Raw genomic sequence first — 72,089 nt, 5'->3', positions numbered from 1 at the left:
CAACGCAAAGAAGAAGTTAGCCGGACAAGAACAACTGGTACCTTGGAGCGCGGCGACCTGCTTCTGGAGGGCTTCAATGGAGGCTTCCGGAATTGCTGTTAAACAAAGAGTTGTAAGTAGTGAGAAGGAAAACCTTCCGGTAAAAATTGCCGGAAACGCGAAAGTTTACCTTGGCACTTGCTGTGCGCTTCAGCAAGGTCCCGGTGCTCCCAAAGAAGCTCCTCGAAGAGGTGCGTCCGGGCGTCGGCAGTGCTCTGTTGAAGAAAAGATGTTAGAAAAAGAAGCCGGTTTTCTCTAAGTTTACTACCTAAGTTTCGCGCTAAGAACTGTTGGAGATATGCCCTAGAGGCAATAATAAAGTGGTTATTATTTATATCTTTATGTTTATGATAAATGTTTATATATCATGCTAGAATTGTATTAACCGAAACATTAGTACATGTGTGATATGTAGACAAACAAGAAGTCCCTAGTATGCCTCTTAAACTAGCTTGTTGATTAATGGATGATTAGTTTCATAATCATGAACATTGGATGTTATTAATAACAAGGTTATGTCATTGTGTGAATGATGTAATGGACACACCCATTTAAGCGTAGCATAAGATCTCGTCATTAAGTTATTTGCTATAAGCTTTCGATACATAGTTACCTAGTCCTTATGACCATGAGATCATGTAAATCACTTATACCGGAAAGGTACTTTGATTACACCAAACACCACTGCGTAAATGGGTGGCTATAAAGGTGGGATTAAGTATCCAGAAAGTATGAGTTGAGGCATATGGATCAACAGTGGGATTTGTCCATCCCGATGACGGATAGATATACTCTGGGCCCTCTCGGTGGAATGTCGTCTAATGTCTTGCAAGCATATGAATGAGTTCATAAGAGACCACATACCACGGTACGAGTAAAGAGTACTTGTCAGGAGACGAGGTTGAACAAGGTATAGAGTGATACCGAAGATCAAACCTCGGACAAGTAAAATATCGCGAGACAAAGGGAATTGGTAATATATGTGAATGGTTCATTCGATCACTAAAGTCATCGTTGAATATGTGGGAGCCATTATGGATCTCCAGATCCCGCTATTGGTTATTGGTCGGAGTGAGTACTCAACCATGTCCGCATAGTTCTCGAACCGTAGGGTGACACACTTAAAGTTGGATGTTGAAATGGTAGTACTTGAATATGGAATGGAGTTCGAATATTTGTTCGGAGTCCCGGATGAGATCCCGGACATCACGAGGAGTTCCGGAATGGTCCGGAGAATAAGATTCATATATAGGATGTCATTTTATGTAAAATAAAATGTCGCGGAAGGTTCTATGGAAGGTTCTAGAAGGTTCTAGAAAAGTCCGGAAGAAACCACCAAGGAAGGTGGAGTCGTGGAGTCCACATGGGACTCCACCTCCATGGCCGGCCAGCCCTAGATGGGGAGGAGTCCCAAGTGGACTCCTCCATAGGGGGCCGGCCACCCCCCCACATGGGAGGTGGAAATCCCACCTTTTGGTGGGAGTCCTAGTTGGGCTAGGTTTCCCCTCTTATGGAAGGTTTTTGGTTCGGGTCTTATTCGAAGACTTGGACACCAACACTTGGGGATCCACCTATATAATGAGGGGCCAAGGGAGGGGGCCGGCCACCCCAAGACCACAAGCTGGCCGCCCCCCATAGAGTGGCCGGCCACCCCTCCCAAACCCTAGCCGCCCCCCTCTCCTCCATATTGCCCGCGTAGCTTAGCGAAGCTCCGCCGGACTTCTTCACCGCCACCGACACCACGCCGTCGTGCTGTCGGATTCAAGAGGAGCTACTACTTCCGCTGCCCGCTGGAACGGGGAGGTGGACGTCGTCTTCATCAACAACCGAACGTGTGACCGAGTACGGAGGTGCTACCCGTTCGTGGCGCCGGAACCGATCGTGATCAAGATCTTCTACGCGCTTTTGCAAGCGGCAAGTGATCGTCTACCGCAGCAACAAGAGCCTCATCTTGTAGGCTTTGGAATCTCTTCAAGGGTGAGACTCGATACCCCCTCGTTGCTACCGTCTTCTAGATTGCATCTTGGCTTGGATTGCGTGTTCGCGGTAGGAATTTTTTTGTTTTCTATGCAACGTTATCCTACAGTGGTATCAGAGCCGTGTCTATGCATAGATGCTTGCACGAGTAGAACACAATGGTTTGTGGGCGTTGATGCTCTTGTTATCTTTAGTTTGAGTACTTTGCATCTTTATGGCATAGTGGGATGAAGCGGCTCGGACTAACTTTACATGACCGCGTTCATGAGACTTGTTCCTCGTTCGACATGCAACTTGTATTGCATCAGAGGCTTTGCGGGTGTCTGTCTCTCCTACTATAGTAAAGATTCAATTTACTCTTCTATTGAAAACATTAGTATCAACGTTGTGGTTCATGTTCGTAGGTAGATTAGATCTCTCTCGAAAACCCTAAACCACGTAAAATATGCAAACCAAATTAGAGACGTCTAACTTGTTTTTGCAGGGTTTGGTGATGTGATATGGCCATAATGTGATGATGAATATGTATGAGATGATCATTATTGTATTGTGGCAACCGGCAGGAGCCTTATGGTTGTCTTTAAATTTCATGTTGAGTAGTATTTCAAAGTAGTTGTAATAGTTGCTACATGAGGTGAACAACCATGAAGACGGCGCCATGAACCTTGACGCTACGCCGACGATGATGGAGATCATGCCCGTTCATGATGGAGATCATGTCCGTGCTTTGAAGATGAAGATCGAAGGCACAAAGACTAAAGGGCCATATCATATCACATATGAATTGCATGTGATGTTAATCCTTTATGCATCTTATTTTGCTTAGATCGCGACGGTAGCATTATAAGATGATCCCTCACATTAATATCAAGATAATAAAGTGTTCTCCCCTCGTATGCACCGTTGTATGCAGGTTAAATGCGTTTCGAAGCATCTCGTGATGATCGGATGTGATAGACTCAACGTTCACATACAATGGGTGTAAGCAATGTTGCACACGCGGAATACTTGGGTTTGCTTGACGAGCCTAGCATGTACAGACATGGCCTCGGGACAACGGAAACCGAAAGGTTGAACACGAGTCATATGGATGATATGATCAACATGTTGATGTTCACCATTGAAGCTACATCATCTCACGTGATGATCGGTTTTGGTGTAGTGGATTTGGATCGTGTACCACTTAACAACTATGAGGGATGTTGTATTAAGTGGGAGTTCATTAGTAATTAGATTAAAACATGAACTAATTATCATAAACATAGTCTGAGTAGTATTTTGTATTAATTTTGTAGTATTGGCATCCGTTTACTACTATACGCTAGTCTTGTTATTGAGATAGAAATACTGTTAAATCTGATAAGAAACTTTACGGATTAGTACCGTATTGTTAAAGAATCAAGAATTGATTAAGTCCTATTGCAAACTTTTAGTAAACCTCACATTGTTGATTCAAAGAGCTATGGTTTCAATTAGTACCCAAAGTTATCTTGTCTCCATGAAACTTGAAGTTCAAATCTGTTTGAAAAGTAAGGAGCTGAAAATTTAGTTTTCAGAAATAATCAAGGTATGAGATATATGTGATATCTAAGACCTTATTGCAAGATGATAGAATATAAATTTGGTGAGACTACATAAACTCATAAGTTTTATGGGAATGTATGAAGGTTGAAGACGCCAGGCGTCACAATCCTCCAACTATTGGGGCACTAATAATATTCGCATATCCATGAAGTTATCATCCTTAGTATGCACCGTTGCTAAGACTCGTCGTTTCGAAGCATCACGTGATGATCGGGTGTGATAGATTCTACGTGTGCATACAACGGGTGCAAGCCAGATTTGTACATGCGAATACTAAGGTTGAACTTTTATGAGCCTAGCATGTACAGACATGGTCTCAAAAAGTTGTCATGAATTGATGGATAAAATTATGAGTGAAATTGTTCATCATAGTTACTAATAAGTGAAATCTAGAACACTTGTCATATGATGATCAACTTCAAAGTAAGAACCTCAAGGGTATTGGTATTTGACCAACAAACCTAGAAGTTATTGATGTTGAAGTGTTTTTCTGAATAATGAGGACAGCTAAAAGAGAAACTGCAAAAGATATTAAAGCGAGAAAGAAAAGAAAAGACTAGAAAGTCTAGCTCAGGTGTATATCAATGATATACATGTTATGGATGTATTCCTCGTTTGGTCACACAATGAAATTCTTGGGTATTTGTACCATATTGGTTGGTATGAAGTGTCATACAAAACAACGCAATACAAGAATACAATGGCCTAAGTGACTGACAAGGAATATGATAGGAATGCACGCCTGGAACAAAAAATAAAGTGTTATTATGTTCATCGTTGGCATTCTATCTAGCCCTTAGAATTTATAATAAAGAACTTAATAATTGTTATTTTGCTCTTGTCAAATAAAAACAATGAGTTGTTCAAATTATGACATTACTCCATGAACGATGGATAAGTTATTATAAATTTTAATGGTGAAACACACATACATAACACTGATGCTAAAAATGCCATAAGGCAAATGATTTGAATTCCACTTATTTGTGGAACCGCCATTTAGGTCATGTTAGAAAGGAACGCATGAAGGAACTCTATGCAAATGGATTTTTGGAGTCATTTGATTTTTGAATCATTTGGCGCTTGCAAATCTTTTCTAAAGAGAATGATTAAAATACCGTTCATAGGCCAAAAGTTGAACGGGCAACTAACTTAGTGGAAAAATACATGATGATGTATGTGGTTCACAGGCATAGTTGTGTGCGGGAGATTCTTCTACTTCATGAAAACTTTCAACAATGAATTGAGTATATACATGTGGATATATTCAATAAGAAAGAAGTTTGAAACATTTGAATGGTTTCAAATAAATTTCAGCATGAAGTGGAAATCATCGTAATAGAAAAGTCAAATATCTATGATTGGATCATGGTGAAAATATTTGAATTACGAGTTTTAGCGAACATCTAAGAGAGTTATGAAATTGTTCTACAACTTACGTTTCTTGGAGTATCATAGTGATGATGAAGTATCCAAGAGATATATCCAAACTTTGTTGGATCAATGATGAGATAAAATATTGATGCCATTATATTTTTGTGGATTATGCTTTAGTGACTACCGCTTTTACACTGAATAGAGCATCATCATGATCCGTTGAAATGACACCATACGAGTTATGGCATGGGTATGAAACCTGATAGTCTTTTCTTAAATTTTGGTATGCATAGCATAAGTAAATAAGTTTACAACCAAAATCGGATGAATGTCTTTGTTGGTTATCCCAGAGAATTAATTGGGAATTCTTCCCACTATGGAGACAAAGACAAAAGTGTTTGTCAATGTTTCTTATTTCCAAGAAATTGTTTCTAGTGAAGTTTTTGAGTGGGAGGACAATATAATTTGATAAGGTTTATGAACCTGAGCATAATGATCAGAGTAGCGCAGCATCGGAATTTGTTTGGAGCGGCCACGACGATCATGGCTCCCATGACTACAAAGTGTTTTAGCCATGGAGATCGAAGTACATATTGAACCTTGTAGGTATGGTTTACTTTGTGATCAAATAAATGATTTGTGAACAAAGGATTGATTTTGAACAATGATAAACCAACTACAAACAAAGAAGTTATGATGGGCCCTGACTCCGTTAAAATGGCTATACGCCATGAAATCCAAGATAGATGAATACTTTATGAAAGTAAATGGATCTATGAAATTGATAGACTTGGATGAAATATCCTTGAAGAAAGCTTGACTTGTCGAAAAATTGTTTACGACAAAGTTCAAAGAGTTGAATACGATAAGATTAGATCTTCCGTAGTAATGCTTATAGTCTATGTGGATTATTCTAGTAATCACTACATATTTCTTTTATGAGATATGCTAGTAGGATGGCAAAATACACTACTTAACAGAAGTATGTATACAAGATACAACCAAGAGTTTTGCTGGTCCGTGAAATACTAGATAGCTATACAAGCTTCAATTGGATGAAGTAAGTATCACGGAGTTGGAATCTTCACCAGATGAAATAGTCAAAGTGTTTTTGATTTCATCAGAGACGATGAAGAGGCTTGCATTTGCAAGAAATTAAGTGGGAGCGCTAAGACACATTTATAATACTTTATGTAGGTGACATATAGTTGGTTATAAATGATGTAATTATATACTTGATTAAAAGGTTTCATTGAGAATTAACTTCAATGAAAGGATATGGACTGAAACAAATCTAGTGTCAAGATCTATGAAGATAGATTGAAACACAAAATAAGTTTAAGTCAAAGTACATAGAATGGATATTGAAATAGTTCAATATAGAAATATTAAGAAAATGTTCTTGTCATGTTAAAGTTTTAACAAGACTTGAGTGTATCTGACACTCAATGAGTAAAAACACATGAGTGATTATAGATCACGAATAATATGTACACAATCAGATATCCTATGCTCTAAGAGTGTTATGAGCATGATTCATGTGATGATCACTGAAAAACAGTAAGAATATTCTTGAGTACTTAAGAAGAACCAAGTATATATATATAGTTTTATATGGAGAAATGACAAAACAAATCGCTGTAAGGTGTTGCACCGATACTAATTTTGTCACATATGAAAATAAAATTTCAAATCTCAAATTAGACTAAGTGTTGTTTAAAAGGTAGCACAATGAGCTAGAAGTTGTCTATGCTAGATTTAGAAGAGTTCTAAATATTGTGACGGATTCTACAAAAGAAGGCAGAGTATGTCATTGTTTTGACAATGACAAAGGATGTTAAGTCAAGAGGTTCTTTGAGAACTTAGTGTAGTTCCGACAGAGTCAGAACTTTGAAGCTATATTGTATGTGACAATATTAGTGACATATTTCAGACCGCGGAATTAAGGTTCCACCAGAAGACCAAACATATTTAATGCCGACTCATTTGGAAATGAGTGATGCGTTGAGACGCAAATGAATTACAAAATACATACGTTTCTGAGCGTGTCAGATCCGTTGACTAAAAACCTCTCCCGTGAGCAATACATGATAAAGCACCATAAGGCCAAGGTGTTATATCTTTACAAATGTAAACTAGATTATTGACTCTAGTGCAAGTGGGAGACTGTTGGAGATATGCCCTAGAGGCAATAATAAAGTGGTTATTATTTATATCTTTATGTTTATGATAAATGTTTATATATCATGCTAGAATTGTATTAACCGAAACATTAGTACATGTGTGATATGTAGACAAACAAGAAGTCCCTAGTATGCCTCTTAAACTAGCTTGTTGATTAATGGATGATTAGTTTCATAATCATGAACATTGGATGTTATTAATAACAAGGTTATGTCATTGTGTGAATGATGTAATGGACACACCCATTTAAGCGTAGCATAAGATCTCGTCATTAAGTTATTTGCTATAAGCTTTCGATACATAGTTACCTAGTCCTTATGACCATGAGATCATGTAAATCACTTATACCGGAAAGGTACTTTGATTACACCAAACACCACTGCGTAAATGGGTGGCTATAAAGGTGGGATTAAGTATCCGGAAAGTATGAGTTGAGGCATATGGATCAACAGTGAGATTTGTCCATCCCGATGACGGATAGATATATTCTGGGCCCTCTCGGTGGAATGTCGTCTAATGTCTTGCAAGCATATGAATGAGTTCATAAGAGACCACATACCACGGTACGAGTAAAGAGTACTTGTCAGGAGACGAGGTTGAACAAGGTATAGAGTGATACCGAAGATCAAACCTCGGACAAGTAAAATATCGCGAGACAAAGGGAATTGGTAATATATGTGAATGGTTCATTCGATCACTAAAGTCATCGTTGAATATGTGAGAGCCATTATGGATCTCCAGATCCCGCTATTGGTTATTGGTCGGAGTGAGTACTCAACCATGTCCGCATAGTTCTCGAACCGTAGGGTGACACACTTAAAGTTGGATGTTGAAATGGTAGTACTTGAATATGGAATGGAGTTCGAATATTTGTTCGGAGTCCCGGATGAGATCCCGGACATCACGAGGAGTTCCGGAATGGTCCGGAGAATAAGATTCATATATAGGATGTCATTTTATGTAAAATAAAATGTCGCGGAAGGTTCTATGGAAGGTTCTAGAAGGTTCTAGAAAAGTCCGGAAGAAACCACCAAGGAAGGTGGAGTCCACATGGGACTCCACCTCCATGGCCGGCCAGCCCTAGATGGGGAGGAGTCCCAAGTGGACTCCTCCATAGGGGGCCGGCCACCCCCCCACATGGGAGGTGGAAATCCCACCTTTTGGTGGGAGTCCTAGTTGGGCTAGGTTTCCCCTCTTATGGAAGGTTTTTGGTTCGGGTCTTATTCGAAGACTTGGACACCAACACTTGGGGATCCACCTATATAATGAGGGGCCAAGGGAGGGGGCCGGCCACCCCAAGACCACAAGCTGGCCGCCCCCCATAGAGTGGCCGGCCACCCCTCCCAAACCCTAGCCGCCCCCCTCTCCTCCATATTGCCCGCGTAGCTTAGCGAAGCTCCGCCGGACTTCTTCACCGCCACCGACACCACGCCGTCGTGCTGTCGGATTCAAGAGGAGCTACTACTTCCGCTGCCCGCTGGAACGGGGAGGTGGACGTCGTCTTCATCAACAACCGAACGTGTGACCGAGTACGGAGGTGCTGCCCGTTCGTGGCGCCGGAACCGATCGTGATCAAGATCTTCTACGCGCTTTTGCAAGCGGCAAGTGATCGTCTACCGCAGCAACAAGAGCCTCATCTTGTAGGCTTTGGAATCTCTTCAAGGGTGAGACTCGATACCCCCTCGTTGCTACCGTCTTCTAGATTGCATCTTGGCTTGGATTGCGTGTTCGCGGTAGGAAAATTTTTGTTTTCTATGCAACGTTATCCTACAAGAACTGCGTTCTCAACCCAAAACTCGGGGACTGGGCATGCCGGTTTTTTGAGTTTCTACTTAAGTTTTGCGCTAAGAGCTGCGCTCTCACCACAAAACTCGGGGATTGGGAAGATAGACAAAATCCGGAAAGAAAGAAACCGGCATGAATTGACAAAGTTGAGAAAACTGAAGAGTTTGGTTAAACTTACCACCAGGTTGTTGGTGGCATCGTGCCACGCATTGTCCAGCTCCCGCACCGCGCGCCGCAGCCGCGTAAAGTGCTCCTCCGTGCACCGGGGGCCAGAGGGGTCCGGCGCCGGAAGCCTGTCCTTCCCCAGGCCGCGTGTAGCCGCGGATATATCCGCAGCGTTCCACTTTTCCGCGTAGGGGAGAAGGTGCCCCAGGTCGCGGCCTCCACGGGTAAGCTCGGTTATCCGGCCCAGAACGCCGGAAGGTTTCCCTCCAACAGCGACAGCGGCAGAGTATCTTCCCCACAAGGGTGACTCGACAGTTTAAATCGAACTCTCAGGGAACTGGATGGAAAAGTATTCTCCTCTCTCTTCTTCCAGCAATCTTGCAGGTAAAGTAAATGCCTTGTGTCCCAAACTCCACCGTGTGGTTGTCAAGCACAAGGTTTCGTGCACAGATAGAAATAAAACAAGTAAAAAACTAAACTAGATAAAATAACTAAATAAAAATTGTAAAGAGGTTAATTGTAAAGAGGTAAAGTAAATGGATAGCACCACTGTGGTGTTTGTGCAAGATCATTCTGCCACCAATATATGTACATATTATAACTATTGGATCATCACAACAACAAAAGAATAGTTCGGGCCTCATGCACTAATTGGAGACACAAACCTTAGAGATGGGGCAAGTGAACCTAGTACATTGATAACCGTCATTGTTAGAACAATGGACATGGTTCACTAACTCCGTGTCTAGGCTTGGGCCAAATTTTTATCATCAGCTACGAACACGAAATCAAAAGAAGAGACCTCACATAAAGGTAGAAAGCTTTGATAGGAATGGTGTGAGCGAAACGAGAGAAATGTACGCTTTTGTATGCACATAACTCTAGCTTCGGTTACACCATCCCTATAAATACTTGTCTAGTCATAGGTCTGATATATGAAAAACACAACGATTGAAATGTGTGCCTCATAAGTGCAACCTACGAATCAGCTAGCATAGAAACACGTGGGCTATGAGATAATTGAACATTCAACACTCCCATGCACAACCAATTTGCTAAGTTGAGAGCACCTGTTAAATGTTCAGCTACCCCATTGATCTACGCACTGTCATAGTTGTAATCACTGGCACATGAATTCATTAGGTAATCAATGTCAATTTTAGGGCCACATACATTGGTTCGACACACAAATTTTAGAGATGTAGTTAGCGAACCTAGTTCATTACTAACCTTCACCGTTAGTACAAAGTACTCCCTCCATCCCAAAATGTTAAGGCGTCTAAGGATTAATCAAAAGTAAACTTTTAAAAAGTTTGACCAAGTTCATACATAAAAATATGAACATTTACAATACCGAATCAATATCAATATTCATCACAAAGTATATTTTCTTAATGTGTTCATTCGATATTGTATATGTAAATATTGTTTCCTAAAAATTTGGTTAAAGTTAGTAAGATTTAACTTTTAACTAATCCTCAAAACGTCTTACATTTTGGAATGGAGGGAGTACATGGTTTGGTAACTCTATCCCAAGAATACAGTGACCATATTTATATTTGAACCATTGGTCGAACTTGCACATATGCATGTAAAACTATGCATCATAGATCCTTTAGGCTACCATTCGGGTCCTAAGGGCCTGATTTGTTGATCACAATCCCATTTCTCGTCCATCGGGGCAAAATTCGTTTGTTTGCTGGGCTTGCTAACATGGAAAAACTGCAAAACACGAGTTTTAAAGCAGGCTAAAAGTTAGCCCCGGAGGAATGCTCGAGTCGGCCGTTTCTCCAGGGACAGGTGCTGGTGAGGCAAACTGGAGCATCCTTTTCTCCCTTGGTGCAATGGATGGCTCAGCTGGTACGCCCCGCAGGCCCTAATCCCCTCCGCTTTGCCCTCCCCAATCCACCACCCGTCGATGGAGCCATCAAGCCGCCACCACCTGACCAGCCCCTGCAGGCCGCGCGACTGCCGTCCCCAATTCTGCCTGCATGATGAACGGAAACCAGTGGCACGTCACTGTGGAGTTGTTATCGAGTGGTTGCCCCTTCTTGATTTGACCATGGTTGATCAGGAAATTAGCCATGAAATCGAAGAAGAATCTCCGTCACATTGGTTTCTTCTCCCCTTTGTGATTTACAACCGGCGGGACAACACACGATGGGCGATCACGGAGGGCATCGTGGAGGTAGCAACGAGCGCACGCTCGAGATCATCGACGACCTCGGTCATGGATGACCGGTCACAGCCGACGGGGCGGACATAGTCAGTAGGAAGGTAGCCGACGTAGGCGAGCGCCTCAGCCTCGTGCGGCGTCGGGGGAGGTGCGGGTCGAGCACGCGCGCCACGTCGTCGGCGAGTGCGATGTTGAGGCGGCCACGCCGCAACATCACCGACGGTGCCATGGGGCTGCGGTCGTGGAGGGTGCCGTTGAACATGAACTCGTACGCCAGCACACGCTCACCAGACTGCGCGCAACACCCAGCAGGCACATGATGTTCGCTAGCGCGATCAACTCAGAGTTGAAGGCTGTCTCGCGGTCGCGGCGCCGTGCCGACTTCGCTGAGCTCGAGGACTTGGTGGCATGCTCCTCCGCCCGCTTGATCGCCACCTCGCCCCCGCCTGGGAGCGTGACGCGGTACACTGAGCCGAAGCTCCCGGACCCGATCCGACGCTGGTCGTCGAACCCCTTCGTCGCCACGTACAGCGTGTCGAGCGTGAAATTCTCCACCACGCCGTGACATCATTGCGGTGGCGCCAGCAGCGACACCATAGGAACACCGCGAGCTAAAATGCCACGACCAACAGAAGGAATGCAACCGCTCCGACGGCGACCCAAATAATGATCTTTCTCCTCCCGCTATCGCTGTCCTTTCCGGGGGGTCAGCGCCACCGCCTTGGGGATCATGACGTCGAGCTCGAAAGCGGCAGTCCACAACAGCAAGCTCGCCAAGGACACGGGCAAGCTCGCCAATAGCGTCAATTTCGCCTACCGTTATTAGTTCGGTAGATTAGAGTTGATAAATCTTCTATTTGCATGCAACCAAACGCCAAGCATCTTTAAGAGACACCGCTTCTTCCTCGGGGATGAAAATTGAATTGTTAGAACATGCTTTTGGACTTGGTTCCGTTGAACATGGCTTCAGGAAGAAAATCTCCGCTAGCAACCAATCATCAGGTCCTAAGCGGAGGAAGTGATGCTAGACCGACCGACCGATGAGGGGATGAGACTAGCAGAAGGCGCTTTTTAGAATTCTAAAAATAGAAATTGCAAAAACTGAAATAAAAACCCGTATAACCTTCCCTATCCTGCGTCCGACCCACAGGGACAGGGAGCCATCTTGGGTACATCTTCCAGAGCCGGACGAGACCACGATCGAAAACTCGTTCAAACCCGCGTTGCACCTGGTCACGTCCCCATCCTCGTCATACTAGTCCACAAGATGATGCCACTGGCCATATACCTCAGACTCGCACAACCATTTCCCCCCCCCCCCAAAAAAAAACCACGTAAGAGCATCTCTAGCAGAGCCCGTAAACAGACCAAAACTGTAAAATAACCGCCAGTTTACGGGTTCAGTTCGGAAATCGGCGCAGATCAATTACTGTAAATCGGACGAAACCGAAAAAAATTTACAGGCCGAGACTGAAAACCAAACTCTGGCCCGTATTTGTAGGGGTCGAAAGGTCGAACTGAACGCTAAACTGTACTCCTAGTAGTGTTTTGGCGGGCTGAAACTTCAGCTTCAAACAGTGCACTTCCGCCGGAAGACTACCGGAATAGGACCAAATTCGACAAAATCTGGCTGAATGTCAACCAAATTTCGGCGGGGCCGTGCATTGCGAGCTCGGGGAAGGGAGAGCGGACAGCTGGCCGGCCACGAGTTCGCCGGGCGCGGTCGGGGCGGACCTGGAGGCGTCCGTCACGAGGCGGGGCGGGATGGAGCTCGCCGGGGCGGTGTTGGGCGGGCGGCGGGGCCGGGCAGGTGGGGCGATGCCGGGGCGGAGCGGCGAAGGCCGGGCGTGGCGGGCGACCAGGGCGGGCAGGGGTGGGCGGAGCCGCGCAGCCTGGGCGTGGCGGCGCGCGCGCGAGTGCCGGCGGAGCGGCGCGGGGCTAGGTCGGGCGGCACGGCAGAGCGGCGCAGCGAAGCGTCTTGTGGCCGGCGCGCGCCGCCGGGCCAGGTCGAGGCGGCGGGGCCGGGGCCGCGCGAGGCGTGTGCGGCGCAGCGCGCAGTGTTGGGCGGGCAGCGGGGCGTGGCGGCGCGGCAGTTGTTGGGCGGGAAGAGCGAAGCGGGCGAGCGTGGCGGCGCGGCGGTGTTGGGCGGGCAAAGCGGGCGTGGCGGCGCGGCAGTGTTGGCGGGGCGTGGCGGCGCACCGGTGTTGGGCGAGGCAAAGCGGGGCGTGGCGCGCGCGCCGGTGTTGGGCGAAGCGTGGAGGCGCGGCGAGGGTGAGCCGGGACGCGCGGCCGGGGTAGGCGAAGCGCCGCCGGCGGCGGGGCCAGGTCGCTACGGCGGGATCGGAGCCTCCACAGGAAGAAGCATGAAGAAGAAGATACGAGGAAAACAAAATTGACAAATGGAACCAGTGGCATATTTAGGGAAAGATGCTTTTTTACAGTTTTTGCTTCGGGTTCTGATCTACACCACCATTTTTTCGGCCCGTAAACACGAGTTCAGTGGCTTGAACTCACGTTTTACGGGTTGCACGTTTACGGGCTCTGTTAGAGATGCTCTAAGAGCATCTCCAGTCGCGTCCCCCAAAGCGTCCCCCAAACCGCGCCGGATTGAGCGTTTGGGGGACGTGTTTTGTTCGTGCCGCCTTTGGGGGACGTCGCTCCCCAGCCGCGTCCCCCAAACGCCGCCCCCAAACATTTAAATTACTTTTTTTAACACATAAACCATTTATCAAATGTTGCATATGAATAAAAATGTTTGCGAGGATTGTTTTCAAATTAAATTACAACAAACAATAAAACAAGTAATCAAATATAATAAATAGGGCTAAATGCTACATCAAGGTGCCACAATATTTTCTTTGATCCTCCACAAATTCTCAACGAGATCAGCTTGAAGTTGCTCATGCACATTGCTGTCACGGATCTCTGCGTGCATGGCGAGAAAATCAGCAAAATCTGTAGGCAACTCATGATCAACCTCCGCAAGACGGCCTTGACACTCATAGGGACCAACATGTGGCCTAACATGATTCTTGCGGTCATCCTCGATGATCATGTTGTGCATGATCACACAAGCCTGCATCACCTCCCACATTTGGTCGTGAGACCAGCTTAGAGCAGGGTACCGGACAATGGCAAATTGTGCTTGAAGCACACCAAATGCCCGCTCGACATCCTTCCTGCAAGCCTCTTGTCGTGTAGCAAAGTGGGAATTCTTCAGACCTGATGGATTCGAGATTGTTTTGACAAAAGTGGCCCATTTTGGATATATACCATCGGTTAGATAATAGCCTTTGGTATATTGGTGGCCATTGATCTCATAGTTGCATGGTGGAGCATGCCCTTCCACTAGTCTGCTGAACACCGGAGACCGCTGCAACACGTTGATGTCATTGTGTGATCCCGCCATGCCAAAGAAAGAATGCCAAATCCACAGGTCATAATCTGCCACAGCTTCAAGCACCACACTGCAATATCCATGACGGCCTTTGTATATACCTTGCCAAGCAAACGGGCAGTTCTTCCATGCCCAGTGCATGCAATCGATGCTTCCAAGCATTCCAGAAAATCCTCTGGCAGCATTTTGTGCCATGATCCTTGCGCCTCTTCCTCGCTTGGCCCTCTCAAGTAGTATTTGCCAAACTTTCCCACCACAGCTCGGCAAAACTTGTACATGCACTCAATGGCAGTAGACTCACTCATGCGAAGGTAGTCGTCCTGTGTATCGGCAGGTGCTCCGTATGCAAGCATCCTCATGGCGGCGGTGCACTTCTGAATCGACGAGAACCCGAGGACGCCTACAGCGTCGAGCTTGATCTTGAAGTAGGGGTCGAACTCTCGAACGCCATGGAGGATATTCATGAACAGCCCCTTGCTCATCCTCGCATCGGCGCCGAAAATTGTCGGCATGTGTTGCGTCGTCGGCGAAGTAGTCGTTGTGCGGCATGGCATGCCCCTCCATCCTCTGCCGGCTTCGACTTCCTTCTTCCCGGCCTTGATCCTCCGCGGCGCGACCTCTTCCTCTTCTCCGCCTCGGCGTCAAGCATGTCCCTGGAGGGACGCGATGATCGCAAATGCTCCCGCACGTCGTCGTCGAAGGCTTGCTCGTCCTCCAAGCAGCAGGGCAACCATCTCATCGTCGCGTCCATGGCTAAAGCAAAATCAATGGTTAAAATTGCGCCGAGGCGGGCACGACGGAACAAACATCGGCCAATCGCGCCTACGGCAAGTCGTCGAGAACCTTCAGGCGCGAAGGTGGGGCCGATTTGACGCGCGTTCGGGGACGCGCCGGCGACGCGCGCGGCGGCGCCACGACCGCGGGAGCCCCACCGCGACAACGGTGCCGACTCTCGCGAGAGATCGACGCCCAAACGGCGGGAAATCCGGCGGCGCGGTGGGTGGGAGGCGCGAGAAGGAAGGAGCGACGAGAAAGAGGCGCGAACCAACGGTTTATGCAAATAGTCGCCGACATGTGGGAGCCCGCCTCGCTTTTCGTTGTGTCCGGCGTCCCGTGCGTCCCCCTGTGGGACGGACGGCTCGAGCGCCGGACATCGTATCGGGACGCTTGACAAAAAATGAGGCTTTGGGAACGTGGAAACGGTTTTTAAATCTGTGGCCGTTCCAAATCCATTTGGGGACGCTCTGGGGGACGCGATGCTCTAACCATTTCCGCGTCGAGACATTGCTTAATGCTCCGGCATCCGATCTTGAACGCACACACCGCAGATGGCCCACTAGCCAGCCTCACACGCACGTCTTAAAAACCCTCTTCTCCCCCATTCGGGCACACAGATATTTCCCGGTCGTGTAAAAAAGTCCTTTTCCGCGTCATCAAGACTTTGCTTAACGCACAGGCCACTTCAACTAAATGGCCCACTAGCCAGCCACACGGACACGTCTCCTCCTTCCGGCGCGGCACGCGCACGCGCCGGTCGACCCGGAAGTGGCTTCCGTCCAAGTCGCGACGCGCAATCCACACAGTGTATCCAGCACGCCACCCGCACGGAGTAGTAGATCGCATCCAGTCCAGGGTGAAAAATAATTCTCGCCAAAAAAGCCGACGAGGTTTTGAGATTTTGAGATTTCCGTCCTGCTCCTGCTCCTCCATTCCCTTTCCCCGCTCCAGCTCCAGCGCGCGCGCAGAGGCCGAGACGAAACCCTAGCTCCCACCGCGCGCGGCTGGCGATCGCAGCACAGCAGCCTGGTGTGCGAGCAGGGGGGACGTGGCATGCGGGCCGGGCTCTGAGCGCTGGTGCGGATCTGAGAGGCGCGCGCCTCCGCCGCCGAGTAAGATGGCGAGGGCGGAGGCCAACTGGGAGCGCCTGGTGCGGGCGGCGCTCCGCGGGGAGCGGATGGGCGGCGGCTACGGGGTGCCCGCCAGCGGCATCGCCGGGAACGTCCCCACCTCGCTCGGCAACAACACCCACATCGACGAGGTGCTACGCGCCGCCGACGAGATCCAGGACGAGGACCCCACCGTCGCCAGAATCCGTAAGCCGAGCTTCGCTACCCTTTTTTGTTCCGCATGGGTCCGCTTTGCTCCGGGGGGTAATCGCCGGCTGTGTTAATTACTAGTGCTGCTTCCATGTGCTTCCTGAGGAGGAGCTAGTACATGACTTGATTCTGATTTTCGGCTAGCTACTGGTTGCATTGTGTAGTTCAGTACTAGTTATAATTCGCCTGCCTAAATATTTCCATTCCGTCCTACCGCGTAAGAGGCTCTGCTACATTAGCTCATGATTTCTGTGTGTTGGTACTTTTCGCTCTGGCCTGCTGGTGCTGCACCACACCACAAGGCAACTCGCCATCCTAAGTCCAGCTACGGTGCTGAACTGCCATGCTCACATAATTATACGTTTCTGCTGGCAACATTCCAATTTAACTGCAGTTCTGCTCAGTTCGCCATTTATATTACGCTTCAGCTGTTTTGCATCATCGGACACACTTTTTTGGACCCAAGAGATGCTAGTATAACATAGTGCTCCGGGAAAAGCAAACACAGGAGACTATATGATTTGGACTATGTTTCACAATTACCGATTACGTTTATAACTTTTACATGCAGTTTGGTTTTGTCTTGTAATATCTCTCTACTTCCATGAGCAGTGTGTGAGCATGCATATGCGCTAGCCCAAAATCTGGATCCCAATAGCGAAGGGAGAGGCGTCCTGCAGTTCAAAACCGGTTTAATGTCAGTAATCAGGGTATGTCTCTTATGCTTTTTTATTTTATTTTTTTATTTCATATTCTGTTCACAAGTACACGGTAACAATGTATGCCCCTTTTTTCATGTTGTCAGTCGTTAAGGCAACGCTTTGACTCTTTGTTCCTGTGAAGTTATGTTGTTTGAAGTAAAACTAATTATACATTAGGATAGTATGTTTTATGCTAGGTTATTATCAATGTAGCGCTGTGGATGTTAGTATTCTTTGTTCTACATCAATGGTGAAACCTGATAATGTTTGTATAGCACAGATTCTGAAACGACCTGCATCTTGACACGGAGGTAGCGTAGTAAGCAAACCAGCACTCCACATATACAAAATATGAATCCTTGGGTGCAACTAACATTTTCTTCTATATGAAGACCGGTTAAGAGATGTGGGGGTAGGCTAAACAGGCCCAGAGCCCAAAATCACAGCTAAGCCATATACTCCCTTCTCTCATGCACAGATAGTACCGGGGCACCACGTGGAACTGCCTTTGCCACCTCAGTACCCACCTCTCTTCATCTCTTGTTTTTGTGCCAGATATGTAACTTGTCAACTATTATTATGGCATGAACACTCAGATGCACATGTATAAGAGCAGCCATTAGTCAAGGCCGCAATTTTTGCGACACTTCTAAAATGACACCTCCTACTTATGAACATTGGGTGTACTTAACAAGCTAATACTTTGTTATTTTATATATGCTGTTTGCTGATCAGAGCTTTAACATCTCATGGCTTCCTTGAACATGTGGCAGTGTTTTTGAATGTCAGTCTCACTCACAAGCCATGCTACACACCACGTCTCTTGAACCATGATTTGTTGAGTCATACTAGATTTTTGTTTTGTTTGGGAAGTTAATTATCTTCTTTTAACATGTCTTTCTCAAAATTTCAGCAAAAACTAGCAAAGAGGGAAGGCGGTGCTATAGACCGGAGTCAGGATATTGCTAAACTGCAAGAGTTTTATAAGCTATACAGAGAAAAGCATAAAGTTGATGAGTTGTGTGAAGATGAAATGAAGCTTAGGGAATCTGCTGTGTTTAGTGGTAACCTTGGAGAGTATGTATATTCCCTCCGAAGACCTTTCTTAAAAGTTCCAATTATTTTCTCTTTTTGAGACATGCTGTTTTTAAGCATACTTTTAAATCGATTTCTAGCATTGTGGTGTCTACTATCCGTTAACTACTGCTGTTATTTGAGCAGGCTGGAACGCAAAACTCTGAAGCGGAAAAAAGTACTTGCAACTCTCAAGGTCTTGTGGTCAGTAATAGAGGATATAACAAGGGAAATTTCCCCTGAGGATGCAGATAAATTGATTTCTCCTGAGGTATGGTCTTACCTTTGATAATATAGTTGCTCATCGTTGATTCTGCTTCTGCTTTATTTCAGTTTGAAATGTTTAGAAATCAGAGAAGATAATAATACAGTTTCTTCTACTGTTACGTAGTTGAGTGCTTTGTTATGAATAGGTTTTGGCTACTGGCCACCAGGGAGATAATGAAAATATTCTCATGTTTTCTAGAACTACAAGAGTCACCTACTGTTGTGCATTCAGATGTTCTGTTACTAGCAGTGGTGGATTAGTAAATAAATATTCAGCGATCATATATCTAGTAGATATAATGTCAAACATGTGAAATTAACAAGCGAAAAGCTTAGCTGTCATATAGTCATTCCATTGAGTTTTAACATATAAAATAAATAGAAAACACAAGAATGAGTTCCCACAATCTTAAACAATGGTCTCAAGAACTTGAAATTTACCCTCAAATGCTACAGAATGTATAAGGTGCTGTGCAAAAAATCTCAATTGTTTAGCAAGGTTCTTTACTTCATCATTATGCTAACTGTAAACTGAACTGTGCTGGAGACAAAGAGCAACATTGGGTTATTTGCACATAAAGTTCTAACGTTTAGCTGAATGTAAGTATGATGTGATCACTATGAGCCTGCGTCTGTTCAGTTTCCCACCTTCTAAATGTACTTGCCATACATCAAACATTTCCCTATTGTTTGTAAATATTAATGCACTCTGTTCTACTCAGATGAAAAAAGTCATGCAAAAGGATGCGGCAAGGACAGAGGATGTTGTAGCTTATAATATTATTCCTCTAGATGCCGTGTCTACAACTAATGCAATTGTCACTTTTCCAGAGGTATCTTTCAGGGTCTGAATTTTTTTATGTTCATTATTTCGACCGGGCAGTGGCTGTATTCCTGTAGCATTGTTTCAATTTCAGGTGAGGGCAGCGATATCAGCTTTGCAGTACCATAGGGATCTGCCGAGGCTCCCTGGTAACATTTCAGTTCCTGATGCTAGGAATTCAGATATGCTGGACCTTTTGCACTGTGTGTTTGGTTTTCAGGTTAGCATATGGCTCACCTGATGCGTTAATCTATGTTGCTTAAATTTTTGATGAAAATACTTGTGTAATTATGGTCTCAAACTTATCACACCTTTTAACTTATCTTGGCGTTCTAGAATGCTAGACTGCTAGTGTTATGGAATGTTGATGGTTTCACTGAAATATGCGAGAAACCCTATCTTGTGGTTGCAGAAAGGCAACGTGAGCAATCAACGGGAGCACATTGTTCACCTGTTGGCAAATGAGCAGTCTCGGTTGGGCAAACTATCAGGGAATGAACCGGTATGTGTTTTCACTGTATCTGTTAGCCATGAGTTTTCTTTCCTTATCATTTTTTGTTTGATCGATGTCCTATTAAATAATATTGAAATGCAAGCTCAACAGAGAAAATTATTGTAGCAACTGTCACCCTTAACAACCCTTTAGGGATCTTAATGCATTACCGATACTCCTTTTCCTTCTGTAACATAGTTTTACTTAGCCAACCAATGCTTTTATTTTGCTCCATCTATTGTGACTAACCAACCTAGCTCACTTCTCTGGTAGCGACAAATACACATGTTTCCTTCTTTCCTGATCACACTTTGCTCAGTTGATATATCAGTCAATTGTTTGTGTATTGCAGTACATTTACTGAAGTTTTTGACTTTCTCTTTAGCATTTTTGTCTTTGTGACCAAGAAAAGACATTTTCTGAGTGCTTTTAGAATGCATGAAACACTTCATGATCTGGAAGAGAACAACTTCAAAGACTTCTGCCAGTTGGATTAATCCACTTCTTTACTAAGTCAGGCTAAAAAATTTGAATGCTCTCTTGACCAAGAAAGGACATTTTCTTCTTTCGGTTTCGGATGCTGGAGAGTTTATTTTAAAAGTAATTTGATGCTATGCCAATTCAAAGTGAAAGAAGCTGTGGTTCAACCACTCATTGACTGGTTGCTTGATATCTTTCTATAAATTTATGTCTTATTTTTTTCCATTTGTTTCCTCCTTGATGTAATCCTCTCTTGCTGAACTTTGTACAGTGTGCCCCATTTTTAATTTATAATATTACATAAAGGTGTAAAAAAAGGGCTACCTGAGAAAACTCTCGTCTAAACTAGGTAGATACTTGGAAACTAACCCCAAACCCGTAGACGGTAACCGATCAAACAAGCTCGAGTGTGCCCTCCTCTCTTCAAAAGAAGTACTGTGCCCAGCTCAGTATCTACAATTTTTCTGTTATTGTTCTGCTATATGCTGGTTGCGTGATGCATGTGCTTACTGATTGAAGGACTCAGAGCTACCATTCGTGCAAAATTTTCTTTATTATTGCAAAATCTGATTAGTGCTCCTGCAACCTGGGAAAACGGAGAACAACTAGCTACCATATACTTCTTTACTACTCAAAAGTTTTAAATTTGTAATTTGGTGTATGCGCTGGTTTTCAGCTGTCCGTATGATATTTTGATACTAGTTTCAGGTTTTGAGTTTTAATAGTGATGATACTACACTAACCTTTCATGCAAAAATAATACGATCGAGATTATTGATCTTTAGATCATCGTGGGAAAATACTGCCAGGGAGATGTGGAACAGACGCACAGTAGTGACGAAGGGGGCCAGAGGAGAGACTAGATTAGATTATAACTCTTAATTGTAGATTGACTAATGGATTCGTGTGGTTCCTCTCTTCATATGAGACAGGAGTCACTAAAAAGTAAAATTTAAGACCTACTAATGGGATCTTATCCCTTCTTCATATTTGTAGGGCCTGCTGATGATATTGAAAATGGCCAAGGAACTTTCTATGCTTTAGTTAATTAATACTATCCCTCCGATTCATATTAATTGACTCTAATATAGATGTATCTAGATACATTTTAGTTCTAGATACATCCATATTGAAGTCAATTAATATGAATCGGAGGGAGTATATGACTTGACATTAAATTCACAGTGTATCCTTTTATTTTATCAATATGATATTTTTATCCAGCTGGCTTAAAACATTCATTACCATGTTGATTAAAGTTATTATGCATTTCTCTGTTCTTAACATTGTTTTCATTTGTTGCTAGAAAATTGACGAGGGTGCTGTACACGTCGTTTTCTCCAAGTCTCTAGATAACTACATGAAATGGTGCAGCTATTTGCCACTACGTCCTGTCTGGAATAAGTATGATTTGCTATATTCTGCACTAGTGTTTTCCTTTCCTTATTGTTGGCTTATTTGTTACTGAGGCTTTTTTTTTTGCCTTAGCGCTGAATCGTTGACCAAAGAGAAAAAGTTGCTATATGTGTGTTTATACTACCTGATCTGGGGAGAGGCTGGCAACATACGATTTCTTCCAGAATGCTTATGCTACATTTTTCATCATGTAAGCTTGTAGAGGAATTCTACCCAAGTTCTCCATCGCACTCATTTCGGTGCATGGTCGTGCCTTCATTTCACCATTTTCTTGCATGAATATTATGAACATACTCTGTACATGTAGTTTGTTAGTGTCTCTTGTAAGTGATGCCAAATGTAATATTTGTTGTTGAAATTCATGTTTTGTTTCGTTTTTGTAGATGGCAAGGGAACTAGAGGAAACTATGCGGAAACAGATTGCAGAGCCAGCTGAAAGTTGTATTTCTAACGATGGTGTATCATTTCTTGACCAAGTCATTTCCCCTCTATATGAAATCATTGCAGCTGTAAGTGGGGCTGCCGGATTATCTTGTCTAACTTGCTAGGTCCTGGATGGTTAACTGAATGGTGGTTTTGCTGCAGGAAGCAGCTAACAATAACAATGGGCGGGCAGCACATTCTGCATGGAGAAACTACGATGATTTCAACGAGTTTTTCTGGTAGGTGGATTAACTGAGCTCTCTGATTTTGTTCTTCGGTTGCTATTTTTTATATACTGTTGCTTCTCCTTTTCAGGTCTTTGAAATGTTTTCAGTTGGGTTGGCCATGGAAACTGAGCAGTCCATTTTTCTCGAAGCCTACTAGGAAGGAGGTTTGTTTTTATTAATTGTATTCTTGACTGTATGTATCTTGCAGTAGATGGAACAAAATGAATATGTGCATATGTTATGGGTTCCTTACCTTTTTCCGCTTGAAGGGTTTGTTAGTATGATCTGCGCCTCTTGACTGTCAGGAGCAAGGATACTGTTTATCTTCCTTCCTGACTTGGTTGCTCTATTATCTGCACGTTTAAGCACTGCCACTCATGAAGGGCTTCTAGAGTTTATCACAGACTAGGGCATTGGGAAATCTCTTCTTGCCAGCTTTTCACTGTGCTTGGCATGGGCAGTCGAGGACAGTCATGGTGGCTGCTCTGGTGCTGTTGCTCCTTCGCTATTCTCAGCGATGGCAGCTCTCACTTTGCACAATGCGGTTCAGTGTCAAGCAGAACAGTTAAAAATCAAAGATCTTGTGTTGTGGTGTGCTTGATGAGGAGTGCTGTCTTTTATTCACTGGCATGCCGTTGATTCGGTGACGAGTTGAGTAGCCGTGATTGTGTGCAATGAATAGGGATTTGGACTTATCATTGTTCAGCTTTGAAATATATTCCCATTTCATGTTCTAGATGTGCCATAGCATACTGTAGGAATTATCAATGTAAACCCTGAACTTGCCAAACAACTTTTCAAGCTACACAACAAACACTTGCGGTCATATGAACCAAGAAGGCGAAAAGCAGGCAAATTGGATTACCTGGGCTTTGCCTAAGCATGCCCTAATATTGGAATCTACGAATTTAGTTCCTAAATGTTTTTGCCTTTTTATCATAGTCCAGTTACACGTCACCATCTATGATGAATAGTTTGGTATTAATGTGAATGGTTCTTTACTTTTCATAAACAAGTGTCACATGTTCCTTTTACAGGGTTTGCTCCATCGGCCGCATCATTATGGAAAGACATCTTTTGTGGAACACAGAACTTTTCTCCATCTTTACCACAGCTTTCACCGCCTTTGGATGTTCCTAATTATGATGTTTCAGGTAAATTTAAAATTTTACAATGGCTGCAGTATCCTGCTTTAGGTGCAGCATAAATGCCCACCTTTTTTTTTTTACTTTTGTGTTCTGATATCTTAGATTTGTTCTATTCATTTGCTAAGAGGTGCTAGAAGCAAAACATTGAATTTTCTAATTAAAGGCCTGTGTCTCGGGGATTTATATTTTGAGGGTTATTATAAGGGATAGTCCTGATATAATGTGAATCAGAAGTATACAACCGTTCTTTGTTGCGGTTAGTTGAATATTTTAATTTACGCAAAAAAGTTCACATGCTGTTTCTAGAAAACTTCTATATTTTCTCAAAGCTTGGCATATATAATTGGATCATTAATATCTATAATAATATGTTGGCTAATAGTTTAAAGGTGATGTGGCTTAATGAGGATGCTGTGCATCAGAAGTCAGTTCTAGAGCGAAGAATGATTTAGCCATATGGATATTTTGCAGAATCTTACTTTCTAATGGTAGCACAATAATATTTGATGAATTCTCTTCATATGCTACATTGACATGAACACTGGCATTATGGTACCATGTTATCAATCTGTATTTTTCAGGTGTGGATTTATCCATATACAAGTTTAGGAATTTAAATAATACCCTGGTGCTCAGTAGGAGAGATGCAGAACTTTTTTTTTCTTGCTCTTGTTTTTCATGGTATTTCCTTGAGGACCATTTTATGTTTTCTATTGTCATTGTAACGTTTTTATTGTGCCTGTGGTTCTATTTATGTGCATGCAGGGACTTACTATCATTGCTTTCAACAAAGGTAGTTTTAAGACAAAGACTGTATTGGAACTTCTTAGCTTGGGCCCAACTTATGTCGTAATGAAATTCATTGAGAGTTAGTACAAAAAAACCTTTTCTTTGTAATCATTAGCGTGGTTGTTTGCATACTATCCCTTGTGGCTGATTAATTGCTTCTGTTGTTTTTGTTTTTCTTTGTTGAGGAAGGTGTATTGGACATTCTAATGATGTATGGTGCATATTCAACATCTCGTCGATCTGCCATTACCAGAGTGATCTGGCGATTCTGTTGGTTTACCATGGCTTCATTGGTCATCTGTTACCTATATATGTAAGTTTTGATGCCTACACATAGTAATAATAGAGAACTGTGTTATTTGTTTAATCGCCCAATGATAATTTTAGGATCCTGTTATCTGGTAGCGACTTCATCAAATATGTTGAAACTGAAAGGTTTTATTGTTACCACAATTGTCCTTATAGATAGCTCAGATGAGTACTGGAATTCATGGAACATTTCAATCCTGACACTCAATTAGTTATTGTTTGTCCCTTGACTGTTGGAGAAGAGATTATATGACCAGTCAAATTTTGGTTTGTGCCCTTGATGTAACAATGTTCTGTTGAAATATGACCAGTTCTCAAGCCCTGAGCAACAACCGCTTCTATTGTATAAACGCCTAAAATTTGGCTTGTAAGGGCTTCTTCGATCCAAAGAAATTATGCAGCGATTTTAGAGGGTTTTTATTCCTTACTTCCCTTCACTATAGAGTTTGTTTGTTTTGTACAATTGAAAACCATAGAAATATTTTCCTTTGGGCTACTTTGAGTTCGATTTCAGTGGAATATTCTAGGGAATCCAACCTCGTGGATTTTTTTCTTTGTTTCTATGACAACTAAGGAAAACATCCAATTCTTGAAGGAAGTTCCTGCGTTTTTTTCCTTTTGTGCAATCAAATAACTTCAGTTTCACATTCCTGGGTTTTCATCGTCTAGGATTCAACATGCTATGGCATACAATTCCTACGATTTTTCTATTCCTGTGTTTTTGTAATCCTGCTAGTCAAACAGGACTTACAAACTCTCCAGCCAGAGGACTCGTGGTTCTCTATTAATCACGTGGGATATCTAAAATCTAAGTTGTTTAGAGTATAAGGATAAGGTGATTGTATATAGATACCAATATAAATATGAGGTTGGCACCTAATTGGAATGTTTGGTGTAGCTTTACTTGGCTTATATGTCCTTTGAAGCTTGCCATCCTGTAAGCTGCCTTCTAATACTTTCCCTTTGGTGGTGTTGGTTAAGTGTAACATCATAGTAAGTATAATAAGATAGGTAGAACAAGGCATTACATGATTGCTTGAAAAAGCTAGTAGGTGTTGGCTCAAGAACATGTCTGTGGTTCCAGGATGAATGTACTAAATTGATATGTGGACCAGAACCTCAGTTTGGTTTTGTAGGTGAAATATATTGCATTGGCATCCGAGCTTTCTTGTGAGTTTTATTTTGACAACTCTACTTTTGAAGGAGTTTCTTACATACTTCATTGTCTTTGCATTCATGAGCACAATCTTCACCAAAGCTTTGTGCCCAAGAGTATGAATATGTTTCTTTAGTTGGTATCAATATTTTGTCGAAGTATGTATCCGAGATGTTCCTCTTGGTGTTTACACCATTTCGGTATAAGTTATAATAGTTTGATCATTTCTCAGCAAGGCACTTCAAGATGGAGCGCAGTCTGCACCTTTCAAGATATATGTTGTTGTAATCAGTGCATATGCGGGTTTCAAGATAATTGTCAGCCTTCTCATGAGTGTTCCTTGTTGCCGTGGTGTTACCAATGCTTGCTACAGCTGGTCTTTTATACGCCTTATTCAGTGGATGCATCAGGTCTTGCCCTTCTGCGCTTTTTGACTTCCTAAAAGCTGCCTTTCTTTAGAAATATTTGTGATGCAATATATTCTGCTAACGGTGTCTGACATTTTTTTTATGTTGAAGGAGCACAATTACGTTGGAAGAGGCATGCATGAAAGGCCTCTAGACTATATCAAGTAAATCTGATCTAACTTTGAACTCCTTGATTCTGCTGGCATATTGGAAGCACACATCACTAACTTGGTTTACTGTGCAGATATGTGGCTTTCTGGCTTGTTATTCTTGCAGCAAAATTTTCATTTACCTATTTTCTCCAGGAAAGTTCAGTTCATGTGTTTTCCCTTTGTTCTCCCACTCACATGCATCAATTTGTCTTTCAAAGTGGCTTTTGTTATGCAGATTCAACCTCTTGTAGAACCAACACAACTGATCATCAGTTTCAGAGACTTGCAGTATCAATGGCATGACTTTTTCTCAAAGAGTACGTATACCCTTTCTCCATCATTGTGCTTTCCTTTTAAGTACCTATTGATTCTTATAGTTCACTTCTGTATTTCTATGAGTACTGCGACTGTGTCATAAAACAAGAAGTGTCACAAGAGAACTAAGCTGAGTCGTTTGGTAGAAGCTGCTGCGAACAGCTTCTTAGCCCCTGTTATTGTATAGTTAGAAATATTTGTTCTTGAGAAGTGTATATCTTCTAATTATTAGTCCTTAAGATTAAATCTTTTTCTTTAATCTTTATGCTGCAATCCAGTACCTTGTTTTGGAGTAAAGCTTGAAATTGGCCTCTAATTTATTCCATTGATATCCCTTAATCCCAGTGAGATGCGCTAAGCTGTGTTCTTCGATGCACAGAACTTGTATACAGTACAATTTTTAATATTATGAAAGTGAGATTGTAGGCTGTGCTATTAATTTTTAATGTTGGTTGTTGGGATGCGTGCAGATAACCATAATGCCTTCACAATTCTTTCTTTATGGGCTCCAGTGGTCTCAGTAAGTTGCATCCCCTCTCCCACTCATTGAGCTTTCTGGTATGGTATATAATGAGCGGCACCACATAATCATTATCAACGTTCATCTAAAACATGCAACATCATAAGGTTTCTTTAGAAGTATAATTGACTACCTTTCCAGTGTGATTTTGGGGGGCTTATTAACACCGAGAAATAAACAGACCCTGTCCAAGATCTGAGCCTTGAGCATAATGAGCTCAATAGTTAGGTAGAAATACGTGGATACAGCTTTTTCAGTGAGATAATACACGGATACACCTTTTTAGTGAGATAATACATGAATAAACTATGTCCTTAATATCCAGCAAGAGGATATTTGTATTACTTACATAGCTTCTATGGAAGACAGATGAGTATGTAGATGATAAGTAACAGACATGCATAAGATAAGGCATTGGAATTTGGAACCCCAAAGAGCGCTAACTTGTCAGTTTGTTAACCCACATGGACAGATTGGGTACATCATGCCCATAGCTTGTGCTTCCAATGCTTATGATCCTTGTCTACAGTGCATGTCATAATGAATTTTGATTTGCATGCTGTAGACTGAGAATTCTCCAGGTGAATAGATGAATTTCCTCATACAATGACCAACTGATGAGTTGTGTAAACATAATGTCAGAACCTGAACGGAATATGCTTTATCCTGGCCATATGATAAGCTGATAAAATTTGTCGCAGTACTTATCTTATGTTGTAATTTTGACATGCTGGTTATTAGTTCACTGAGAGATTACAGACTGTAAATTTGGTTTTTGTGGTGAATTTTGATCTTGCTGAATTACCATATGCAACTTTGATAATTGAGATCAGATTCCTGGTAGACTAAGGCTGTGTTTGGCACTGCGGTGGATTATCCTAACCCCGCTCGTCCGACCCGCTTTTGCCTACCTCTGTGGTTAATTTTCTACAGCGGATTATATAATAACAAGCACAGTTCAGCCCGCAAACTGAGGCCAAACGTGCCTATGCTTATTTCATCAGCTTGCTGCTGCTCTTGTTTCTGTTGGGCTTATTGTTTCTGTAGGTAGCTGCTTCATATGTGCATTAACAGTTTAACACATATTTATAAGAAGAATATATTTTTGCAGATTTATCTTTTGGACATCCATGTATTTTACACCATCATGTCTGCTATTGTCGGATTCCTCCTTGGTGCACGTGAACGACTGGGAGAGGTTAGTTCTTTAACTGTAGTTTTGTGATATTGTCATGCGATTGTTTTCCTCTAAGTTGCTTCTTGCGGATCAGTTGGTAAGTAAACAGAAGCAATGTGTGGGTGTGGGAATACTACCACCCCAAACGTTAATATAGAAGATGAGGGTGGTTTGGCTATCCTACCAACTGTTGTGCTGGCCAACTGAGCTCGGGATGTCAGGAGGCTTCTCATTAGTCATTACTGTGTAGTTAGTTAATGTAAGGCGCACTTGTTTATGTACACACTCATAAGTAGTGTATGTAATACAGTTCACCTATAAACTACCTCTGTTCCTTAATGTAAGAAGATTTGGCAAACTAAATTTGTTTGCCAAAACGTTTTATATTATGGAACGGAGGTAGTATATAAGTATATTATACTCCAGTTTGGGTTGGATGTATTAACATTTGGTTGCCCACGAGCACATGGTTCATGCTTTGATTTTTTTTCCCTAGCTCTCCATCTATTAATGGCTGATGCTTTGAGTATGTTTGGTTTCCTTTTTCAGATTAGGTCTGTTGAAGCAGTTCACCGATTCTTTGAGAAGTTTCCTGAAGCATTCATGGATAAACTTCATGTTCCTGTTCCAAAAAGGTTTTCAATGTTCTTATAGTTATTTTCCACAATTCATTTCAATGCACCTAAACTGGTTTTCATGATCGTACAGGAAACAACTGCTATCATCTGGTCAGGTATGTGTCCTTTTGGTATCAGTACTTCACAGCCTGTTACTTTATAGTTTGGCTTTCTGTAGGCGGAGCCCTGGATGCATGTTGCTTTTTACTGATCTGAAGTTGCTTCATTTAGTACCTTGTAGAGTCTGGAAATTTGTTCTGTAAAGAGCTCCGACCATAAGATATTAAGAAACTTATAAACATATCATGGAAGTATCTTTATAATGAATATGACATTCAGTTTTCTCGTAGCTACTCCAAAATTTTGTGCATGTATGTGGTTGAAGTTACAAAAAGTGTCTGCTACGGAATGAAATGATGAAAGCGATACTATTCTTTTGTCAGCTATACTATTTTTTTCTCTTGTTGGCTCCTTCGATAAGCATGACCTTCAGACTTGAATATTGTGGTTCCCCGAAATGAATATATTTTGCAGAACAATCGTTTTCAGTTAAAAGATGTAATTAAATAGATAGGCAATCCTTCTACTGTCCTCTGAGTCATTACTAAGTCCAAATCCTCCTCCATTTCTGCACATATCTGCTTAGTAGAGCTTGTTGACTATCACCTCCTTTGATGCCCACCTGTAGCGTCATTTGGATATCTGTTGTTATTTTTCTTTTAATTTGGTGTTGTCATGTCTGTTCTAATTTTCTATGTAGCCATGCTTGGTTTCATCATTGTTCTTCGATTCCTGCCTTGCATTTGGAGTCATATTACTTCCTCAATGTATTTGAGCTCCTATTTGCAGCGACAGTTATGCCTTTTTTTTGCAGTCTGTATTGCTATCGCTCGCTTAAACAAGTAGTAATACAAGTTCCTTTTGTGCGTAGATTATATATATACCTTGTTTTCTTTCAGTTCTTTATTGTTACTTTCAATAAGTTGACATGATAAACACCAATTTACCAGCTTCCAGAGTTAAATAAGTTTGACGCATCTAGATTCGCTCCTTTCTGGAATGAAATTGTGAGGAATTTGCGGGAAGAGGATTACATTAACAACACGTAAGCAGAATTAAAAGTGTGTTATTGATTCGTTGAAGCCATAGCTGGATACAGTGTACCTCATGTTTTGGCCCTTTTGCAGCGAACTGGAGTTACTCTTGATGCCCAAGAATAAAGGTGGTCTTCCAATTGTGCAGTGGCCTCTTTTCTTGCTTGCTAGCAAGGTTGAAAATCAAAATCATGTTTTTTTTTAAAAGTATTCCCTTGCATATTTCCACATGATACATCTGTTCTTTGTCTCTTTGGTGATTAATTGCCCTTTCATTGCAGGTTTTCTTGGCGAAAGATATTGCAGTTGATTGCAAAGACTCACAAGACTCACAAGATGAACTCTGGCTAAGGATTTCAAAGGACGAATACATGCAATATGCTGTCGAGGAGTGCTTTCATACCATTTATCATATCCTGACCTCTATACTAGATAAAGAAGGCCATCTCTGGTATTGTTTTTATGAAATAATATTATTCATGTTCATCTTGCCTCTTTCCACCTTTTATGGTTCAATAGATTTATGATCAAAAACTATAATTATTAGGGTGCAAAGGATTTATGGTGGTATTCGAGAAAGCATTGCAAAGAAGAATATCCAGAGTGATATCCATTTCAGCAAATTGCCTAATGTCATTGCCAAGCTCGTTGCTGTAGCAGGAATACTGGTATATATGTTATAATTTAGTTTGAATATGTCAATACACTACTATGGTTTATGCGTGCCTTTTCACTTCACGTGCGCATAGGCCACATTTGCTGCTAGATCACCTTACACATGACCTATCTGTACAACATGCTAGAACTCGATTCTCTTCAGAGACCTACCTATACAATGTGCTAAAACTTGATTCTCTTTAGGAACCTTGTATTTTGTAGCCAGATCCCTATCTATTCAAGCCAGATCCATGGTACTGTAAAAGCTTTCTGGAAATTTTTAGCATTCCCTACACCATTTTGGTCTGCCCCTGCGGCTGCCTGCGCTAGATATATTTCCCTTATATATAAAATATGCTTTCTTATCAACATGCCTCTTAATAGCATGTCTATTTATCATATCCTGACACATGCAGTAAAGAAAGCTATTAATAATTCATGAACACGTACAGAAAGTAGTTATCTATCACATGGATTATAAACTGGAGTGTGCTTCTGTTTTCGTGTATTCAACTCTTTTTCGGTGCTCTTGCTCTCTAGGACTAGACCTAGAATTTGAGTTTGTTAAGGAGTGTTATATGTCTATACAAATGGAAGCTGGTGTTGGTTCATCCATATGCATGTTTCGTTTTTTTTGTCTTGATAAAAGATCTCTAAATAAGAATCACAAACGTACCAACCGAAACGCTCCTATTGTTGTGTTGCTGCTCATCACAAGTTTCACATGGTGAAATCACTACTATTACCAGGGTTAAGATTAAGTTGAGGTGGATTGTCTGTTTTTGTTCAAGGGATGTGACAGCTTTGGTTAAAATAGTCAAAGACTTTTTCTAGCATGGGATTTCAACATTTTAATCCATGCTCCTAAAATCTAGTCTGTGTTGTTTGGTGTTTAGACTACTGTTTATATGATTGTTAAAATGATGTTTTGCAGAAAGAAGCAGAGTCTGCTGATATGAAGAAGGGGGCAGTTAATGCAATTCAGGACCTATATGAAGTTGTTCATCACGAAGTGCTATCTGTTGATATGAGGTCTGCCATTTTGTTTATAATCTGTTCTGCTTATTCTTATAGTCAGATCTGTATGCCGATGTATCATTTGATTTATTTCATGTCTGATTCCTTGTGCATATGAATGTTAGTGGCAACATTGATGATTGGAGTCAGATAAATAGAGCAAGAGCCGAAGGCCGCCTCTTCAGTAATCTCAAGTGGCCAAATGATCCTGGATTGGTATTGTCTTATGTTCTTGTTGAGTTATATTTTCATGTTATCTTGCATCTCTCATAACCATTATTTAATCTATCTTGATGTAATGGGATACAGAAGGACCTCATCAAACGATTGCATTCACTTCTGACCATCAAGGAATCAGCTGCGAATGTTCCTAAAAACCTGGAAGCCTGCCGGAGACTGGAGTTCTTCACGAACTCTCTGTTCATGCGAATGCCTCTTGCAAGGCCTGTTTCAGAAATGCTTTCCTTTAGGTGAGGCTTCCTTAGTTATTTTCTGCTTGTTCCATTAATTTTGGAGTTGTTGATATTATTTTACTATCAGTACTGCACCTATATTCTACTGGGTGCATGTTCTAAGTTCCAACGATAGTGATAGCTGCAACTTTTTTTTCGCCTTTTAAACTTGAATATGGTTCATTTTGCTGTGAAAATATTTCCCATAACTTAGTAAGAAACAACTGATTGTCTCTAGAAGCTGGTTAATACCAATTTCCCTTTGATTTACAGCATTTTCTATAGCTTACATTGCCCGTAAGTTGTTTATTTGCAAAAAGATAATGACATCTCGGTTGATAAGTATTGCCCAGTTGATGCAAATCTTGTGGTGAAATCGAGGAGTCTGACATGTCCTGCTCCCATAATTAAACATGAACAAGTTGATTTTCACTCACACTGACCAGTACTGTACTTGGTTTGTAGAAACTGAGCACATGCGGTAGTTATCAGTTTCCTTTTGCCCCTGTTACGGGCAGCACCACTATTAATGTGAACATTATCGTGGATTGCAGCAGTAGCTCATGTGACCATAGCTTTGGGAACTCCAATTGAATAAAAATAAGAGTCATGTTATGCGATAAGGCTTTATGTCCGTGCTGTGAGAGTTTGTGGCCTTTTCCCCCACAGCCTCAAGCTCTTTATCTTAAACCTGCTTCTCTACTTAATGACAAGATGTCCATTCAGCTAAAAAAAACAAGATGTCCAACGTTTTTTTGTTGCATGTAATCTAAAAAGTAGTAAAGAAGATCAAGTTCCTACTATGTAGCTGTTAAACTTGAGGTTAGTTTCTATTTGTTATGGCGTTTCCCATGTATATGATGGGCTGGCGCATACTATTTGACATTACTCCCTCCAGTCCTATGAAAGCATTGTTATAAGATCAGGGTAGAGTCAAACTTTTGAATTTCTGACTATTAATTTCTTTTACAAATATTTTGGTTGGATACTTGAAAGTAACACCTGAATATGTCTCGAATAGTACTTTCACTGTATACTTCATCCGTGTCAGTTCATGCCTCATGTTTGAGGTTCAAGTTCGACTATCATTTGACTAATGAAATGTGTGACATGTGCCATAGAATTTATATTATTGAATTCATATTCAATTTTTCCATAGATTTTTTAAGGCTCATGATTCATATATTATTTAATATCACTTCAGTACGAGTTATAATTCAATGTTTTTGATGGTTTGATTAAGATGTACATGAATATTCACTTAGTATCAGTATTGTAATATAATAACTGCATTATATGTGCTTCTTTACCCAAATTATGCATTGTTATGTTATATTTAGTGAAGCTGTATATCTCTAGTTTTGTTCTCAATATTTTTACACCAATTTCTGGATCTACGTACCCGTTCATAGCGGTCAAAATAATGGACCAAATATTGCCATATCAGCTAATTATCTGTGAAACTGAATTTTGGAATGATACATTGAATGGGTATCGGTAAGCCGTCTAGGCAGCAATATCTGGAGCAGATATACTTATATACACTAATGTGCTCACACTGTCTACAAGTCTCCACCGAGGTTTCTTTAAAACCTGCTGATGAGTGATGACACATATGAGTATCTTACAGTTGCAGTGATACTTGAGTGTTAGAAGATTCTTGTTGTCTGTCAGCTTTGCAGATATCTATTTGTCTATGAATTGGTATAACAATCAGTTTGTAACTAGGTTACACAAACATGCATCTTGATATGTATTAGCCAGGATGTTTGGCAAAAAAAAAAAAGTTTTGATGGAGGCCTGGGTAGTGGACAGTGAAGTATATATATTGAGGAAAGGCAAAATCAATACAACGATACTAGAACTGAATCCTTCACATTTTCCTTTTTGAGGATTATTATTATGTACTTGCCTTTTTGAGGATTGAGAATTTTTATACTGGAATGATAGTTTCCAGGGAATGTGAGAGGCTCATGTCCTTCAGTTTTTTTCCAGTTCAGTTGTACTATGTGCTTCTAATATTTGCCATTTTATTTGTAGCGTGTTCACTCCATATTACTCAGAGACTGTGCTTTATAGTATCGCTGAACTCCAGAAAAGAAATGAAGATGGTATAAGTACACTATTTTATCTTCAGAAGATATATCCAGGTTTGTTCTTTCTTTCCATTGTGAAATTTACTACTCCTCCGTCCCAAATTAAGTGACTCGGCTTTGTCTAGATACATGCGCACTTAATTTGGGATGGGGGAAGTAACAGTTACGTAAAAGGGGTCAGCTTCGGATGCATAGGTAGGTTTGAGACAGCCCCTTGTTTTCTTCGTCAAACCATGTTCCTTTGAAATCGGAAGAGATCAGTTTCCCTTATCAGCTTGAATATTGCATACACCCATCTGCCATGGCCTCCCTGTTGGAGTGCTACCATCTAAACTAAGCCAACCAGGAAACTGTCCTGCTCCCATCTCGTGGAGGTGATATTTAGTGCTATGTCCACATCATGTACTACCAGGTTCCCAGGCAACCCATGCCCACTAGATGATCTAAATCAGAAACCAATGGCACACATTGTCAGTGGGGGAGTCCTCTGGCCATTTTTACTAAAGCCCCTAAAACTGCCGTTTTATTCATCTATTCTGCAATAGTCATGCAACATTTTGGTTTTGCCCTTTCCAATCCTTAGTTCTCTGAATTTTGAATGTTGAATCTGATCAACACACCTGGTATTGAGCTAAGTAGTAGTACAGCGAATAAATGTGGAATGCACATTTTCCAAAGAATTTAGTTGCAAGAGTACACGAAAAAACATGGAAGTACTAAATTTGTGCACAACAAAAAACTATAAAGAATATTGCTATGTACAAGCAAGAATATGTATGTAGTACTACTTGCATAACACTTACGCAAATCAAAGAGATGTACAGGCAATGTGCTATTTGTCAGACCGTTGCAGTCCTTTACATTATCTGATATTTTGAACGGAAAAATGAAGCAAAAGAATTAGTAGAAATACACATGTGCTACTACTTTGAATGGGTGGCAAGTACAAATCCAAGGAAGCATCATTGGGGGACAACAGGCTACAGCAGATGCGGTTGTCATGGCTGACAGACCTGGGGCGGTCGGGGCATGTTTTGCAGCCAGCAGCCGTGGTTGGGGAAGAGATGGATCCAAGGTGGGGGCAGTAGGTGGTTGCACCAGGGGTCGCAAACTTCCTAAGCGGCAGCAGGCGGGGGCAGTTCAAGAGAGAGGGAGGGGCTGGCCGGCTGGGAAGGGGCAGAACTGTGGAGAGTGAGTCCGAGGAGGGAGGGTGAGAAAAACAGATGCTTTATTTCAGATTGGGGTGTGGAGAGCCACTTGATTCATAGAAAGTGCAGGGTGCTTTTCACTAACGCGCTACATAGGTGGATCGAGTCCCTTCATTTGTATCTGACGGCTAAGAATACATGGGAATCCAGTAGTACACTGTACAGGATGGGGATGTAGCACTAGATATCTTCCATGTCGTGCTAGCTACTCCCTCTGTTCCTATGAATAAGGCGAACATGCTTTCAAAGCCGAATCTTTGGCCAAAAAATTGAGCAACAATATCCTGATTATGTTACAAAAATGACATCATTGGATCCCTATCAAAAAACACTTTCTAATTATATCATTTTTCATCAAATAATCCTCTAATGCTGGACTAATTCTTTGTCGAAGACACATCTTGGAAAGCTCGTGCACCTTATTCTCAGAACGGAGGGAGTAGAAGAGAGGATGCATATTCTGTGTTAACATCGAAGTATGTGTGTTGTCATAATTATTCTTGTATAAATCTGATGTGAACTTTTGTATACAGATGAATGGAAGAACTTCCTTACTCGCATCAACAGGGATGAAAATGCAGCAGAGTCTGAACTTTTTAGCAGTGCAAATGACATACTAGAACTGCGCCTTTGGGCATCTTACCGTGGGCAGACCTTAGCGCGAACAGGTTTGCTGTAATTTGGAACTTATGTTCTTCTCTGTGTACATTCCTTTTGGAAATACTTTTCCTATGTATGTATCCATATTTTGGAACTTTTGCTCTGCAGTTCGTGGTATGATGTATTACAGGAAGGCCCTTATGTTGCAAAGTTATCTGGAGAGAATGCATTCTGAAGGTATTTCTTCTAGCTTCCTTGTGGAACACATAAACTCTGTATTTAACCAAGTGCATGTAACATCCTTTTCTGATGTGTTTCTTTGCTAGACCTCGAATCTGCATTTGATATGGCTGGTCTGGCTGACACACATTTTGAGTACTCCCCTGAAGCACGCGCACAGGCTGATTTGAAGTTTACATACGTGGTAACCTGCCAAATTTATGGATTACAGAAAGGAGAAGGGAAACAAGAAGCTGCCGATATAGCCCTTCTAATGCAAAGGTGCTCTTAGCTTTATAACTTAGAATTATCTCTTCTTTCATAGTACTAAATTAAGCGATGTTCCTGTTCTTAAAATCAGTGATCGAGCTGGTTAGTTTTTTTTTCCCCTTTTGTGTGGATTATATAGTGCTACACCGGTACATCATCTCTAACTTTTTCTCTCAGTAACGAAGCTCTCAGAATTGCTTACATTGATGTTGTCGAGAGCATTAAGAATGGAAAGCCTAGCACTGAGTATTACTCGAAGCTTGTTAAAGCTGACATCCATGGAAAAGACAAGGTTAGTAGTGGCAATTGGCTTTCGATGCCTTTCCTCCTGTCTAATGCTTTATCGAGTTTCTGAAGCACTGTTTTAACTTTTAAGAACAGTCATCTTGGGTTTCAACTGTTCTTTTCCCTTGTCACACCTTTAATGGCTACAGTATGTTAGTTCCTGAAGATTGTTCTGGTCCGTTGAGTGCAGTTCTCATATCCTTATACTTGATGACAATAAACTTATTTATACTGGCACCACTATAGTATCCTGACAGTTGCATTCTTAAGGAAGTCAATATCTTCAACTATAAATTTCAACATGGTTCAGTCTCACCAAATTAATTTCTGTTGCAGGAAATTTATTCAGTTAAGTTGCCTGGCAATCCAAAGCTTGGGGAGGGTAAACCTGAAAACCAAAATCATGCCGTAATATTCACTCGTGGAAATGCTGTACAGACTATTGATATGAATCAGGTACTCATTTATGAAGCTGTGTGCAGTACATCACCTACCGTTTTACATAGAGGCAACTGTTTTGTACTTCTTGTTACCAGACATATTTACTTGCTGCAACTTCTTCACTTTCCAGTGCACAGTTTCTGATGCGTACACACCTAAGTAGTTTCTCATAAAGCTTGCCATCTTTGTCTTTATGAGAAAGGATGATAAGACACATAGTTCATCCCATTATTGATATTGTCACTGTTTCAGGATTTGGCTACCACTGTAAAAAATTCATCATCCGTTTTTATCCATCATTGTTGATTTGATTTTTCTATTGAAGGACAACTATTTTGAGGAGGCACTCAAGATGAGAAACCTGCTTGAGGAGTTCTCTCAAGATCATGGCAAGTTCAAACCTTCAATTCTTGGTGTTAGGGAACATGTCTTCACAGGAAGGTGTTAACTTTTTTCAGTATATTTTGGCTGTGCATTTTCTCGGGTTCACTTCATCTGTAAAATTTCAGTCAAATTAACATTTTCTCTTGTGTAGTGTTTCCTCCTTGGCCTCATTCATGTCGAGTCAGGAAACTAGCTTTGTAACATTAGGACAGCGTGTTCTTTCTAATCCACTAAAGTAAGTGCTTTTACATGATAGTAGTTTCCTATATTACATGAGTTTTCTAGAATTACGTCTTGTTAACATCTTTTGCTTTTTGCAGAGTGAGAATGCATTATGGTCACCCAGATGTTTTTGATAGAATTTTTCATATTACGAGGGGGGGCATCAGTAAGGCATCCCGTATCATCAATATCAGTGAGGATATATTTGCAGGTAAAACTAGATAACTTTTACTACTAGTATTTTCCGAGTACATGTTTAGTATCTTTTACTAATAGTATTTTCGGAGTCATCTTGATGTCACACATGGTTACCTTCTTTACATAATCTGTTTCTCATTTAGGAAGTTGAACACTGGATTAGGTTAGGTTTCAAGTGAATCATTGCATTATTCTGCTCTATCTTTCTGATTACTCATGCTAGCTGATAATTATTCTCTCTACTAGTTACTGTTTGATAAATATTTAATATTTTTATGTTTTTCTACACATTTATATATGATACGTTGTTTTTTGGTCTAGAAATTATTTGAATATCTCCTCATGTTCTGGCTTGAATTGTCATGTTTGTGTAGGAAAACATATAACATTGTTTTTGCTTTATTAGCTGAAAATCTGGTTATTCATGGAAAAGCATTTTGGTGAAATGAGTTGTAAGTAAATAATGATGTGTCGCAAGGTCATTTTGTAATCTAGATATTATCGGCAATGTGTTCCCACATCTGTAAACACCATATTTTATTTGCATTCCACTAGTTTTATAATGTTGGTGTTTTTTTCTCTTGTTTTAGGAGAATTTGATGTCTTTCATATGCCATCAATATGTCCAATTGTTGGTCCTTAATTATTTTACATATCTCCACAGTTTTCTTCTTCGTGCTCGAAGATTTTTTAATACTCTGTACATTAATACCTATGGAGCTGTAGCCTCTTACTGATGCACCATCTATGAATTTCAGGGTTCAACTCGACGTTGCGTCAAGGGAACATAACTCATCATGAGTATATTCAGGTCTAGTTTTTCTTCAACCATATTTAGTTTTTACTGTTAACTGCTGATCTCTAGTTATTTCATTCAATGTAAACATTAAAGGTTGTTAGTTGTCTACGAAGCTTTCTAGAAAAGCTAATATTAGATTTTCTTAGTCATCGCTTCTGTTTCTGTATGTGGGATAAAACTGTGCTACAGGATTTGGTGAGGATAGATTTAATAGAGCCGAATCTAATGGGAAATGCAGATTGGCTCTCGGGTGCCACACACCCCTATAGTTGGAAAAATAAATAAAATATTTAAAAAAGTTCAAAAAAATCAAAAAAAATTGGGAATCAAAGATGACCAGGTATTGTATTTGAAACAAAATATTTCCCTAGGAAATTACTTTTATTGTATCCTGGGTTAAAAAAAGAAACTCGAAACGCCCCATGACCAGATACTATTCACTATATATTTGTCATAATTTTGTCTTTTTTGCCCTGGAGACCATGGAAATCATTTCGTTTCCAAACATATTTTTTACGAGTACAAACTTAATCATCCTTGGTTTTCAGGAAGATTCAAATATTTTTTTGACTTTTTAAAATTACTAATTTTTTTTATTCTATGGGGGTGCGTTGCACCCGAGAGCCAAAAGTCCGCTTCCTGAATCTAATGCGTTATAGTCTTTAGATGGAGACTATGAGACTATATTACAGTTCTGATTAAATTGGAGAAATATGAACTCTTTATCAAAGTCATTCATTGCCAGTATCATCAGGGAAGCAAGCAACACAAGTGTTTCATGCATATATTTACAAATATTTGCACACCCAACTTTATGTATGATGCTCTTAGGCACACATTCCCCATTCTTTATTTAGCTGGCATACACTGCACTGCTGTCTTGTGTACATTGTATTGATGTTTGACATCATTGTCTAGGTTGGGAAAGGAAGAGATGTTGGGCTTAACCAGATTGCACTATTTGAAGGAAAAGTTGCTGGAGGAAACGGTGAACAAGTGCTTAGTCGAGATATATACAGACTTGGACAGCTCTTTGACTTTTTCAGGATGCTATCCTTTTATGTGACAACTATTGGATTCTATTTCTGTACTATGGTAATTCTTTTTCCTAATGCTGTATGTTACATTTATTCTGCCAGCGCTGTTTCCTATTAGCCTGTTCCTAAATAGATGATGTCCTAAGACTAAGATGCGTTCAGTCAAACTCTAACTTTGACTCATATAATTTTGAAAATTATTTAGTTAGACTTGTACTGTTAGATTTGTAATGACACATATGTTCATAATATCACAATTCAATGACTCTTACTGTCCATATTTGCATTTGGCATTGTGTCCATTTCCAAAACGTTATCTATGTAGCAACCAAGGAGATCGTGGCAGTTGCTAGTGGTATTTCATCTATTCATCAAGCTTGATGCTATCTCCTAATCTTCTTATGTTTTATTATTGAGAATGGCATTGATGAAATGTGTATAAAATGTAAATATTGCAATCATTTATTTCTTTCATCCTCAGAGTTTCTGATCTTTATTCATTTATTCTTTTGCAGCTAACTGTACTGACTGTGTACATATTTCTCTATGGAAAAACCTATCTGGTAAGTTTGAATATCCATTCATCTATCTTTTGCTGTATGATCTTCGTGCAAGAATCTCAGACAAGCCTTTTTTTATCATGTCAATCCACTTGTATGTAATTGTCAAACCTTGTTTCTTGATGACTCCATGGCATATTGTTTTTATTGTATGAAATGTATCATTGCTATGCTATTAGCTACTGCTGTTCCAGTTTCTTAGACACCGATACAGTGCATCATTGCTATGCTATTAATTACTTCTATTACTGCTTCCTAGGCATGTACTCCCTCCATGCCATCACCTTTTTTCTGACATGCTTTTTAATGTTATTTATGTTTAGGCTTTATCTGGTGTTGGAGAATCAATTCAAAATAGGGCGGATATTATGCAGAATAAAGCCCTGACCGTGGCTCTGAACACACAATTTCTTTTCCAGATTGGTGTGTTTACTGCTATTCCCATGATTCTAGGTCTCATCTTGGAAGCTGGTGTCTTGACGGTATTTTCTTGAAGAAATCTGGACTTCTGGCTTAACCTAAGAACTTATGCACTACTTCCTATATTCCAAAATAAGTGTTGCAGATTTGTCTAGATTCGTACGTATCTAGACGTGTTTTAGTGTGTAGATACATGTGAGACAAATATGCGGCACTTAATTTCGAACGAAGGGAGTAGTATTTATCGTTGGTTTATTACCGTATCTAGTCTGGAAAAGTATTTTCAATAAAAAGTAAAAGGAACTGTTTATATATAGAACAGCCATGACTTTACATATTCCTTTGGGTTCAAATCTAGCGTCAATAGTTCTGTTGAGATGAGCTTATATTTCTGGTGTTCTAACGTTTGTGCTATTTGTTAGCTTGGTGCATGAATAGCCACTCTTCTTTGTAAAGTCTTATCTGAATGTCTGGTTGCAGGCTTTTGTCAACTTCATTACAATGCAGTTCCAGCTATGTTCTGTGTTTTTCACTTTCTCTCTTGGAACAAGGACTCACTACTTCGGTCGCACAATACTACATGGGGGCGCAAAGGTAAGGCCTTTCTCGAATTAATGTTATCAATTACTTAATTTCTCTGCACAATTTGTTTTGGTGTTGAGAATTTCACACTAATACTAATACTATATATTTCTTATTTATTACCAGTATAGGGCAACTGGTAGGGGTTTCGTGGTGCGGCATATTAAGTTTGCTGAGAATTACCGTCTTTATTCCAGAAGCCATTTCGTGAAAGGGTTTGTTGCCACTTGATGTTACTTTCAAGATTATATGTGCAATCTCAGTATTATCCAGGCCAATATTATTGTTCTTTTTTGTAGGTTGGAGGTTGCACTCTTGTTGGTGATCTTTCTAGCTTATGGGTTTAACGATGGTGGTGCAGTTGGCTATATTTTACTATCCATAAGTAGCTGGTTTATGGCGCTTTCGTGGCTTTTTGCTCCGTATGTTTTCAACCCATCTGGATTTGAATGGCAGAAGTAAGCCACTAAGCATTCTCTGTATGTTTTACTCTCACTTATCACTTTAAAATGCGAGGGTGAAGATAAACTCTGCCTCTCCCTTTCTCTTTTAGGGTTGTTGAGGATTTCAGAGACTGGACAAACTGGCTATTTTACCGGGGTGGTATTGGGGTTAAAGGAGAGGAAAGCTGGGAAGCCTGGTGGGATGAAGAACTGGTAACTGAATCAGTATTTGATTAACCTCTAAAGTCTCAAATGATCTGTCATGTCATCTGTCTGCTGTGTACTTATGTCAAAACCTGGATTTTATTTTAATTACAAGATTGTGTGGACTGTAACCTGATAAGCATACAGAGTTAGTCAAAAACTTAACTTTGTTCTTACAAATACCCTATTATCATGTAGCAGCCTGATGATGTCATGAGGACCTATTGTCATGTGCTGTGAAACCTTTGGTTTATGGTTTTGAGTTCTTACATAGATGTTGAGTCAACAATTTTTGTCTTAAATAAGTTCCTTTTTTTTTTTCTTTTGGCTTCCTTGCTACTATGTCAAATTCTGACTTGTTTACCCTCTTATTTGGAGCTCCTCTACAGCTGTGAGTACTGGTGCTCTCTTCCATCACGTTTATTTTCTTTGAATAAGACTATCTAAGAACCATGAGGCTTATGCTTTTGAATTCGTACATAGATGTTTCAGTAGTCCACCCTTCTAGCCTTTAATAAGCTCACTTTATCTTTCACTTGTTTAATAAGTAATACTATGTCAAATTCTGCCTTTGTTTGCCCTGCTCTGCTTTGGTGCTTTCTTGGACTGTAGTTGAGCTTCCTCAACGCTGGTGCTCTTTTTTCACAATGAATAATACACGGTTGAAGAAAATAATGAACTCCAAGTTTGTTAATCTTTTGTTCTTTATTTGATTTAGAATGCATAATTTATTTGGAATTCTAAGCTCTAAATATTAGCTGCAAATTTTGGCAAGATTGTGTTGAGTATAAATCATTTCCAAACATTTCTTTTCAGGGACATATCCAGACTTTTCGTGGGAGGATACTGGAGACTATACTTAGTTTAAGATTTTTCATTTTCCAGTATGGAGTTGTTTACCATATGGATGCAAGCGAACCAAGTACAGCATTATTGGTACGCTAGTGTTTCAGCACTCATCTGATTGTTTACATGCAATCTAGTGACAATAGAATGTGAAATTTGACGTTCTAAAGTTAAAACACTTTCCAAGACAGACATCATTTCTATATGCTGTTAACTTCCACTCGTACTTTGATCATACATTTAACATTTAATTATTTTCATTTTGCATATCATGTTGAAACTGGTTGGCATTTACATAACCTAATTGTGACCCTGTGAACCTAATTGATCTTTGTTGGGAAAGTTAAGCTTTGCCGTTCGTTTGCTAGTTTTGGTTGTATTAACGGCCTGAAAACATCACTAACACCATGCCTGGCTATATTATTAGCTTGAACGAGATCTTTTCTTTGTTACACTAATGTTTTATTTAATTTCTGTTACGTACATAGCCTAAGCTTACCTATGAATCTGTTTTTCCTGTAGTTCACTGTAGTGTTGGCCTTTTGACCATTAGAAATTGTTTAGTCTATATATTGTTAGATAGATATGGGGAAGTATGTCTTCAATTGCTGTTTTCTTTTATTTAGAACGGTAGGGGAGAGCCCTACTGAATTAATTGCATGTATGTCTTGGTTTAATTTATCAAGAATTGTAAATATCATTGCCTTGGGACTGCAGGTATATTGGGTATCCTGGGCTGTGCTTGGAGGGCTTTTTGTCCTCCTCATGGTATGTGGATTCATGATGTAATGTTAACTAAGTCATCTTGGTTTTCTACTGCTTGAGTTGTTCACCTGTGTACTTTCTGTATTGATATGCAGGTATTCAGTTTAAACCCCAAGGCCATGGTTCATTTCCAACTGCTACTGCGTCTTGTCAAAAGTATTGCCCTATTAGTGGTTTTGGCAGGTTTGATTGTGGCAATTGTGTCAACACGCCTTAGTTTTACAGATGTACTTGCTTCCATTCTGGCATATGTGCCTACTGGATGGGGAATTCTTTCGGTGAGTTTCCTGTGGAAACTTTGGTGCCATGCATTTTATCTGGATAGTTGGTTACTGTACAAATTGAACTTGATAATGATATCACTAATGCTGCATAGCAAATAAAAAGGTTCATAGGATGTTAACACAGGATTTATCTTATGTCTTTCATGTTGATTTTCCTTTGCAAAATAAGAAAACAGTGTTTGTGTTTGTTTGTTCACTGTTAGTTTTCTTTTGAGTTGACAATCCTTAGTACAGTACCATTCAACTGTTTCGAACATCGTCAACTTCCATGTTTTTAAGTACAACAGTTTCTTGCTAACCACTATAACTTCGTTTTTGCTTATACAGATTGCTGTTGCATGGAAACCCATAGTGAAAAGGCTAGGTTTGTGGAAAACAGTGCGCTCTCTGGGTCGACTGTATGATGCCGGCATGGGAATGATCATCTTTGTACCCATAGCCATTTGCTCGTGGTTTCCCTTCATTTCCACCTTCCAGACGCGACTATTGTTTAACCAGGCTTTTAGCCGAGGTTTGGAGATTTCTCTCATCCTTGCTGGCCAGAATCAGAATACAGGTGCATGATGGCAGCCTTACAGAACTTTTGAATCTTCAGCCAGATCATGCTCCTCTGTGGCTCGATCGATCCTTGGTTCTCAGTTTAGCTGTAAATGTGTATATCTTGATGTTGAGAGGCAGTTATCTGCTATGGTTGTAGCCTGTAGGTGGTGGTGTACACTAAGGACTGGGTACTGATTCATTGTAAAAAGAACTCGTCCAGTGTTTATGTTAATTTAGACATTGTAGATTTTGGATCTGGTAGTGAGAAGTTTGAGATTGAGAAATTGATGAGCTAAGTTACTAAGAGAACACCATGGCCTTGGAAATGGAATGACTTCATGTAATTAGCGACTTGATGTAGATTGAATAGCAGTACTGATTTATGGATAACCAGGATAGCCTGAAATAATGCTCGTTGTGAGTTCTCTGCAGCCTCTAGAGACATTGCTGACAGCTATGTGGTGCATAAAGTTTGTGTTTGTCTTGGCCTTTTCCAGATTTTTCAGACCTGGCTGCTTCATTCAGAGCTGAAATTTAAAGTTTGCAGTGCCTGTTTTCCTAACCAGCTAATTACCTTTTTTTAAAGAATGAACACTCCCTGATTTTTTGAGAACAGGGCATCTTTTTGACCAAAGCAGCATGAAGGTATCCTTTTGCTTCATTCCTCGATATGCATCCTCAGAGGCTATGTAAACCAGCCCATTTGTCAACTGATTGTAACACAGATGTAAGTTCACTTGGGAAAATCCCTTGAAAACAAGCTTTGTTTCTCCTTATCCCCACTCCCCACAAAAAAAGCTGCCAGTCGCAGGGGTACTTGGAACACCAGGAAAATCAAAAGCACATTGCGCACAAACTGCAAATAAACCTAGACAAATAGCACCCGGTGGAATGCTGGAATGCTCTTAGAGCATCTCCACTAGGCTCCCGATGGACGTTTTTCCAATCCGGACGGCGTAATTCGGTCCAGTCGCGCCCCCGGTTCCTCGTTTTCGTCCGGATTTGGGCCTAAATTCATCTGGCGATCCCACGCCATCCCGGCCCCCCGGGGAGCTCTCGGGGACTCCGGACGAAACAAAAGCGCGCGAAAGGGCGAGGAAACTTCCCGCGCGTCTGGTGGCCCCAACTTGTCGGCGAGAGACACCGATCGTTGTCCTCATCGCATCGTCTTCCGCGCGCTGTAAAAGCCTGCCGTCGGTCAGCATTCGCCGGCCGCGTAGCTTCCACGCGGCAAGTTAATGTCGTCGCCTCGGTATCACGCGCGCCTACCTCTATTTATCGCCGAACTACCGCGTCTGCCTCGCATTCACCTCTCCTCTCTCTCGCATTCCACCAAATCTTCCCCCGAACTCGAAGAGGTAGTAATGGCGAACGACGGTGCGGCCAACAACGGCTTCGGCCGCCACTCTCTCCACCAATGGGAGGGACGACTCCTCCACGCGGCGGGCTACCCGGCGCCGCCGGACTTCCGCGCACCGGGGGGATGGAGGCTGAGCGCAGGCGGCGTGCCGATCCCGCCGCCACCAACGGTGTGGGGGCGCACTCGAAACGGCGATCAACGAGGTGCTCGCCACTCTCAGTGACGAGCAGCGCGCGGATCCGCGTTTCTACCCCGAGAACCGCGAATCGTGGATCGCGTTCTTCCGGCGCAGGTATGAACGCGAAATCCGGTCGTACGACGGCCCTCCTCCTCCTCCGGCAAGGAATAACGCCGCTGGCCGCCGCCGATGGTGGACCGCGCCTGAACGCACCCTCGAAAATGTGCTCGCGCACATCGAGGCCGGGAACTTCCCCGTCCTGGGGATGCCGCCGTCGGTGGCGCCTACCGTGTCGCGCCGACACGGTAGTTCGTGGATGCCGAGGAGGATGGTATCATCCTCCTCGTCGTCTGGCTCGCGGTCGGCGTCCAGGTCCGGCGGGTCGACGGCGCCCACCGTCAAGCAGGAGTGGGCGACCGTCAAGAAGGAAGCGGCGTCGCCACCGCCGACTAGAGGGCGCAGCAGCGGCGCCCTCGTCATCCGCGACCAGCCTTCCGCTCCGCAGAGCGGCCGGAAGAAGACAAAGAAAGAGGCCGCCGCAAGCCAGCTCGCCGAGGAGGAGGCGAAGCGCGCGGAGGACGCCGCGATGGCGGAGGCGATCGCGAGGTCGCTCAAGGACATGGAGGAGGAGAAGCGCGCGGACGACACCGCACTGGACTGGTCCAGGCGTGACTGGGAGCGCGAGGAGGCGGAGCAGCAGCGACGACTGCTGGATCTGGCCGCCGCGCGTCAACTCGCCATTCGCGCCGCCGCACCATCCGCCGCTAGGAACGCCGCGCCCAGGGAGGTGGTGAAGCTCGAGGAGAGCAGCGACGACGACATGTACCTTCCGTCGCCGCCACGCACCGGCGACGCTGGCCAGGGCACGAGCCGCTGGTACGAGGCTCCGCCGCCCCAGGACAACGCCGGCTCGAGCGACGACGACGACGGCGGCGACTACACGTCCTTCTACCGCCATTTCGGCATGTAGTAGGCTGCTATTTAGTTTTAGTTTAGTTGCCAATAGCCGAATTCAAATATATGTACGAATTCGGCCTATTTATGTACGAACTCGCCTCTATATGTTAAATGTCATTAAATTTCGCTTATATTTGAACGAACTCGCCAATTTTGTCTGAATTCGCCGAAGTCCGTTACATCCATCCTGGGCTCGCGGCCTCCCCAGGCCAAATTTTCCTCCAATCCGGACGACAATATCGCCGGATTTGGGCATGGGGAGCCCAAACGGCTGGAGATGCTCTTACAAGTTCACTGCGTCCCCCACGCCGGATGTTTGAGCTCCCCTAGCTGTGCGTCCCAAAGTATACTTGCATCAGGCCAAGCCTAATACGGTGTACGGCACCATGAGCCTATCCCCACTACACAGGGAGGTGATGCGGGGGATGGACAGAACGAAAACCCGCGTGGTGGGCCTGCCTTGTCCTTGACGTGGAGGCATGCACACCGCACGCGGGGTTTAACCTGTTGCCTACCTTTGGTCAAGTCGGGGGTGAATGAGGAAGAGGATGAGGTGACGACGCCCCTCCGCCAACATCGCCTTGTCGCAAGCAGCGACGAACCTGATGACACATCGAGGTTTAACGCGGCGTACATGTCGTCGCTGAACGACACCAGCGCATGGGAGGGCAACATTGAGAACGTGATCGCCATCTCCATCTACGACAACTGCATGCCGCTCGTCAACCTCACAAGCAACGACGACGAAGTTGGTTCCAACAGCGCGATGAAGGACGAGCCAGCCGACCCTTGCGGCAAGCCGCCCATCGACGGGGACAACAACTTCTTCTTAGTTATTTTAGTTTAAATTTAGTCAAATTTCATTCAAATCATTGTAATATATAACAAATTTGAATAAATTCTAATATTTTCCATACGCATTGAAATTTCTTAAATTTATGTTTGGAACAGACGCGCCGAAAAGCGGTAGGCCCTCAAACGCTTGATCCGGCGGTTTATTCGCGCGCTTTAGACCAGTCACAATGGGGTTTATTCCTTAGTAGTATCATGCATATATGATAGTAGTGCTTGATACTATCTTCACAATGCATAGTAACATGTAGTAGTATCATGTATGATTTCTAAAATCTTAATACAAAATATGTACAAGATTTATTTGACATTAATATTTCTAGTTCTACGGTTATGATACGGTATCTACCCATGATATCACTATCATATGTTTCATTATTAATTGGTATGACACATCAACTTTTTTTGAATGCATGTAGTGTATGATACTAGCTATGATACTCGGATTGTGAATAGTCCTAGGGCATGTTTGGTTGGTCACAATGGCGTTTCTCGCATAGGGGGAAAACGAAAATAGCCCATTTGGTTACCCATGGGCTAAAAAAATTGTGCATCACAGAAATTTTAAACCAGCCAAAAAATTGTTTCAAGAGGAAAGTTTCCGAGGCCAGACTCGTGCGAGCGCAAAGGTGGGCCCGCATACTAGCCCCTCTACTAACCTTGGCACTAATCTGCATCATTTCGATCCCTCCCGATCTACAAAATGGTGGGTTTGTTTGAAATATGTTGAACACGAAAAAGGTGAATGGTTTTTGGTTTCATGGAGTATTTGAATGGCAATTTCATGTCCTATTTGAAGTTTTTTTTGCCGAATTTAGTCAAATTCTTCGCAACCGTTCGCGCGTCTCAAAATTTATTCGACGAGTAGCTTCATCTCACTGTCGTGCACGACTTTTGTATTCATATAGTTCTCTATTTTAACATTCATATACGAGTAGATCTACGTCTTCCAAGTATATTGTACGTTGTTTGAAATATGTTGAACACGAAACCGATTTCGAAACACTCGACGAAACGACGAACCGATGACGGGAATGGAATCACAACGCGGAGCCGCATCTTTTCCATGTAAACCTTGTCACGAATATGAATGATTAGACAGTTAGAGCTGATTGTGATTGAACTAGTTTAATTAACCACAATTCTCCTCAACGTGCATACAACCAAACGGAAGTGTTCCTTGTGTCTCCACTTGATGGGATGGGCCGAAACGCAAAATTTCCATGGGCTGGAGATGGTCTAAACAGTGGAGAAAAAAACTTTGAAACAAAAGACGGCTTCCCATGGGACTTCCTTGTCCTTGGCGGCCGCCACTTCGCTCTCGGTTCGTTTTCCGCTGGTCTCTCATGTGGCTCCGCCGTGTCCTCCGCATCCTTCCCGCCGGCGGCGAAGCCTTCTCCTCGAAATCCGCGGTTCGACGCAGCAGCGACACCGCCGCCACGTCAAATGCGATCGCTACCCTCGTCGCCGCGGCCGGTGGCGGCGGTGTCGGGATCAGCAGCCTGGAGGCCGACCTCGACCGCCTCGACCCGCCCCTCTCGGACGCCGTCGTGTCGGACACCCTCCGGGCGCTCACGGAGCGCGGCGTCCCCGCGTGCCGCTTCTTCGCCTGGCTCTCCCAGCACAGAGGCGTCTCCCCGAGCGCCCGCGCCCACAACCTGCTCGTCGAGAACGCCGGCAGGCTGGCCGACTACCCGGCCATGGCCCGCGCCCTCGCGCGTGTCTCGGAGCGGCGCCTCTCCCTCACCGAGCAGGCGTTCGCGTTCCTGAGGGCGTCCTCCTCCGGGAGCAGCGTGGATGGCGCGGCGAAGGCGACCCTACAAACCTTGGACGCCACCGGCGGGCCGTGCCGCGCGTCCGGCGTGTTCTCGCTGGTCAAGGCCCTGGCATCGGCCGGCGAGTTCGACGCGGCCGTGTGGGTGATCGAGGAGACGGCGAGGAGGGCGAGCTACTACAACGTCCTCCTGGCTGCCAAGTGCAGGGCCGGAGATTTCCAGGGCGCCCGAGAGGTGTTCGACGAAATGAGGAAGGGGAAATGCGACCCAAATTCCAACTCCTGGAACTACCTCCTCGGGTGCCTGCTCAAGAACGGAAGGGCCACCGAAGCGTGCGACCTCGTCGAGGCCATGGAAAGGCCTGAACACGACGGTGTCCCGAACTCGCTGACTTACGAGATCCTCGCGTGCCACGCCTGTAAAGCGGGAAAGATGGATTCGGCGAGGCGGATTCTCGACCAGATGTTCTTGGAAAAGCTGACGCCAAGGATTACAATTCACACTGCCTTCATCAAAGGGTACTTCTGTACCGGGAGAATGGAAGATGCTTGCGAGTATGTCAGGGCTATGAGCACCAGGGACAGGTGCTCTGTCAACAGGAACTACAGCTTGCTCGCCAAGCTGTTCCGGAAGTCAGGTAGGACCGTCGAGGCTGGAAGGGTCCTGTACGAGTTGATGATGATGGGTCTCAGGCCTGACCATTCTTCTTATGTTAAGGTGGCAAAAGATTTGCATAAGATGGGCAGGGGAGACCTGGCTGCTGAATTGAAGACCTTGTATCAGGGGTTTGTTGTACAGACAGGTTTGGAGCGCTGATTTCTTTTGTTCTTCTGTCAAGGCACTTAGATGGGTCAAATTTGTTTGCCAAAGAAGACATTTCATCTGCGGTTGGTGCCCTTCACTCGTCTCTATCCCATGTGGGAGTCGATAAACTTTGCTGCAACTCAAAAGGACGTCTCCTACTCTGTACAGAGAAGAAAAAATTAATTATCTCTGAGAAAGCCAGATATTGATGAAACAAATACATAAATGTGTGAGACAGCTGGTGCAGATCCATGTCACTGTGAACTTGATCAAAACATATTTGGTCTGCTGCTTGATGATTAGTGCTGTCTCGGTGTCTCCTATGCCATCAGCTGGATGAAGATAAAGGGCATCTGTTTCTGAAATGGACGAAGGTTCAGCTGGCGAGGCAAACGATGTGGTGGATGAGTTGTGGAAACTGTTTGAAGAAAAGAGGATATAAATAGCAACCATGGGGTAGTGTTGTGGCATCAGCGCAATAGAGTGCCGGAAGGGGAGCGACCCCTGAAAGCAGCTGACATTGCACATCGCGCTTTGTGTTCTGCTCCGTAGTCTATGCAAGTGTCTAAAAGGAACAAGCAGGATGACAGGGAGATTGTGGAGAATCGGCAGCCACCAACAAAAGATGTCCTTCAATTCAGTGTGGACAGGGACTGTGGGACAGACCCACGGGGGACGAGTGTGGTTGCCAGTGATTACCAGGGCATGGTTGTTGCTGCTTGGGCTGGACGACAAGAGCACATAGGGAGTGCTTTCACAGCTAAATTGCCAGCAGTGGAGGAGGCGATCAGTCTGGCCACGGCACTAGCCACTAGGTGCCATTTGAACTGAAGTGGAAACTGATACTCAGCTGCTCATGTTAGCTTTGAATCGCCATTTCCAGGGAGGCTTCAATCATCGATGAGCTAATGATTGATTCAATGTAAGACGTGGTTCTAATCATGTGAGGTCAAATTCTGCAGAAGGAAAGCTAACAATGTGGTGTGCGAGCTTACCCAGATCGGCTATCGATGTGTACTGGCATCTATTGCTGAAACTATGTCCAGGCGATATGCTCATGCTTATTTTGTAATAAAGCTTTTGATTTACTGTAAAAAAACATCTTGGTCTGCTGCTCAAGCATTTGTCTGTATCTTTGGCAAACAAAACTATCATCTCCTTTCTTGCTTATAAAAATCATCGTTCCTCTGGCCATGAATTTATTTTGAATGTAGGAGCACTGATTCCAGTTTCATATACGAGTATCATGAAACTGATATGACAGTTTTTGTTCTTCCAAAACTCTAAAGCCATCCAGACATCTACCCTGGCCATGGATGGCCAATGTGTTTATGGAGCTATGTTCATGCACATTAATCCTAGGTGGGTGCTTTCTACTATTTACATCAGCAGCTTGTAAAATTATCTTTTTTCGATAATAGTCACTTAATTAAAGGGAGCAGCGTTTTGACTATGGGGTACATATGCTCCCTTTATTTAAAATGTACTTCAAACATATTTTGAAATGTCCAGAATTTTTTTTAAAATATGCCACGGGGACATCTTCGCAACCTATGTGCGCACCAAGTTGTTTCACAAAAAACGGCATTTTGTGTGGGCTGCGTAAAAACATAAAATTCAGTGCTAAAATAAGGGTTCACGCGAGCCACCTTTCGGTTTTTTTACATAGAGCACATAAATTGTTGGGTTTTCACGGAACTTTACGTGCGCACATAGAATGTGGATATGAATGCGCAAAATATATTTTCAGATTTTTTTTGACATTTTAAAATATGTTTTTCTTTGGATAAAGGGAGCATATACACTCGTAATGAAAAATGAATTTCCGCAACAAAACAATTTCTAAACATAACTATGTTGTCTCCCTTCAACCTCTCTCCATGGATACACTGTTGGGAAAGCTAATGTACATATTATTTTTTTTGAAAAATTCAAGGGATGGGGGGAAGAAGCTGAGAAGTGATCTCGCCATATCATGGCATCCTCTTTGTGCATAGGGTTTTTAAATGTATGCAACCAGAGAGATAGGTCTGAAATTACATGAGGATATAGGCGTAACGAACATCTCGGAAGATGAGTACATTCCTGGCATCCCAAATGTTCCATAGGATAGTTAGCAGGACCGAGGGCCAAAGACAAAGTGCAGTTACATAATGGTTTATTTGTGCAGTTAGCCTAAACCTTGTGATATCGTCAAGTGGGCCAAGTTCATATCGTTGAATGACAGTTTGTTTGGTTCCTAATAGAAAAAAATATCAGTTTGCTTGTGTACAGTGTTTGATTGCCAACTAAGCTGCAATATATGTACGAACTAGGAATTTTTCCGTGGTTGGTAATCTACCGTCATGTGTTATAGTTACCACTTCTCCCAAGCGGTGACATTACCCATCATCACTTGGAACAAAGAGGCAGTATAACAACAAAACAAACTAGCAAGCAGGACTATTATATCGTTGTTCGGTCCTAGCTACTTCGAAATAACAGTTTAGCACAACTAGTTTATCCCTAGCTAATACTGAATGGTAGTTCAACACACAAGTAGTCGACTTATACACACAAACAAGACACAAACAGGAGCAGTTCATAGCACACATCACGGCATGGAAATGCTTCTTCTTCAAATCTTGGAGTTGCCTCTACAGCTCACATAGTGTTCGCCCACTCCTGCCTCTTGTTCTTCCAGGCGGCGTTATCATTGGCAGCAACACTATGGCCAGCATCAATCCCGTCAGGCAGGACTTTATGCTCAAGACCCTATCCTAAGATCCTATTATGCAGAATACAACATGCAAGAACTAGCTTAATCTAGATGGGGAAAGTGTGGAAAGGCTTCTCATCAGGTATCTTAAATATGTTCTTCATAGTTGTGAATACCCTCTCGACCGTGACTCTGAGGCTAGAGTGTCTAAGATTGAAGTGTTCCTTGACATTTTTGGGGTAGAACCTTGTAGAGAACTCATTAAGGTGGTACCTTGTGGACCTGAAGGGTGGGAGAAACCCAAGGTGGCAAGCATAGCTGGTATCAGCAATGTAGAACTTACCCTCAGGGACTTTCAGGCCATCAGGTCTCTCCAAGCTGTCAGTCGGAATTGCTGCATCATGGGCTGATCGTTTCCACCTAGCAAGCACATATGTGAACTTCATATTGAAGTCAACAATGGCAAGCACATTTTGGTTGGTGTAGTGTGTTCTCCCTTGCAAGCAAGAGACTGCCTTTTAGGAACTTTTGCCGTGATTTGAGTATCGTCAATGGTCCCAATACAATCCTAACATGAACATGAACAAATTAATGGTTAGGCGCTTGTGTTGTACAATGTGTAAAGCACAAGTTTCACCTTGGAATATGATGTACAAATGTGTAAATGAGTTCATTATCGCTGTTGGGATCTCCATCTGGTAGACTGCACACAAAGTCCCCAGCTGACTAGATGCCTAGTTGCTAAATTATTCAAGAATTTTCTCTGGCATATAAGACTTGGACATGTTGGAACAAAGAATTTGCAGAAGCTTGTGAGAGGAGATCATATCAATGGAATTGAGGATGTCGAGTTTCATAAATATCATACTTGCAGAACATGTCAAGCAGAAGACGTTGTGAAGACAAAGCACTCGATCAAGAACATCATGTCTACCACCATATCTCTTCAACTCCTACACATGGATCTTTCTGGTCCTGACTCGTCAAGATCATTTGTTAGATCCTAGAGTAGTTTGAGGAAGAAGAGAACCAGTCGTGTAAGTGCTGGAGTGAATCCAGGAAGTGCTAGTGCGTCAGTTAGTGGAGTCGTGGTGGTAGTAGAAGGCGTGAGTTTAGTTTAGGCTGAGAGCTTATGTATTCTCGTTTGCTATATAAGAGAAATAGAGGAGAAAATTACAAAAACCCACCACAATGGCGGCTAGGGTTTCAAAAAACCACCACCTTTCATATTTTTGACAGAAAACCACCTGTTTGGTGTAACAGCGTGACAAATACCCACCACTTTATGAAATAATGACGGACCAACGCGTTAAGCACCAAATTAACAGGTGGGGCCCTTTGTCAGGCTGACGTGGCAAGTGTCCGAGCCACCGGCCGTTAACGGCAGGTCGGTTACCCTAACTGAGCCCAGTTGGACCTGTCAACCTGTGACTCTCTCCCCTGCTCCTCCCTCTGTCGCGAATGGAGGCGGCGCCCCCTCCCGGAGATGGCGCTCGTGCCGGCGGCGACGGCGGCGGCACCAAAGGCGGAGGTGTGGGATCTACGCGTGGTGCATCTGACGAGGCTGCTGGTTCAGGCTCGGTCGGCGACCACTGCAGCGGGAGCTCGAACCCGCCCGCCACCACCATTCCCCCCAAATCCGTCGCCCCCGTGTGGAAGGATCTCCTGGAGCAGAGCGTTGGCGGCCATGGGTAAGTATTTTTCCCTTCTCTGTAGTAGATGAAGTCATGCTGAGATCTCTGTGTGTATGCTAGGTACATAGAAATCATTAGAAGTAGAAATTAATAGCCATTGTGTGTAATCTCTGTAGCATTAGCAATATGGGAGAACCAATAGAGGATTCAGAAATGATGTACATATTGAATCAAGAGAGCAAGCAGATTTGGGAATAGGATGAAGCCGATGACTGTGAAGAAGGAGATGTTGAAGAAGAAGCTGAGTATGATATGGACGATGGACCAGAGGCTACAGAAGCTATTAGGAAGGAAGATGCTGATCTCAGCCAGAAGATTATTGACATGAAGAGCAAGAAATCAGATCCTCATTATCACTATGAAGGAGATACAGAGGAGGAAGACATATTTTATGACTCCGATGGTAGTGACAGTGACTGTAATGTTCAACCACAACCAAAAATAGAAGCAGAAGAATTTGTAGTGAGAGAGAAGAAGAGAAAGAAACCATGCAAGCCCGGGCCGACCAACAGATCTCATTGTACTGAGGAGAGCTCAACTCCAGCTGACTTTGTTTCTTCTTCGGATAGTGGAACAAATGCAGATTTGGGGTTCGATGATGATGATGGAGCAGCGGCTGCGGACGGGCGACTGCGACAGCTCTTGGAGAAGGGGAGAAAAATAACAGAACGACCCAACGCATGGGCCGGCCGGGTTCGTTTTTAGCTCTCGCCTTTAATGGTCGTTATCTCCGACACTTGCCACATCAGCCTTACAATGGGCCCTACCTGTCAATTTGGTGCTTAACCCGCTAAACCGTTCTCATTTCACGAAGCGGTGGGTATTTGTCACGCTGTTACACCAAACCGGTGGTTTTCTGTCAAAAATATGAAAGGTGGTGGTTTTCTGAAACCCTAGCCGCAATTGTGGTGGGTTTTTGTAATTATCTCGTAATAGAGAGAAGAGAAAGGTAGGCCGTGTTAGCTGAGCAAAACAATGTAGCATTTGTGATGCCAAGGGTGTGTGCGTTCTTGTGTGAGTTAGACAAGAGATAGTGATCATTCCAAGGATCGTAAGAAGGAAAAAAACACCAGTAGCTACTCGAGATACAAGTCCCACACCAATCTCATTGAATGGACTTTTCGATCTGAATCATATACCAACTTCGACTCCAACTCCTCAAGTAATGATGAGGAAAATGGTGTTGATGGGATCGATATTTCTACATATCTCCTTTCATGCTCCATGTTCAAAGTGTCCAAAAAGTAAAGCCATATTCCATCATGCTTCATGGCCAAAAGTCTCAAGGTAAAAGCTTTTGCACACTATGATGGCAGTGAATATGATTTTCTTTGTAAGGAACTAGAAGATGTCTTGATCTCATATGATAGATTCACCACTGTTTGTGAGAAGCAAGAAGATTTGTTTGTTAATTAGATAAGGACACGCGAAAGTCTAACTCATAAGGTTGAAAGCAAAAGTTAAAATATCTCGATTTCTTGGCGAAACATTGCACTCTTGAATGAACATGAGGAGGTAGGTCTTGATTATCTCAAGAGGAAGCAAAAATCACGAGTCACTCAAGTGTGACTGTGAGGATCTTGAGAATAAGCACACTTCTCTTAGTACCGACAATCTCAAGCTCCACAATATAACTCTAAAATTGTCTCCCCCATTATGTTTACCTTTTGTTACTTTTGCTCAAACAACGAAAGAAACTATTTTACTTTCTCAAATACTTCCCATATACCTATGGATGATGGTAACCCCTCTCCTAGCATTTTTGCTCGAAGAGGAAAATGCAAGGTTAAGAACATCTCCACTCGCCCTCCCAAAGGCCCCCAATAGCCGATTGGGGGGCACCGACGCGAAAACGGACGCCCATCCACGGTCCCCAAATTTTTTTTCCACCGGCATTGACATAGGCATCCCCAATGGGCCTGCCAAAGATAGTACCCGGGGTTTACTGAAGGCCCACGACTCGATGAATATGAAGTTCGGAAGCCCAAGTTAGTATTAAGGAAAGCTAGAGTTGTATTAGGAAATACATACTTGTAATTTTACGAGATGAGGAAGAAACCTTCCCGGACTCTGTAAACTTGTGTATTACGAATCCCTCGGCTCCGCCTCCTATATAAGGGGAAGTCGGGGGACAAAGAAAGCATCGATTCATTGTTTCACGCAACCCTAGTTTTCATATCGTCGAGTACTTTTCGGCTGAAACCTTCGAGATCTACTTGCCCTCTACTTCCGACTAAAACCCTAGTCTACAATCTGTAGGCATTGATAAGTTAATCCCTTGTCAATTGGCGCCGTCTATGGGAATTAGAGGTGTCAAGGATCTGATCTCGATGGCACGTTCAAGATCGTCGACTTCATCAACTGCAAGCAACGCGATGGACAGAGGTAAACAGATCGAAACTGGTCTAGTTGATTTTGTTCCTCACCCGCCCTCCCGTTTGGATGCATATGCGTATCTGGAGGAGCCCATGGAGATGACGTTCGGAAAGTTCCACTTCCGCGTTGAGAAAGAAGGAGCGTATCGTATCGAAATTCCGATCTCGTCGGGATTATCAGCGATCGATCCTGATTTTTCGAGTTCAGCATCGTCAATCGAGTCAGGCGACGAGGAGACTTCATCGCCACGCTTCATCAGCACCAGGGCAAGTGAAAAACTTGCCAAGATCTTCAGCGACATGTCTTTCGAGTCATCTGCGGACTCCGATATAAGCAATGACTCGAGCAACATCGACAGCTTCAACTTCATCGAAAGATCCACTACTATTGGAAAGGTCTTCACCAATCTCTATGATGGTGTCACCAAACCCAGCAAGGTTCAGAATCCAAAATATCATCAGATTTATGCCATTGGAGAACCAAGTCGCGATCAGGAGGAGACATCAGAGGCTTTCGACGATGTGGGAAATCCATACGTCGATCCCGCATACCTTAGGAGAGGTTTAGGCACTAAATATGTCGGGTCTACACCACGTTTAAGGGTTCAACTTCCACAAGCAGCGTGGGACAGAGCCGCAAGAGCTATGGATGGTACAGAACCAATGACTACAACTGCTACGTCGGAAGAATTGCAAGCGTACCAATATAGACTCGCCCGCGTTGGAAGAGAATTGGAAAAACAGACAGCTGCTTTGAATAGAAGAAGGGAGACAGCTTCCGCGTCAAGTAGGCGAAGGGCGGAGTTAAGCCGACATTCAGGAACTTCGGGAGATAGTCACAAAGAAGCTCGAAACAGAGCAAGATCTCAGCTGCAAAACATACCTGAGGCTGACAGAGAAAATTTGGTTCAAAACCTCGACATGTCCTTTATGTCGATAGACACGAGGGGGAATATTATCCCTAAGACACCGGAAGCTGGGTATATGGCGACGCGAGCCTTCATCCTCGCATCCAAGCCACCTCCCGGAGATCCAAGAGAAGCATTGTACAATATGGCCATGGCAGGAGTCAGAGCCATGGGAACGGCGTTTGTAAATTTGCCTCCCGAAGGATCAAGGCAAAATAGTCCACGACACACTGCAGCAGCACCAGGTCCCGAGAGAACAAGTGGAGCAAGAGACACAGCAACACAGGCACGGGTGGACAGAGCACGACAAAATAGAAGGGAACATCGGCATTCCCCAGAGATAGATGACAAAGATATGCGTGGGCTACCGTGCTTTACAAGGAGGGTCCGGAAAACTCGAGTTCCTTCAGGGTTTAAGTTACCTGATAATTTCAAAAAATTTGATGGCCTGCAAGATCCCAAGGATTGGCTAGTCGATTACCTCGAGACGGTGAAGCTGATTGGAGGAACCAGAGCAACAGCCATGCAGAGCATTCAAGTACATCTGAGCGGAGCTGCGCGATCTTGGATAAAGAAGCTTCCGCCAGGTTCCATCGACAGCTGGGACAGTTTTGAGGACGTGTTCGTCAAGAATTTCCGATCTACCTGCAAAAAACCCGCATCACTAGAAGAATTAAGATCGTGTCGACAAAAGCATGATGAATCAATGAGAAAGTACATCCAAAGGTGGAACATCATTAAAAACTCGGCAGAGAATATATCTGACGAGAGAGCGATAGATGCGTTCATGGCAAGAATTCGACGAGGAGATTTTGTCGAAGACTTGGGGAGAACCAACCCAAGGACAGTATCAGCACTGATGGAGATAGCTAACAGGTGGGCAGATGGAGAAGACGCTGTTCACAATAAGCGACACAGGTCACCAGAGGAGGACCGCGGTCGAAATTTTCAAAATAGACGACGATTTCCTCGGCAATTCTCGAGTTATGATGCTCCTGGCCAAATTTCGGCTAGGTTTCGGGGAAGCACTGGAGGAAACAATAGAGATGAATATCAAAGAAGTAACGAGCAGCGAGGCAACAATAGAGATGACTCTCGGAATAACAGGCAAAATAGTGGACCACGGTTTCAGAGACATTTTGTATCTCCCGAGGATATGATGAACGGGCTGTGTCAGATGCACTTCTATCTCGACAATAATGGGAAGAGGCAGTCAGGACATCTACAGAAGGACTGTCGAAATTTTCAAGCAATGTTGAGGTTTGTAGGACAAGCCAATGTTCAAGCAACAAATAGAAATCCCCAGGAGCCCAGGAGTGAGATCCACCTGCCACCTCCTCCCGCAATTACGGACGAAAATTGGCACCAGCTCAGAATAGTGGCAGCACCACACCCGCCTCCATACATCGACCCCAATTCCAACGGCGCGGTCTCGATGTTTCAGAAAGCTAGGCCGTCTAACAGGGCACAGAAAGTAATCTCGCGACAAGTATTCATGGCAGAGAAGATGCCTCCACCAACGATTGAGTACTTAAATTGGTCGGGACAGGACATTGGCTTCACAATAGCGGATCATCCGCAGCAAGTTCCTCGACCAGGGCAGTCAGCACTTATCTTACCAGCAGTGATCGCAGGATTCGACGTATCTCGAGTATTCATAGATGGAGGCAGCAGTCTAAACCTTATGTACACAGATACACTAAGGAAGATGAACATATCCCTAGCAAATCTGAAACCAACTGACACACGTTTTCATGGTATCACACCAGAGAAGCCAAGTTATCCGTTGGGGAAGATCAATCTCGACGTTCAGTTTGGGACCCGAGAAAATTACAGGATAGAAAGGCTGGAGTTTGAAGTCGTGGATTTCTCGTCGCAATATCACGCCTTGTTGGGGCGACCAGCATATGCCAGGTTTATGGCGGTACCACACTACACGTACCTGTTGTGGAGGCTACCTGGACCTAAGGGACCAATTACAGTCAAAGGAAGTTTCGCGTTAGCTGATAAATGCGACAAGGATTTTCATCGACTGTCAGAAACTTTCGGGATGCAAGCAGAATATATGGCGTCAAGGCTCACAACTGATTATGATGTGTTGCTAGATGTAGGAAGGCCTCTCAGGGAGCCAACCTTCAACACTACGAAAGATTCCAAGGAGGTGCAGATTCACCCGACAGATCCAAAGAAAACGACGTCCATCACGATAGACATGGACCTCGCATAGGAAAGCGTGCTCGTCGAGTTCCTTCGTGAGCACTGGAAAATCTTCGCATGGTGTCCGGCTGACATGCTAGGAGTACCCAGGGAACTTGCCGAGCACCACCTAAATTTGGATCCAATAGCGAGACCAATTAAACAACCTTTGCGGCATTTCTCGGAACCAAACCGCAAAGCCATGCTGTTAGAGATTGATCGACTCAGAGAAGTTAGTTTTATTAAAGAACTGCATACAGAGGCCACTTGGGTAGCTAACCCAGTGCTGGTCCTGAAGAAAAACACGAAAGTCCTTCGCATGTGTGTCGACTTTACGTGTCTCAATAAACACTGTCCAAAGGATCACTTTCCCCTCCCAAGGATCGATCAAATCATCGACTCTACGGCAGGATGTGAACGTCTTTCCTTCCTGGACGCATATTCTGGGTATAACCAGATCAGATTAAAAGAAGATGATGAAGTCAAGACAGCGTTCATAACACCTTATGGCGTGTTTTGCTACAGAACAATGCCTTTTGGTCTGAAAAACGCGGGAGCAACATATCAGCGGATGATGCAGAAGTGCTTGGCAACACAGATCGGAAAAAACGTACAAGTATACATTGACGATATCGTCATAACATCAAAAAAGGGGACAACGTTGATCGAGGACTTAAAGGAAACTTTTGACAACCTGGACAAGTTCTGTCTCAAGCTGAACCCGACGAAGTGTTCTTTCGGCGTCCCTGCAGGAGAACTTCTTGGGTTCCTAGTCTCAGCAAGAGGAATCGAGGCCAATCCAAAAAAAAATTCAAGCTATTGTAACAATGAGAAGCCAACAAAGTTAAAAGAAATACATCAGTTAACTGGGCGAGTCGCAGCTTTAAGCAGATTTGTCGCCAGGCTGGGAGAAAAGGCGTTGCCATTCTACGCTCTGATCAAGCAAGGAGAGAAGTTTCAATGGAACGAAGAGGTAGACAGAGCTTTCGAGGATCTCAAACGCACAATCTCGACACCACCAATCCTGGTGGCGCCTAAGGAGAAGGAACCCCTATTGCTATACATTGTAGCTACGCCTCAGGTGGTCAGCACAGCACTTGTAGTCGAAAGGGAGGAAGAAGGAAAACTCCATGGAGTACAGAGGCCAGTATACTTCATCAGCGAAGTATTGTCACCTTCAAAACAGCGGTACCCGCAGTACCATAAGTTAGCATATGGAGTGTTTACAACCGCAAGAAAATTGCGGCACTATTTTTCGGTGCATCCGATAATAGTGGTCAACGAGGCGCCTTTATCCAACATACTAAACAATCCAGAAGCTACGGGTCGTGTCTCCCTGTGGGGAATAGAGCTTTCCCCTCGGGACATCACATATGAAAAAAGAAAAGCAATAAAGTCGCAAATTCTACAGACTTCATCGCAGAGTGGATGGAGCTACAAAATACGGGACCCCCGGATTTATCGAGAACCTGGACTATGAACTTCGACGGGTCCAAGAGATTGGAGGGAGCTGGAGCTGGCGTGATACTAATATCACCTGAAGGCGACAAATTAAAGTACATCTTACGGATGACGTTTCCAAACGCATCTAATAATGAGGCAGAATATGAAGCTCTCATACACGGGATGAAGATGGCGAAGGCTTGTGGCGCTACTCGATTAAAAATCTTTGGCGACTCACAGTTGGTGGCTCAGCAAGTCATGAATCAGTGCGATGCAGTCAATGATAGTATGATAGCATACAAGGAAGTCTATAATGAGCTAGAGAAGTTGTTTGATGGATGCGAGGTAAATCATATCAGCAGGTTGAGCAATGATGAAGCCAATGTTCTTGCAAATATCGGGTCGCAATGTCTCGCGATTCCACCAGGCGTGTTTTGGGAGGAGATAGCCGAGAGATCTACAAAGCCAAAGAAACCAAAGAAGAAAGAGAAGGATGAGAAACCCTCGGGGTCTACAAAAGCAGCACTGAAAGAAGAAGAGGAACATGACTTAGTAATGATGGTGCAAATTCCATGGATGCAGGCGTACATATCATACATCCTAAGGAAAAAAATACCCGACGATCCAGTTGAAGCAAGGCGAGTTATTAGACGTTCAAAAGCCTTTACTGTGGTCAAAGGGGAGTTATACAAGCGAAGTATTTCGGGAGTGTTACAGAGGTGCATCACACCCGAGGAAGGAATGATAATTCTGAAGGATGTGCACGAAGGAATATGTGGTCATCATGCAAGCAGCCGAGCTATAGCAGCCAAGGTTTTCAGAGCAAGATTTTATTGGCTGACAGCAATTGGGGATGCGAAAGAAATAGTTCGTACTTGCGACGTGTGCCAGAGATTTTCCGCAAAACCTCACTCTCCGATAGCAGAGTTGATGCCAATACCGTTGTCTTGGCCCTTTGCTCAGTGGGGTCTTGCTATGGTGGGAAAATTACACAAGGCCTCGCCAGGAGGATACGAGTATATGCTCGTAGTTTTCAACAAATTCACCAAGTGGATAGAAGCAAAGCCGATAAATTCACCAGATGGAGCGTCTGCAATCAAGTTCGTAAAAAGTATCGTTTTTCGGTTTGGAGTACCTCATAGCATCGTTACGGACAATGGCAGCAACTTCACATCCAAGGAGTTCAAGGCATACTGTGCAGAGGTAGGCATTAAACTACACTTTGCATCAGTTGCGCACCCGCAAACCAATGGTCAAGTCGAGAAAGCCAATGGTATCATCTGCAATGGTATCAAGAAGCGCCTATTAGCACCATTGGGAAAAGCACGACATACTTGGCCAGAGGAGCTGTCAAGTGTATTATGGAGACTCCGTTTTTCCTGGTCCATGGAGCGGAGGCAGTACTGCCGATAGAAATAGAGCATGATTCTCCAAGAGTCACGGAATATGACGAAGAAATTTCCAGAAAAGCATTGGAGGACGATGTCGATGCACTTGACGAAGCTCGCGACGAAGTGTTATCACGGGTCACTAAGTACCAGCAAGATCTAAAGAACTACCACAGTCGACGTTTGCGACCAAGATCCTTTCAGGTAGGCGACTTAGTTCTTCGGCTCACGCAAAAAAAGCCATGAAAAGCTCGAGTCGCCGTGGCTTGGCCCTTACATCATCACAGAATTACTTGAAGGAGGAGCATACAGGATAAAGGACAAGAAGACAGGGGTTCCCGAGCAAAATCCCTGGAACGTGGCACAGCTAAGGCATTTTTACACCTGAAGTCGAAATATAGTCCTCCTTGTAAACATACAATGTACTGAAACGCCCGCGAGTTTTCAGACGCACTCTTTTCCTTTCAGGGCATCGAGTGGGCTGAAAGGTTTTTAATGAGGCGGGCACGCGGTGCTGCAATATAGTAAAAGATATTGGTGATATACATCTTTTTTCATCGACAGGCTCGGGGGCTCATAACCCGTGGTAACAAAATATATATACACTCTCGCAAAATAGCAAAATTCATCATGATGAAAAAATAGCTCAAGCACCGGCCAAAGGCTCGGGGGCTTTGCAATATAGATTACACAATATACACAACCTTATCTTCCAGGAAAATTCGACAAGGAAAATATACAGGAAACTCCCGCAATATAGTACAATTCAGTTGCTACCTAGTATATCATCTATGTTTATCATGTCTTTATTTGCAGCACCAGTTCTATGTTCAGCATAGCTACCCTTAACGAAGAATTCAGCATCCATCCGAAGAAGCTCGCCCATCATCTCTTCTGCTACGGGAGTTACAGTGTCGTTGATTTTATCAATGTTCCTCTTCCGCTTCGCCTGCTTGGTGATACGTCTCATGCGTATCTATAATTTCTGATGTTCCATGCTAGTTTTATGACAATACCTACATGTTTTGCTCACACTTTATAATGATTTCATGCATTTTCTGGAACTAACATATTAACAAGATGCCGAAGTGCCAGTTCCTGTTTTCTGCTGTTTTTGGTTCCAGAAAGGCTGTTCGGGCAATATTCTCGGAATTCGACGAAACAAAGGCCAAACATCATATTTCACCGAGACGGACCAGGACACCGAAGGGGAGCCAGAGAGGAGGCCCAGGGCCCCCAGACCATAGGGCGGCGCGGCTTGGAGGGGGGGCGCGCCAGCCTATGAGTAGGAAGCCCCCTGGCCCCTCTGACTCCGCCTCTTTGCCTATATAACCCCTCGTGACCTAACAACTCGATACCAATTGGCGAAACTCCATAAAGACTCCAGGGACGCCGCCACCATCGCGAAACTCTGTTTCGGGGGACAGAAGTCTCTGTTCCGGCACGCCGCCGGGACATGGAATTGCCCCCGGAGTCATCTCCATCGACACCACCGCCATCTTCATCGCCGTTGCTGTCTCCCATGATGAGGAGGGAGTAGTTCTCCCCCGAGGCTGAGGGCTCTACCGGTAGCTATGTGGTTCATCTCTCTCTCCCATGGTGTGATCTTTATGTGATCATGAGCTTTGTATCACTATTAATCTATGTGCTACTCTAGTGATATTATTAAAGTAGTCTATTCCTCCTCTATGATGTAATGTTGACAGTGTGTGCATCATGTAGTACTTGGCGTAGGTTATGATTGTAATCTCTTGTAGATTATGAAGTTAACTATTACTATGATAGTATTGATGCGATCTATTCCCCCTTTCATAGCTATTGTTGACAGTGTGTATGCTATGTTAGTACTCGGTCTAAATTGCAACGGTCTATTATGCACTCTAGAGGTTATTTAAATATGAACTCCGGATGTTGTGGAGCTTGTTTACTCCGGCTTGAGGTGTGCTTTTATAGCCCTACACAATTAATGGTGTTTGTTATCCAACAAGAGAGTGTAGAGTATGTTTATTATGTGATCATTGTTGAGAGTGTCCACTAGTGAAAGTATGATCCCTAGGCCTTGTTTCCAAATATCGAATCACCGTTTATTTACTGTTCTACTGCGTGTTTACTTGCTGCCATATTTATTTCAGATTGTTATTACCACTCATATTCATCCATATCACTTGCATCTTACTATCCCTTCGCCGAACTAGTGCACCTATACATCTGACAAGTGTATTAGGTGTGTTGGGGACACAAGAGACTTCTTGTATCGTAATTGCAGGGTTGCTTGAGAGGGATATCTTTGACCTCTACCTCCCTGAGTTCGATAAACCTTGGGTGATTCACTTAAGGGAAACTTGCTGCTGTTCTACAAACCTCTGCTCTTGGAGGCCCAACACTATCTACAGGAATAGAAGCGTGCGTAGACATCAAGCTATTTTCTGGCGCCGTTGCCGGGGAGGTAAGGTAAAAGGTATTCAGATCCTCCGACTACTAAGCTATTTCCTAGCACTGTTGCCGGTGTGTGAGTGCTCGAAGCTATTTCCTTTAGATCATGCAATTGCATCTTTTTGTTTCTTGTTTTTATTTTTCACTAGTTAGGCATAATGGAAAATAACAGTGAGCTTTTTAATCTATTTCCTGAGTTAAGACATGAATTGTGTGATGCGAAAATTAAAAAACCTATGGAACCTTATTTGCATGCTAGTAGCAATGTTATTAGTATGAACGCAATTACTGCTACTTCTATGGAGAAGTCTAAGCTTGGGGAAGGTAGTTTTTGTGATCTTTTTAGCTTCCCCTCTTTAGGGGAGAAAATTTGCTCTGATAATACTTTATCTCCCATATGTGATAACTCTAATGATGCTTGTGATATTTTAAATCCACCTACTGAAAGTATTCCTTTCAAGATACCCATGAAAATTATTGAACGTGTTATGGATAACCGCTATGAAGGGGGTGGAACTGTCCATCCTGGAGATCATTTATTGTTTTTGCATGAATTATGCGGGTTATTCAAGTGTGCAGGTATCTCTATGGATGAAGTGAGGAAGAAACTATTCTCTATATCGTTGTCTGGTAAAGCGGCGCATTGGTATAAATTGCTGAAGATTGGGGATTCTCTTGATTGGGAGGATATTATGCCTCTATTTTATTCTAAATTCTATCCTCCAAGTGGAATTCACAAAGACCGAAACCGCATAGTATTGCCCAAGCATGGGGGAGATTGAAGTCTTTAATGCTCAAATGCCCCATTCATGAGCTTCTTGGTAATATCATCATTGATAATTTCTATGCAAGACTTTCTTTTCAAGACAAAACCTTGCTGGATACTACTTGTTCTGGATCATTCACGCGCAATAAAGAAGAGTTTAAATGGGACCTTCTTGATCGGATTCAGGAGAACGCTGAAGATTGGGAGAACGACAAAGGTAAAGAATCAGGTATAAACTATGAATATGAATGCATTAAGTCTTTCATTGAAACTGTTGATTTTCAAGAGCTTAGTGCTGAATATGGTCTTGATCCTCAAATTATGGTCGATTGCTATAGTGCCTTTGCTTCTCATATTAATGTTCCTAAAGAAAATTGGTACAAGTATCATGAACCTTTCAAAGACACTTGCATGGAAAATGAAATTGTTGTTAATGATTGCAATAAACATGCCCAAACTTCCGAAAATACTATTTCTTATAAGCATGTTAATTTTTGTGGAATGCATAGACCTTGTGGAATTAATCAAATCGAAGATGAATATTGTATCCATCATAGGAATGAAAAAACTAGAAAGTGGCTTAGGGCTCTAGATGATCTTGGTGAAAAAATTTGTGCCCTCTATCCTTTTATTTGTGAACTTTGCCATAGAGTGGGTCATTTTAATTTTCAATGCTCCTCCAATGATAATTCGAACCCCATGAGTGCTGCAAATTTGTATTGTGATGATGAAATTACTCCTAATCAGCATGATGAACTTACTTTATTTTTGGGGTGTAAAGAGTTATCAAGAAAATTTTCTTTGTTAGATATTTGTGATCTTGATATTAATAGTGTCCTGCATGGGTGTCTTTCTTATTGCATTGATAATTGCCATACAAATACTTACATACAAAATATTTTAGAAGATGACACTTTGCCAAAATACGATAGGACCGCTGTGTGTTTTAAACTTATTAATGAAAAGGAGGAACCCTCCCAAGTTTCTTCTATTGTTTCCGAAAATAAATCAGGTTATGTGGAGAAGCCTCCCTTCAAGCCTCTTCCTCCTAAAGAAGGGAACGAGGAGAAGGAAAAGAAGAAGAAGAAGGGAACGAAGAAGAAGAAGAAGAGGGGAAATAAAAAGAAAGAGGTAACAGCATATCCCCGCGTGTCTGAGATGACGATAGGTAACTGTAAGTACGTTGCTCCTAATGATTATTATGATAATGAATCTGAGTACAATGATCTTCCTATGCCCTTTACCTACATTAGTGATCATGATTTGAAAGAGCACACTACTTTTGATATTCAAAATCTCTGGGAAACTAATTCTGAAAATGATGATGTTAATAATTGCCATAGTATTAGTACTATCCATGCTTCTTCTCATAATGATATAGACAGCTCTAAGCTTGGGGATGAGGTGTTTGAAAATCCTTTTTCACTGATGATTATATGTTTGATACATCTCCTTCTAGTAACAATGATGGTATGGTTACAGATGAACATACTGTGGAGGATAACTATTCTATTTCTTATGATGACACTATGCCTCCAATCTTTGACAATTATTATAAAGAATGTTATGACATAGGTTATAATTACCCTTATGAAACTTGTCATAGTTATGATGAGATTGCCAAAAACAATTCCCTTAGTATGCAACTTGTTTACCATGTTCGAATTCTTGATAATGATCATGCTCCAATTACTATTAATGAGAAGAGTTCTTCTAATGCCAAAATTAATGATATTTTTATGCATGTGAATAAGAATGCTTTATGTGATATTTATATTGTTGAGTTTGTTCATGATGCTACTGAAAGTTATTATGAGAGAGGGAAACATGGTTATATGCATCTTAATAATATTAAGTTTCCCCTATTTATGTTGAGAATCTTGAAGTTGTGCTTGTGTTGCCTTTCTATGCTTATTGCATTATGCTTACATGACTTGTTTATTTACAAGATTCCTTTTCATAGGAAGTGGGTTAGGCTTAAATTTGTTTCATACTTGCTTTTTGATGCTCTCTTTGCTTCAACTCTCATCCTTATGTGAGCATCATTAAAATTGATGAGCCCATCTTAATGGCTATAAAGAAAAGCACTTCTTGGGAGATAACCCATGTTTTTATTTTGCTACTGTTTTGTTGTGTCTTGGAAGTTGTTACTACTATAACAACCTCTCCTTATATTTATTTTATTGCAATGTTGTGCCAAGTAAAGTCTCTAATAGAAAGTTGGTGCTAGATTTGGATTTCTGCGTAGAAACAGATTTCTATCTATCACGAATTTGAGTAGGTATCTCTGTAGGAAACTCAGAAAAATATGCCAATTTTCATGCATGTTCCTCAGATATGTACGCAACTTTCATTAGTTTTGAGTTTTCTGATTTGAGCATGTTAAGTGCCTCGTAAAAATTCGTCTTTACGGACTGTTCTGTTTTGACAGATTCTGCCTTTTATCTCACATTGCCTCTTTTACTGTGTTGAATGGATTTCTTTGTTCCATTAACTTTCAGTAGCTTTGGGCAATGTCCAGAAGTGTTAAGAATGATTGTGTCCTCTCTGAACATGTGAATTTTTGATTATGCACGAACCCTCTAATAAGATTGTTTTGAGTTTGGTGTGGAGGAAGTTTTCAAGGGTCAAGAGAGGAGGATGATATAATGTGATCAAGAAGAGTGAAAAGTCTAAGCTTGGGGATGCCCCCGTGGTTCATCCCTGCATATTTCAAGAAGACTCAAGCATCTAAGCTTGGGGATGCCCAAGGCATCCCCTTCTTCATCAACAACTTATCAGGTCACCTCTAGTGAAACTATATTTTTATTCCGTCACATCTTATGTACTTTACTTGGAGCGTCTGTGTGTTTTATTTTCATTTTGTTATTTTCATTCTCTGAATAAATTCATGCTTGTGTGGGAGAGAGTCACGCTCCGCTCGTTCATATGAACACTGATGTTCTTAGCTTTACTTTTAATGTTCATGGCGAAGGTTGAAACTGCTTCGTTCATTGTTATTTGGTTGGAAACAGAAAATGCTTCATGTGGTAATTGGTATATGGTCTTGAATAATTTGATGCTTGGCAATTGTTTTGCTCAAATAGATCATGTTTAAGCTCTTGCATCATGTACTTTGCACCTATTAATGAAGAACTACCATAGAGCTTGTTGAAATTTGGTTTGCATGATTGGTCTCTCTAAAGTCTAGATATTTTCTGGTGAAGTGTTTGAACAACAAGGAAGACAATGTAGAGTCTTATAATGCTTGCAATATGTTCTTATGTAAGTTTTGATGTACCGGTTCATACTTGTGTTTGCTTCAAACAACCTTGCTAGCTAAAGCCTTGTACTGAGAGGGAATTCTTCTCGTGCATCCAAATCCTTGAGCCAAAACCTATGCCATTTGTGTCCACCATACCTACCTACTATGTGGTATTTCTCTGCCATTCCAAAGTAAATTGCTTGAGTGCTACCTTTAAAACTTCATTCCTTGTCTTTGCAATATATAGCTCATGAGAAAATAGCTTAAAAACTATTGTGGTAAAGAATATGTAGCTTATGTATCTTATTTCTTATTAGTTGCTTGTTGAGCGGTAACCATGTTTCTGGGGACGCCATCAACTATTACACCTTTGTTGAATATCATGTGAGTTGCTATGCATGTTCGTCTTGTCTGAAGTAAGGGTGATTTATCATGATTAAATGGTTTGCGTATGCATATTGTTAGAGAAGAACATTGGGCCGCCAACCAAAGCCATGTATCATGGTGGAAGTTTCAGTTTGGACATTAATCCTCAATCTCTTATGAGAGTATTATCTGTTGTTGAATGCTTATGCATTAAAGAGGAGTCCATTATCTGTTTTCTATGTTGTCCCGGTATGGATGTCCTAAGTTGAGATGTATCAAAAACGAGAAATCAAATGCGATCTATCTCCTTGGACCTTTGTACAGGCGGCATAGAGGTACCCCTTTGTGACACTTGGTTGAAACATATGTTATGCAATGATAATCCATGGAAATCCAAGCTAATTAGGACAAAGTGCGAGCACTATTGGTATTCTATGCATGAGGCTTGCAACTTATAGGATGTATTATGCATAACACATATGAATTATTACTACCTTTGACAAAATTGTTTCTATGTTTCAAAATAAAAGCTCTAGCACAAATATAGCAATCCATGCTTCCCTCTGCGAAGGGCCATTCTTTTACTTTATGTTGAGTCAGTTTACCTACTTCTTTCTATCTTAGAAGCAAACACTTGTGTCAACTGTGTGCATCGATTCCTACATACTTGCTTATTTGCATTCATCATATTACTTTGTGTTGACAATCATCCATGAGATATACATCCATGAGATATGCATGTTGAAGTTGAAAGCAACTGCTGAAACTTATATCTTCCTTTGTGTTGTTTCAAAACTCTCTACTAAGAATTTATTGCTTTATGAGTTAACTCCTATGCAAGTCTTATTGATGCTTGTCTTGAAAGTACTATTCATGAAAAGTCTTTGCTATATGATTCAGTTGTTTAGTCATTGTCTTTACCATTGCTTTGAATCACTTCATTCATCTCATATGCTTTACAATAGTATTGATCAAGATTATGATAGTAGCATGTCACTTCAGAAATTATCCTTGTTATCGTTTACCTACTCGAGGGCGAGTAGGAACTAAGCTTGGGCATGCTTGATACATCTCAAACATATCTATAATTTCTGATGTTCCATGCTAGTTTTATGACAATACCTACATGTTTTGCTCACACTTTATAATGATTTCATGCATTTTCCGGAACTAACCTATTAACAAGATGCCAAAGTGCCAGTTCCTGTTTTCTGTTGTTTTTGGTTCCAGAAAGGCTGTTCGGGCAATATTCTCGGAATTCGACGAAACAAAGGCCAAACATCATATTTCACCGAGACGGACCAGGACACCGAAGGGGAGCCAGAGAGGAGGCCCAGGGCCCCCAGACCATAGGGCGGCGCGGCCTGGAGGGGGGCGCACCAGCCTATGAGGAGGAAGCCCCCTGGCCCCTCCGACTCCGCCTCTTCGCCTATATAACCCCTCGTGACCTAAAAACTCGATACCAATTGACGAAACTCCATAAAGACTCCAGGGACGCTGCCGCCATCGCGAAACTCCGTTTCGGGGGACAGAAGTCTCTGTTCCAGCACGCCGCCGGGACGGGGAATTGCCCCCGGAGTCATCTCCATCGACACCACCGCCATCTTCATCGCCGTTGCTGTCTCCCATGATGAGGAGGGAGTAGTTCTCCCCCGAGGCTAAGGGCTCTACCGGTAGCTATGTGGTTCATCTCTCTCTCCCATGGTGTGATCTTTATGTGATCATGAGCTTTGTATCACTATTAATCTATGTGCT

At 42.6% G+C, this 72,089-nt stretch overlaps 2 protein-coding genes across 3 annotated transcripts; both read left to right on the top strand.

The window, feature by feature from the left end:
• The first annotated feature begins 16,318 nt into the window (after positions 1 to 16,318).
• Positions 16,319 to 45,328, top strand: LOC127297340 (callose synthase 9). Of its 2 annotated transcripts, XM_051327650.2 has the most exons (51): positions 16,320 to 16,777; positions 17,393 to 17,490; positions 18,395 to 18,558; positions 18,703 to 18,826; positions 19,545 to 19,655; positions 19,740 to 19,865; positions 20,058 to 20,147; positions 21,925 to 22,022; positions 22,107 to 22,224; positions 22,418 to 22,543; positions 22,620 to 22,696; positions 22,773 to 22,848; positions 23,722 to 23,838; positions 24,598 to 24,700; positions 24,811 to 24,934; positions 26,319 to 26,496; positions 26,605 to 26,657; positions 26,738 to 26,798; positions 26,881 to 26,962; positions 27,431 to 27,480; positions 28,592 to 28,678; positions 29,207 to 29,292; positions 29,366 to 29,390; positions 30,285 to 30,379; positions 30,462 to 30,543; positions 30,650 to 30,819; positions 30,916 to 31,036; positions 31,960 to 32,057; positions 32,168 to 32,258; positions 32,352 to 32,512; positions 34,535 to 34,644; positions 36,332 to 36,466; positions 36,567 to 36,635; positions 36,725 to 36,899; positions 37,065 to 37,179; positions 37,509 to 37,628; positions 37,939 to 38,054; positions 38,149 to 38,232; positions 38,318 to 38,430; positions 39,176 to 39,228; positions 40,135 to 40,311; positions 40,769 to 40,816; positions 41,137 to 41,295; positions 41,714 to 41,827; positions 41,942 to 42,030; positions 42,115 to 42,273; positions 42,369 to 42,471; positions 43,279 to 43,398; positions 44,026 to 44,076; positions 44,169 to 44,351; positions 44,685 to 45,328. In XM_051327650.2, exons 1-51 carry the CDS (start codon positions 16,579 to 16,581, stop codon positions 44,919 to 44,921), a joined length of 5,721 nt encoding a protein of 1,906 aa, XP_051183610.1. In that variant the 5' UTR covers positions 16,320 to 16,578; the 3' UTR covers positions 44,922 to 45,328. The 2 variants fall into 2 exon arrangements, with proteins under 2 accessions (XP_051183611.1, XP_051183610.1); XM_051327651.2 differs by lacking the exon at positions 43,279 to 43,398 and having other exon boundaries at positions 16,319 to 16,777.
• Positions 45,329 to 49,518: 4,190 nt separating this feature from the next.
• LOC127297338 (uncharacterized) lies at positions 49,519 to 52,010 on the top strand. Its single transcript, XM_051327649.2, has one exon. It carries the CDS (start codon positions 49,528 to 49,530, stop codon positions 50,833 to 50,835), a length of 1,308 nt encoding a protein of 435 aa, XP_051183609.1. The 5' UTR covers positions 49,519 to 49,527; the 3' UTR covers positions 50,836 to 52,010.
• Positions 52,011 to 72,089: the final 20,079 nt, after the last annotated feature.

Source organism: Lolium perenne, chromosome 4 (genome assembly GCF_019359855.2).
Source record: "Lolium perenne isolate Kyuss_39 chromosome 4, Kyuss_2.0, whole genome shotgun sequence".
Taxonomy (NCBI): domain Eukaryota; kingdom Viridiplantae; phylum Streptophyta; class Magnoliopsida; order Poales; family Poaceae; genus Lolium; species Lolium perenne.
The sequence above is the reverse complement of the archived record's forward strand: the minus strand, read 5'-3'. Positions and strand labels throughout refer to the sequence as shown.

Excerpts from the sequence above, each read along its gene's own strand:
- LOC127297340 (XM_051327650.2), top strand. The coding sequence starts at position 16,579 with ATGGCGAGGGCGGAGGCCAACTGGGAGCGCCTGGTGCGGGCGGCGCTC. Across the intron at positions 28,679-29,206 it reads CACGTGAACGACTGGGAGAG|ATTAGGTCTGTTGAAGCAGT; the intron begins GTTAGTTCTTTA and ends TTCCTTTTTCAG. Across the intron at positions 44,352-44,684 it reads CTGGATGGGGAATTCTTTCG|ATTGCTGTTGCATGGAAACC; the intron begins GTGAGTTTCCTG and ends TTGCTTATACAG.
- LOC127297338 (XM_051327649.2), top strand. The coding sequence starts at position 49,528 with ATGGGACTTCCTTGTCCTTGGCGGCCGCCACTTCGCTCTCGGTTCGTT.